We start from the raw sequence: 72,089 nt of genomic DNA, 5'->3' as shown, positions 1-72,089 counted from the left end.
CTGTCCACGCTCGGTGTGTTGACACCGTCAGGCGGTTTCTGAAACTACCTGATCACACATTTCGCTCGAGGCTGCTCGAGCTACTGGGAAGCCCTCAAATGGAGTTCACAGTGCACCGAGTAGGAGCGCTCGGTCACACACACACACACACACACACACACACACACACACACACACACACACACACACACACACACACACACACACACACACACTCTTCAACTTTCAGCCATACTTACACGCAGAAACACAGGAACACACAAGAAAAAACACAGATACGCATCCCTTTTAGCACTTTTTCAGCACTGATGCTGTTGAGTAATATAATAAATTATAGCAAACACTTATTTTAAAACTTAAAATTATTGGAAATGTTTTGTGTTTTTAATCAAAATAAATCCTTAAAATCAATATCTTTACACTAATAGATAATAATTAAAAACTGAATTAATATTGAAATATTGAGGGGGAGAATCAAGCATTTATGAGATACAAAATCCCCTGGATGCAAAGAAGCATAATTGATAGCATGTACTTGCTTCTTGGAAAAAAAAAAAAGTCGCAATTCACGGGATAGACAATTAAAAAACATATTTGCATGATGGTAAACCTGAGTGTCTAGATTTCCAAGAGGAATATTGGAGGTTGTCTGTTTAAAATGCTGTGCATAGATCCTATACCTTCTCTCTGCAAATCAAATATTCATGCGCTACCTTGTTGTCTCTAGTCCTGAGGGTAGAGATGGAATTACATATGCCTCACACGCATCTTCATGAATCATATATCACTGTATACCTACATACACTCATAGTGGCCATTATGGAGTCTGTCCACACACACACATGCCCGCGCACGGACACACACACACACACACACACACACACACACACACACACACACACACACACACACACACACACACACACAACAAGATGAAAATATGTATGAATGCATATCTACATGTGAAAACAACTGTCCGACCCTTAAGGTTTATTTAGAGCACATGGACAAGGATTAGGATTTTCCTCTTAACAGGCCCGCTGGATGAAACCTCAAAGCCGCCGGAGCACTTGAGTATGAATGAGAGGAGGGAGTGGAAAGAGAGGAAGAGGAGTAACTTGAGGGTGGGGGTGAACGAGCATGGAGGAGTGTTTTCACGTTCTTGGGGCAATGGCCTTTCCCTGTGCCAGGACAGGCACTAAGGCACCACTCTGCAGCCCCCTTCAATTAAGCAGGAAAATTGATGTGTATCATTAATTATGTCAGTAATATCATAAATCATCACTGGGTGCAGTAATTAATTATTTTCTACTCGTGTGAAGAACATGACAGAGTAGAGATAAATAAGGGGAGCAAAAGCTAGAGTGGAATTGGAGGGGGGGGTAGAGCCAGAGAATGGGAGGATGGAGGAGGGAAGGGGAGGGATGGGAGGCCATTCGTCCATCAGTAACTGGGGGGTACTCTCACACGCTCTATTTACCGGACCATTGGGATGTGACGGGAACGTGACAGCCCCCCTCCTGCTCTCACTTACCAGCCTTCTCATAGAAGGACGACAATTAGGCCTGAACGAGACGGGCACTTCCTGGAACAGATGCTGGCGTTCCCTGTGAAAAGCGACCCTGTCCTGCCTCTGAGGTTAAGGTGTGTGTAGCAGAGTTACCATTGCCTCTAAACGAACTAACAGCCTTGTGATGGACCATTTATAATCAAAGGGCAGCCTTAGAGAGGAGTACGCCTGTAAGGCCAGTGAAGCTTGTCTGAGGAGCTGAATGCATTTTATTGTTCAAGTCCTGCCCACCATTATGGGGAATGCTTTTGTGGCTTGTACGTGATAGATCTGAGGCGCTCTGCTCACAGGCTCATGTAAGGGTTGTCGTGGAGTTTATATGCGGTTAGCCAGCAGGTGTGAATGGCAAGTAAATTAAGACAGAATACTGCTTTAACAATTAGAAATGTTCAAACTTTCCCCCATTTACCAATGTGTATGTCCAAACAGAAGCAGAAAAGAACTACACCAGTAAAATCACTGACTCAAACTGTTTGATGTACATATGTTAGTTCATCACCTTAAGCGTTCTACAATAATATAAATCCAAAATGCCAATATCTTTGACATTATTGTTCATTTTTTTCTAAAACTTGAGTTATTCTGATTGGATATAAAGCAGAGGGATAGATTTTGATGAAATGGCCACTTCAATGAAAAGTATTTCTGATGATTAACGAATGTAAGAGCAAATGAAGAGCTCTCGCTGAAAGGTTATCCAAGCACAAATTACTGCTCTTTTTTCATTGTTTAATTGTGTACTATATACATTACCCCTAAGTGAGAGAGAGAGAGAGAGAGAGAGAGAGAGCGAGAGAGAGAGAGAGAGAGAGAGAGAGAGAGAAAGAGAAGAGAGGAAAGTAAGTAAAATGTAGAATTAATATTATTATTATTATTACAATGATCTACGAAGTATGGGGCAGCAGGAAACCTCAGAGGATCAGGGAAATGCTTTTTCCCCAGCATGTTGGGTTTTTTTGTTTTTGTTTTCAATTAAAACACATTTCCATAATGACGTTATTAAAAGATACTTTAAACCAACTTTATTGTAAATGTAAAGATTGAAAAAAGTCTTAGGTGCAATACATGTATGTATGACTAGTGACAGTTGTGGACTATATATAAAGATTTACTCGATATGTCAAGTTAAAAAAAATCTAACTGACTTCTTAATTGTCATTGGATCACAGTCATTCGCATTGATACTGATATGAGTGGTAGTGAGTGGAGACCCAACGTGGTTCACCCTGTGTGTATGTGTGTGTGGGGGGTGCTTAAAAAGCCCTCATCTGTGCTTATTGTAGGATAACTTTTTAATTGATAGAAAAAATACTGCGCGTGCACACACGCACACGCACACACACACACACACACACACACACACACACACACACACACACACACACACACACACACACACAAACACACAAACAAGAGGTGACATATTGTCTGTGCAGTTCTATATTTTCATATAGTTTCTAATGTAGTGAGTTTCAACAGTGTTAACAGGAACCTGCTTCCCACCTACACTATATGTACTCTACTACATCTCATGCTACACAGCGTCTGAAAAGTGGGAGACAAGGTGATAGAACAGCGGCTGCAGCCTGGGAGCTTTCAAACTCTATCGCCTTTAGCTCAGGAAATGTTGACTGACTCACATGCTCGCATGCCTTCGCCCAGACCTTTGTGGACGCAGAGTATCGATCTGGAAGATGGGGAGGAGATGAAGGGAGGAGAACCTGTACTGAGAAAAAGTAAACACCTCTCCAGATGACAAAACACTGATCGCCCTGGAGACCCCGACCTTCCCCACTCTTTCTCTCTCTCCCACTCTTGCTCTTCTTTTTTTGTGACTTCTGGCATACTGACCTGAAGTCATGATCCCACTTTCAGTTTTTACTCAGTGCGTGTATGTCGTCTTTTGTGTGTTTATAGAGATTGTTATAACCGGATGAGAGCAACACAACCCATAATGGTGACACGCATATCGAGGCGTTTCTTTTTTGTTTTGTTATTTAATGCATGTCCATTTGACGAAAGGCAGTGGTGGCAGTGTTCAAGAGGGGTTTAGGGAACAGAGGCATCTAAGCCAGTGTTTAATATCAAGTGTGCGCAGCAGAGTTTAATCAATACCAGGCCTCTTTTGTTCCCAGCCTGCTGAGGAGAGCAGCGGCCATTCACTCCAGAAAGGTTAATGCTGGGGGTCAAGTGATTTCACACCCACACCAGGATCCTCCGTGTCACCACAGCTACCACGCCTCCAGCCGCCATGACACCAGCATCCTGATTTATAGGTTGTGATAGTGTGATGTGATTGGAGGGGGTGGGGGGGGGGGGGGGTAGGGGGGGCAGTGTTATCTTATGATAATGTTGTCCTTCTGTACTCCCGCAAATGAGAGTGAGAGACAGGAAGCAAAGGACAGAACGGAGCAGTCTCAATGTATTGCTGCTTTTCTCTGTCTTTGCCCGAGACGTGGACCCTTTGTCTCAGCCGGTCCACTCTACATGCCAACAGAATGGCAATCGTTATCGTCATAATTGCTCTTAATTTGCGTGTCCACTCGTGAAAGGGCAGTGACGGTTGTTGCAACAGCAGCATCAGATCGGAATATTAATACCACAATGAGTAATTTGTGAGAACGGTTTATATCGTACATCAACATTTCAAGTTTTTTTTGTCATTTACCTTTAAATAAAGGGAGTGAAAGCAGAAGCCAAAGTAAATATCCTTTTCTAAGCCTAACTGTCGGGATAAATCTATGTAATGGGGGTGGTATGGTTAAGAAGGTGCCAGGGAAGGAAGAGGCACAAGAGGAATTAGCATGAGGACTTATCTCACACGGACCATTATTTAAACCCTTACTATTCTAAACACACCACCCCACCAATGAGAAGGACAATAAATAATCCCTCCAAATAAAATCTATTTCCTGCAAATTCTCCAGGATACAGCCCATCATTATCAGTAGGAGGGGACAGACAGCAATTAATAACACAGCCACCCGTCTTTTAGAAATCATCCATCTTGTTTTCATTAGGTCTATTCCTATGTGCATATGTGTGCAGCTTTTTTTTTTCTAAGTATGTGTATGTTTGAGTATGGAGGATAGACTGTGTAACAGGATACATATTTATGTGTTGTTGAAGGGTTCCCATTGAGCCACGTTCTTATATAATCCGGCCTTTACTCTGTGGGTTTCTTTGAGCCAAATTTTTTGTGATCTTGTCTTTAATTTTTCTAAAGCCTTATTAGTGCTCTACCACAACTACCTTTGATTCACTCCTCTGGATCTCCTGCATTTTTTTTTATTTATTTTTTTTATCTCATGTTTGGAGGCACTATTCTCTCTCCAAAAGGGCAATTGCGCTAGTATTAGCATCCTCTGGGTCTCTGGGGGTGACAATAGCAATTAGCTTCAATGACGGAGCGATATGAGAAGCTGCTGATTGACAGTTGCCCCCAGAGAAGGGGCTGGCTGAGGTGACAGCTGGGCCCTCCACTCTCCCTGGCTGCCCCAGGCTCTGGCCCCGTGTCATCCCGCGCGCCAGCCAAACTCTTCCCCGGCACACAGTCGCATGTCTAGTTGCATCCTGTATGGTGGCCAATCATTTCCCCATCACTCAAGCTTATGCCGTGTTATATCCCATGTGTCAGTTCAACACTTTTTACCTTAGTCCATGCCTTTTTGTTGTTATTCTAATGCGGCACTGTGTGTCACACAACACTGACCCCCACCACCGCCCAGCCCCCACTTCCAGTCTTATGACATTGCATGTGTATGTGCACAACCAAAGTGTGTATGGGAATGTCTCGGCTTCCATCTTTTCTCATACAGTACAGCCTGATGGTTTATATCTCCTCTATGTCAAAGCAACATCTGCAGCAGCCCTGACACATCAGTGAGTGTTTCTTCAGTAGAAGCCCGAGGAAATGAAGCGCTCCCTGTCTATTGATCCCCCTACACTCCACTGTGCATCAGGGAGACTTTGTTTTCACTGCCTAACAGAAACACAGCTCCATCAATACTGTACAGTACTCCTCGGCACCAGCTCCTCTCCTCACACAGTAGCGTCCCAGGAGGCCTGTGATAGACTCCACTAACTGTACACAAACTGTACAGAGAGAGAATACAATATGTTTGTGTGTGTTGTGATGCATTTGTCAAAGCGCAGAGGGGGCCCTGGGATGGCAACGGCAATTTAAGGAGTACAAAAGACATATTGGCAACAATGGCTTGTGAATGATGTATTATGTAATCTGCCCCAGGAGTATATCTCTTCTACTTCATCTCCTTCACTTTTTCTTCCATTCTGTCTTTGTAGCTCTGTTTTTCCCATCTTTATTTTCAACATCCCTCTCCTCTTTTCCTCTGTCCCTCTCTCTCTCTCTCTCTCTCTCTCTTGCTCTCGCTCTCTTTCTCGCTGTCTGGTATGGCTTTTAAGGCTCACTTCCACATGCATCAAAATAAGTGCCAATAAACAAATCACTGCACTAAACGGCATCAAGGTCACATCAATCTCAGAACAACAATGCTGACTGGTTTCACCAGGGTCTATTAGTTGAAGGGGGAAACAAGCAGGCACAGGGCCAGGCTCTGTGTGTGTGTGTGTGTGTGTGTGTGTGTGTGTGTGTGTGTGTGTGTGTGTGTGTGTGTGTGTGTGTGTGTGTGTGTGTGTGTGTGTGTGTGTGTGTGTGTGTGTGTGTGTGTGTGTGTGTGTGTGTGTGTGTGTGTGTGTGAGAGAGAGAGAGGAAAGAGACCTCTGTCAGCACTGATAGAGCCCCACCATTCTTATTTATAGCATACTGTACTCCATGTTCAGCATTCAGCCTTCAGCCTGTAAATAGGACAATGGTACAGAGGTCTAATCGTGTATGTGTAAGTGTGTGTATGTGTGGGCATCTAATAAAATGCACACCATGCGCTTGTCTGGATCCAACCCCTTTACCCTTTGGGGTTGCCTCAAAGAATCAACCCACTTTTCAGGTAAAGACCAGAAAAAAAAGCCCTGTTGATCTCGTGATTTGTTCACAATTTTATTTTTACAAATGCCCCTAAATATAGAGCATATATATATATATATATATATATATATATATATTTTATTTTATTTTTTTTTTCTTACTGGAAAAGACAACGACAGTGTGGTCATGTCTCTGAAAGTGTTTTTCCCAGGGGTGGGAAATCCTGGTCCTCCAGGGTCGCAGCCCTGCACGTTTTCAATGTTTCCCTGTTCAACACACCTGAGTTATCATGATAAGGGTCTGCAGAAAGCTTGATAATGAGCCAGTAATTGCTGTCAGCTGTGTTGATGTGAGGACACATTGAAAACATGCAGGGCTGCGGCCCTCGAGGACTTGGATTGCCCACCCCTGGTCTAACCTATACCCCTCATAAGGGTCAACAAGAAAGCAGATTACAGCTGAAAGTATAGATTAAAGGTGGAAACGGTAAACCAAATGGATTACACCATTACTGACACTTTTCTCCATAATAGTCACTCAGGTAATGACTTGTAAACATCACATAGCTGTTTGGTCGAGGTTGCAAACCACTTCATATTCCACAGAAATTTATTGCACCTTGAAGTGAAGTCCAAATGAAGGCTGAAAGTGGCTCTAAATTGGTTTCATATGAACCCACGAGATAAAAAAAACAACAAAAAAACATGCAGAAACTCACACACACACACACACACACACACACACACACACACACACACACACACACACACACACACACCGGGGGACACTTCTGCCAAATCTATTAACCAATAACAGTTATTGATTGGGTGAAATAATGAGAAAGTGCCACATTTCTACCTTTCCTGCCCAACCCAGAGGAGCTCTTCAATTCGAATGCCTGAAACATGCCCACAGCTCTCATTTAAGCAGACATACAATAAATGGCATTAATAACACACTACTTATGGATCAATTCCCTGTGTTTATGCAAAAGTGTACAGAGGAATGAAAGGAGTGGAAGACAGAAAGATGCAGACCGACAGAAGGAAGTAATAAGAGAAGGAACGAGGTAGAGTCAGTTGGGGAGAGATATTTCTGTGTGTGGGAGAGGTGTTAGAGGGGAAAAAGCACCTTATTAAATGACAAGCTTTTCCTGGTTTGCACTAATTAATTGCGCAGTGCCACTGACTGCTAATTTGCTGGGAAAAATGCATCCCAAAAGCAAAGGGGGCTCCTGCTTGAACTTTGCCTCAGAACCACCTAATTCACCGGTGACTGCAGCTGTGTCCCTCTCCTGGACTGCTACACTATTAAATTAGAGCGCCTGGGCCATCAATTTAATAAGCGCTGGAGCAGATCATTTGAATAAGGACAGTATTAGTATTCTGGCTGAGCACAACTAAGAGCAGCTGACCTTTTTCACCGCAAAGAAGATCCTTGAACACATCCAGCTGAATCAGAGAACGCAGTAATAAGCCCGTCAATGCTTAACATAGTCAAAAGAAAGGATGTTTTTGCTCTCACTTCCTCAGCCAATCACCCCTATCCCCATGGCAGTGCCAGTTGCTGTGGTCTATCAAGGCAGCTCGGATCTCCGTCTAAAACAGAGGGATAAACGGAGGGGAAAAGGTAATAAGGGAAGACGAGGTGATAAAAACAAGCTTGCATTATGCTGAAAGAGATTTATGATTAATTACACTATAGTCTGCATGACTCCACTTGTGTACGTGCCCCCCCCCCCGTCTACGATGTGCACACGTGCACACCTTCGCTCCAGATGCACAATTGATTTATGTGCATGTTGGGGTGTGGAATTGATCAGTTCACATCAGAATTCCCCATGAACTCCCACATAACAAATCAGATTGTGACCTTTCGCCCCAACATCTTTAGCTGCTGATGCACACCTGGGGGACGGCCTATTAAGTACTGTTTTGACACACACCGTGGCTGTTTTGTACAGGACCGGGGTGAATTGGCAGCATAGTGAAACATTAGTGGTAGTAATGCATTGGGCTGTGAAATAGATCATGTGCAGTGACAGTTATGGTGACTGTCAGACCGTAGAGAGAAGATTTAACTAGCCTTTTGTCTGCATGAAATAAACATTGCACGGGGGGTTAAATGCTCCAACATATGACTGCTTGGCGACGAATCAAGCACTTCCAGAGTACCCACCGCCGTAATGAGCATTTGGCAAATAATTTTGAAAACAGTGTTACAAGGCAGCTGGATATTGGACTTTAAATGCATGGATGCTTAATTTCAAGCTAATTATATATTTAAATAATATAAATAAATAAAGTGACAATGATGTATCACATTTTAAGTGCTATGTTCTTTACAATCAAACTCTAAGCAGCCTTGCATTTACAGAAATGCTTCAAGGTAATTTTGCTATGACAGGCAGCACAGTAATCATTTTAGAGCCTTTAGTGCCACACACAAGGCTTCAAGGGTAACAGGGAAACAAGGTCTGTGGCTGGTCATACGACCGCCACAACTTGGGCTCCATCCAGGGATATAATAAATAAACAAGATGGCGTCTCATTCACTCACAATGCAGCACTTAAATGCTGAGGACAAGAAAGATCCATAAATAATGGGGGAGTTAGATGGTAGATATATGTTCGGCCTGGGAAATGGCCGGCTCTGTGTTTTATGGGGCTAGTTGCAATGTTGATGAATATTTGCCGGTTCGGAATCATAGCTTAATGTCAGCCCACAATTTGTTGCAATTAGTCGGATGATTTATAGGAATGGAGAGGCCGAGTGCATGGTAACAATTAACACAGCTTTCTCGAGGCTTTTTATTAATGGGGTGTTGCAACCAGAGGAAGGTTTCAACCAAAGCTAGCACATCTGCAGGCCTCTCAGTGTGTGGCGCGGTCCAGCAGCAAAGATGGAGGACAGACTAAACATGTTAAAGCCAAGTGGATGCCAAATGCCAGTCTGTCCCTTTCAATTCTGTTTGCCTGCGTGTCGTCGAATACTTAAGACAAAAAAAAGTTTCTGACATGTTTTACAAGACATTCAAATTAAAAAAATGTATATCATTCAAACATTTGGGATTTAAGTTTCCAATGGCAAAAAGACACAGAAAATGAAAGTGGAATATTTGCTGGTTGGCGCTTTTGCTGTTGCCTTTATACACATTTGGCATTTCAGCATGCACTTTCACAAAACTCTACAATGAGACAAAAGGTACCAAACAGCTGTTCTGTCTGGCAATAACAGGGTTCAAGTGGAGCGATGTGCCCCTAAACGGCTAATAAACGGCACAAAATGAGCCTGCAATTAAATTTATACACTTGATTGCACTGCTGTCATGTCCACTACAGGCTTATCGAACACCTGGGATCTATTTCCTAATAGAACCTTGGGGAGAATGGCAAAGAGAGAAAGAGGGGGGAAAAGAAATGAACAAAGCAATCTTTTTTTTTTCTCCTGCTCGTGTTTTTTTTTTTTTTTTCTTTTTTCCCTCAGACATTTGTGAGCGGCTCGTCTTCATAGACAGCGAGGACTTGAGGTTTTAAAATAGAAAGACAGAAAAGAAGGTGTTTTTATAATGAGCACTGTTGCGGAGCTGTAGCAAATTTTTACACATTCAAATTGCTGTATTGATTTGTAGTCATTAGTAAGCAGTTTTATGAGCCGGCTTAATGAAAGACTTGCCGTTATACTTTCAATTGAGGTGAATAGCCATAATAAAAGTCTGCAAAAATCTACAACATCTAATGTAACCTGAAATGTGATGTTGTTCTATTCAATAGTATTTTGGACAATTGTGCAGGGGGAGAAAAAAAAACAGAAAACACTGAAGTAGCACAACTGTCTGTGTTGTTTGTGACTTGTCTCTCCAACGAGCATGCATTAATACATGATAATAAATAATGTTGTTACAAATCTAATGAAATGACAGATTCTCTTCTTACAGAGTCCATAAGCGCTGACAACACACTGCAATACCTCTCAGCACAGCCTCAACACTCCATTTCATCATGGAAGAAAAAAAAAGTGTCGGCACAGCAAATTATAATCGTTAATAAACCTTTATTTGATGGTGTCTGACAAAACTGTGACGTTACTGTGAAAACACTCATCTTTTCCTCATGTCTATAGTTACAAGTACTCTTCTCACTTTCATCTCTGCCTCTCTCACTCTGAATATCTAAGAGCAAGCATTTTATGTCCTTGTCAAGAATCTGTACTGACCTGCAGATTTACTATCTGAAAGTGCCATCAGTAATGAATTTAATGAAAAAGCCTAGTTTTGTAAGTACATATCATCACCCTTCTCGACCAATGGCCTATTTGTTTCTTCTTTTTTTTTTTTTTTTTTTTTTTTTACAAAAAAAACTCAAATGGAATATTCCATCTATTTTTTAAGGAGAACATTTCCTCATGATTTAGGCAAAATAAGGCGGAGGCTGATATATGACACTAGGGGAGGACAAACAACATGATCTTTTTAACGAAGGACGATTGTCAAGAGCTGGAATGTACGAATAAAAGGAAGAAAGAAAAAGGCTACAAGTTTATTAGGTTTAAATTTACATCTACATTTTACATTTTGTCTCAAAATTCAGTCAAATCCATAATCCCCTTCAATAGTAAAATAAATAAGCCAAGTGAAACATTCGCTGAGATGAGTTGACGATAACATTCCAAGATCTGTGAGACTTCCTTCTGTCTAAATTCTCTTCAGTTCGCTAATCACACTGGTAATTTCGTTGAGCTTGGGAAGAGGACTTTCAGATACTCTGGGCCCACAATCTGTCTCTGACCACTGCTAAGTCACAAAGTATGTGGCAGTAGGCCAACAATAATTCCACTAACCCTTTTTTAATTGTAGGAGGGTCATTCACAATGCCCGGTAGAAAGCATTAGGCACTGAACTGCGACTGACAGGGGCAGGTTTCCCACCAGCTAGAAGCACCTTGCAGGCAGGCCAAAAAGTCACAAAATGAGAGGGAGAGAGAGAGAGAGAGAGAGAGAGAGAGAGAGAGAGAGAGAGAGAGAGAGAGAGAGAGAGAGAAGAAAACAAAGAAACACGCACGATAAATTAAACGGCAGGTTTTAGTACAGCTTCGTGAAGATTGTGTAACACTTAAACAGTAATCGTCTTTTGCAATTTGTCTTGTACTGAATGTCAAATTTAAACTTTTACATTTAATGGGGACCCAAATGAGACACTTCAGTGCAGGGAACCAAAGCCATAAATAAGTCAGTCAGCTCTTTATTTGATTATGTTTTCTAATTTTGTGACCTTGTCAAGCAATTATTTTGCAATTTCTGCCTCTTTCTCTACTTACCTGGTTCACTGGTTCACTGAGTGGCTAATTGTATTTTAAGTTGTCACAATTTTTTAGAGCTTCTCTCAAGTCGCCGCATCACAATTAGTTCAATATGTTACACGGTTAGAAATTTAACAAAGTACATTTTTCAAACAGGATTCATCACCAAGAGCGTCTAAATGAAGAAATATACATTCTCTTTGCCGTCTTACTCTCGCCTTAAATTACCCTTTTTTGACAGCTGACTAACAATCATCATTATGGCTTAAACAGTTACCTGTGAGAATGGCCATAAATCTTGTTAAAATAACCAAAACCGTCTCTTGTGCTTTTTTTTTTTCTTTCCTTTTTTTCTCTTTCCACACAAGAAGCAACCTGTCTGTAAGCACACACCATCTGTACGTAGTTAGAGCCGTACGCACACAGATGGCAGCCAAACACACCCAAACTTGCTCCGTCCGCATGTCTAACCTTACAAAGCAAACTAATTAACAGTAAAACGCAGAGAAAGAGGGAAGGAGCAGTTTGAAAGAGTTGCAACCACTCTAATGAGGAGAGAGTGAGAGAGAGAGAAGAGTCATCTGTATAGCAATGCCGCGGGGATGGAGGGGGGGGCTTTTACTGAGGCTTTAGCTTTACTGCCCTCTTTAAGATCCATATTAAATGAGGGCTACTTATCGGCAAGCCTCTGTCCCGGCACACCAGCCTTTAACAGCGTGGCTGTTGGGGCACGCAGGGCAGCCATGTGAGAGGAGGGAGATGAGTGGCGAAGGAGCCGAGGAGGCAGGGACGGGACCTTGATTTGCCAAATAGGATATCGCTTGAAGCGCTTCCTGCACCGTAGTTGTTTTTTGTTTTTTTAAAGGAGCCAGTGAAAAACATGTTATCCTTGGGCTCACTGGTCAGCAGTGTCACATTGTTATGATACAGGGTCGAAAAAAATTATTTCACACATTTTCAATATTTTATTCCAAGGTTGGTCTTTCCCATGGCACATGTGAATCCACCTGTTGTGGCAAAATATCCCGAGAGCTGTGTCCCAGCTGCGTGCCACTAATTTAAAGAATATATTTAATCTATCGTTCTTTGACAATGACAAGCAACCAGTGAAGGACTTGCGTATTACAGTGGCTGCTGTCTTTTCACAACACGGCGCGGACGCACATTGCCATACTGATGAAATTTATTTAGTGGAAAAGGAGGACAACTCCTTGGAAAGTTAATTAGTAGGAAACAAGCGGAGGAAAAAGCAGGAAACGAGAAATGACCCAGCTGCCAAAAGTAATAACGTTTTCATTATTTATTTCATTATTCATTTATGGATGTGTTCAGACAGAATTAATAATAGAAATCCCTGAGAGAAAATGTTTGCGCTGGAACCCTATTACGAGCAGGCCAAGTCCAGTGGCACAGTTAGTTAACATGCACAAATGTACTGCCCCTGACAAATAACACATCAAGTGGAGCCCCGGATTATTTTGTGCTCCCAAACCTCTCGCTTTCAATTCTCTGCTTTTCATTTAATTGTTTCAGTCAAGGTTAAGGTTGTGTTTGAGCCGTTACTCTCCGCTACCTTCATGGAAAAAAAAAAAATAATATAATTTAAGAAAAACTAAAACAATAAAGCAATCATCCGCTGCCAAACCTGTGTGCGAACCGTATCGCAATAATCATTGTGGCATCCATTTAAAATGTCTGTTGCTCTGTTTTCATACTAAAGTGAGATGTCCATTTATCCCTGAGAAAACCAGTAATGAAGCACAGAATCAATTAGAAGTCCCTTTGGAGAGTGGAGTTTGTGCTGTTCCACTACACATTTCGGTTTTTTAGTCCAAACATTACACCGCATGATATTCCCTGATCTGGCCTGTGTTTGCTTTCCTCACTGTTTACTGCAACACTTCCAGGCCAACTTACATTTGATTCCCCCCACTGAGATTCCCAACACACTCCCAATGCACACTCTGGAGAAAATGAGTCCGGAAAGGAGTAGTGGCAAATCATTCAAGGCTGTCCAAAGATCTCTATTACAAAAGCAGATTTTATTTTCATTCCAACACAGACATCTCTGTTAAAAAGCATGTCAAAGGCAACGGGGATGGCTGGTTTTTCTCTTGGCATATTATTTTTCACTTATCAAATGTGTTTCCCTCACCAGAGTCCCAACCACAACCCACCCACCCAATTCCTGGCCGTACTATATTAAGTAAAATTGAGACCGGATGGCAGGGGACACAGTGCCTCGTTGGATCTGTGTAACTATCTATAGAAGATGAGGTAGTGCTGTGTTGGGGTGGTTGCGTGGGTAAGTGTGTGTGTGATTTGGAGGGGAAAAGGGCAAGTGAAATTAAAAAAACAAAAAAAACAAAAAAAAAAAGCTTTGGCCATGTGTGTGAGTCAAGCATTTTTACATTACCCATACATGATGCAGTTCTTTCTTGCTATCCTACTCTGCACTCAATGCACCAGGGCCACAGCCATGTGTGAGTAATCACATGGAGCGCCTCAGAGGTGCCCTCTCCCGCCTTACAATAGGCTGGGTGCAAGGGCGGATGGGGGAAGCATAGGTTGAAGGAGTCGGGAGATGGGGGGGGGGGGTCTGTAAACGTTAACACGTTGAGAATTTGGATATCCTCACAAGCTTGTCTCATTAGCTGCTAATTGGCGAGGCCCCTCCCTCCCTGATCTTTTGTTCTGCATAGCGTTTGTCTTTTCTCTTTTTTTATTTAAGGAGATGCCGAGAGAGAAATATGTTGGCTGCAGGGTGGTCAACTATATATTTCAAGTGCTCCACGCTCGGCTGAGAAAGAGAGAGTTAAGCCCATACTACAGCAATATAAACACCCAGGTTCTATGATTAACCTCAAAAAGCAACGAGGTGCAAAACTAAATGCTTAACCTGCTCAACCAAATTAGCACAGGGATCAAGGGGAAGCACTAGATTGGAAAGAAGAGGGAGAGACCAGTAAGTGAGACAGAGGATGAGATGCAAGGACAGGGTTATTTTCCCTTTTCCTCCTATTTTCTTTTGCTTATTCACCTTCCCCCAACTGGGAAATTATAGGAAAACATCAACACAGCTAAATGGCAAATTATTATCAAAGCTCCCCTCAGTGCTTGGTCCCAAGCAGACATATTGGAGTTGTCATGTCGGGGATGGCCAATACTTTCCAAGAATTATTCAGAGTATTGCACTCTTTGACAAACATTAAACAAGACAATAAAAATACATAGGTAAAGGTGTATTTGCCTACAGGCACAGGGGGCCCGGAAGAACGACAGGGCAGAGGAAGAGAAAATGAGAAAATAGGTCTCCATATTTACAACGCACTTTCCTGACAGTCCAAGTGAATTATATATTTCTCAGAGAACCAACTCCTTGAGGCAGAAAAGCAGGGTCATGTGTGCACCTTGAGGATTTTTTTTTTTTCATCCTGCTGCGACTGTATGTCTCTTTCTGCCAGTATCTACCTCAGACTTTTTTTGCATCCTTCTGAATGTAGTGATAAATGTGCCCTGAATGCCAATAAGGATCTGCTGGACGTCAGGTCAACTGCCCATTCCTCTTACTATAGATTTTTTTTTTTTTTCCCAAAAATGTATTGGATTTTAGAAGCAAATAATTGAGAGCAAACTCTGTCTGTTCTACTCAATTTTAATAACTGTCATAACTGAATAGACGGAGCTATGTGTCGATCCGTGTTTGCAGCGATTTGCAGGATTTTTATGACGGCTCAAAAGAATAGAGGCTGTATCGATACTTGCTTTTACTGACAAGCTATATATAACACACTCTAAAAAGTCCAGACTGCGTTTGTTATTGCCAACAAGTGCAGGATGTCACAGCGTCACTGAAACAATTCTGAGCTTGTTTCACGTTAAGAGGGACGAGGGCAGTGTCGTAAGAACGCATTCAAATGGGTGCAGCCCTTATCAACAGCATGCACTGGAAAAACAGTGCAAAAGTAAAACGATGGTTACAATTATGTTGAGAGAGCAGGCTCTGTTTTATGTTAAGAAAGATGCCAGAGAGGAAGAGAGGGTTAGGAAGCTGGGTCACAGCCTTCAGATGCTGTTTAACACCTGACACCGAGGCCTGACCAAGCTTCATAACTCATATGGAAAAAGAAGCGAAGAAAAAACAAGGCGGGGGCAAAAAGGAAAAATGAATAAGGCAATTCCACCCACCAGTCCACTACTCAGTCCTACGTTTTTGTAAATTTGTCGGGATTACATCCTGTCTCTATGCCAAACATCTCCGGATTCAACTGCACACGATTGGGAAAAAAAACGACAGATCCCTCAACTATTGTTTCACTCTTGCTTGCGACATTCGAACAGCCGACGAGCAGCTTCCACCAGTCCGTATGCGTCATAAGAGCAAGGCCTCCAGCACAAACTCATAGGTCACAAACGGCCGGCACATGAGTCCTTGGCTTCATCCACCACGCCGCAGATCAAGGGCCTCGAACTAAAGCAGTACTGACAGTGACCTCGCCGAGACCCAGCAACTGAAACAACCCTAACAAGGTATTAGCAGGCACCTCTGTATACCCTCCAACTCTCAGGCCGGGTCTAAAGAAACACAGCTGCACACAGTGTTTTCCAGGGCGGAGGGCAAACCTGTGAGCAATGTGGTGCCCCTGGCTTAGCTCAAGGGTGCAGCAAGAGGGTCAAGAATTCAAAGCAAAGTTTGCCAAGATTTTTTTTTTTTTTTTTTTTTGGAATCTCTGTGCGCACTGAAATTATTCCACATTTTTCAAAACCATTCAATCTGTAAATAGTTATGTATAGAAAAATGCTTTTGAAAAAAAATAACAATAATTCAATTCATAATGTAAACGTTATGGCTAAGCAAATCATCATGTGAATAAATACTGTATTTCTGTACACTACAAAAATAATGAATATAGTCAGAAATTGTTTTCTAAATCGCTTCCATTCACCCCATGTTGAAATTAAGATAAAAAAAATGTAAAACAAAAATGAAAAAAATCCTACCAAGTCTGCCTTTATTTCATATGATGCATGCAAATCCATAATATTTAACACAGGTACAGTGTACAGTTAAAAGTCATGTAATAATGTTAAAAGGGAAAAGCTGTTGTCAAGTGTGGTTTGCATAAATCTGCTGATTGCACAAAGTTAATATGTCAATAATTTGCACTTATTATTGGTTGTTGTAAGTTTGATATGAAATAAATTGGTGACTATATATACATTTATGACATTGTTTCTTTTTACCTGACAAATTAGTAATTAAAGATGTTTTACGTTACAACATGTTTTATTACTAATTTGTCAGTTGAATAAAAACATTATTATAAAGTTAAAATATAAAAATGTATATAAATCAGCTATATGTGGATTTATATGCAAGATATAATTCACCAATCAAAAAAAATAAGATTTCTTATGTGTATATTATTGGTAATTTGGTGTGTTAACTACTGTTGTAGCCAAACATAATCCACTGGGAAACTTTCTCTGGTAACTTGATAGACATTTTGTAACCACATATTATTGTTTTTTTAAATAACCAAACAGGAAAACAAGTTAAAATGGCACATTTAAATAAGATAATTGAAATGTATCATAGGGGAGAAAAGGGAATTATTTCTCAATAGACTTCTGTACTGTAAGTTACAGTAGTTAACTGTTACTCATACTGATTTAGGTCTTTTAAAGCTTAAAAACATTATGCCACCTGTAACAACTATTTCTACAAATGCCACCTTGCACAAAAAGTATTTTTTTTTTCGACTAAAGACAAATGAACAAATACACTGTTATCTAATAAGTGCTGTGAAACATGTGGATACTCCAGGTAAAGAAAATATGTAACTATAGCTCAGATGGGGACAAAACTGTTTCAGTGCCAAAGCAGACAAAGAGGATCGTAACTGTGGAGTTATACTGCTCCTTTGCTTTCGTCATGTTTCAGTTTGCCGTCTTTCAGGCCACAGTCCGTTCCCAATGTAAACCCAACTCATCTTCTGTATCCAGACAAATTACTGCTGTGCATTATTCATATGATGCTTTAATATATAAGTATCACATATATCATGTAGTTGGGGTATTAATGTTCACATATGGTCAACATAGTTTATCAGAGAGGCCATAATATAACTATCCTTAAATATGATATGATTATGAGCAAGTGTCAAATGTGTTGAACCTCAAGCATTGAATACATTTTTGGACTTGTGTGGTAATTGACGGACAGGAATGCGTCTAATGTGCCAGATATCAAATGTGCCATGAACGGCACCAATTTTCTCACCTTTCCAACATGAAAACCACGTTTTACCGACATTAAGGATGTTCAAGCTGTCACAGCACATGACAAAAGTCAGCTGGCTTGACAGAAAAATCTGTATACTGAAAGCGAGCAGGAAGACTTGTATTCATAACAAACACTAACATCAAAGCATGACAAATTAAGACGAGAGTCACATAGGATAAAGTGCTATTAAGTTCACAAAACAAACAAAAAAAATCTACTTAATTCCTGAATACTTGTATAAATGGTACACAAAGTCATTGCTGGCTGATTTAGGCCTTTCTATTGTTGCTAATGGACTCTCGGTTTCAGCCCATATGACTCAGGCAAGAGGAGATTGAGCTTGTCAATGATTTGCGATGATCTTCAGCAAAGTGGCAGGAAGCAGAGGCAGTGTCCACCGTTACATACACCCGACAGGCCACATGCTTTAGTTGCACACAGGGAAGTTAATCAACAAAAGCTCCAGCCAGTCAGTGTTCAAAGCCAACACTGTGGCAGTGGCCCGTCACTGTGACAAAGAGTGGCATTATGAAATGATGTGTTGATGCAAAAAAATTTAATAAAATAAAATAAGAAAACAACAATAATAATAGTAATAAATAATTAGCTATAAATGACACTGCTACAACAATGGCATACAATACTGGTTTATAGATCATTTCCACATAAAAGTTTACTTTCAAGTTATATAAAAATGTCTTATTATTAACATGATTATTGAATTGATCAAAATCCTGTTTGTGTTCATTTAATGCCATACACACACACACACACACACACACACACACACACACACACACACACACACACACACACACACACACACATATATATATATGCACAATAAATGTACTCTATTCTTCCTGCGATGGGCTTCAGTTTAGTTTGCCCTCTAAGAATGTAGTATAGCTGTGCATTTTCCGGTGTGTGTGTGTGTGTGTGTGGCTGTGCAGGCACGTATGGTGGTTGTCTCTGTGTGACTGTGGGCGTCTGGAGGAGAGAGAAGCCTCATCTGTTACCAACCCAGCCCGGCCGGCCCGCCGCGTGAAGTAGAACGACAGGGTGTCACCGGCGACGACAGTGATGGATGCCCTAAATTCTGTAGGCAACTTGGGCAATTGGACGCATTAACAACAGGCACCTGCTTTCCCCCGTACAAATCTATTAAAAGATAACAGCAATGGCGGCTCCCACACTATTAGTAAATTATAGCTCTGTCTGAGTGTGAGGTAAGAGTGTGAGCCTCCCTTTTCCCACCGACTCGCCACTGCCACCGCAACATCATCAGCAGTCTCACAGTGCCACCCAGTGGCCGAGTTTGATAATGCATTTCTATGATGCGGAGCAATATTTGAACATGGAGCAGAAAGTCAACAGAGGAGACTAAATTGACAAACTAGCAATCATTCTGACCTTGTCTGAGGTTGACATGCGTGTACTGTGAATGATAATTTACACCATATAATTTGCAACTGAGTCAACATGGAAATATTTTCAACATAAACCACATTTTTTTAACGTGTCAAAAATGAAAAGTGAACACAAACAATAGGCTTACAGCAAAACTGAGATTCACACGCACTCCACAAGCTCAGAACTACATCTGGTTTACAGTTAATCACCAGGATGACAACCTCCTATCAGTTCATAAATCACCTTGGTGCAACAAATAAGGCGTACGAGCGTGCTCGCATGGGTAGGATATAGACATGAAGTCGCTCTTAATTCATCTGCACACCTCATGGATTTCTATTCCACACTCATTTTCCATAAACGAGCCCTTTTGAAGCCAAGAGGTCCAAACAGCCAGTGACTGGAGACGTTGCGGCCGATATAAAACCATTACGACCTACTCAACTCATCCTCTATTAAAACATTAAGAGAAGTCCGGTGCTCTCAACATGACACCGTTATGTTGTGTCTGGGGCTATAGCTCAGGTACGCCGCATAAACGTGTGTCACATAAATTTCCTGTGGATAAATATTTCTGTGTCTCTGAGAGGGGCATGTGTTTGTGAGTTGGCCAAGAATAAAGGGAGGACAAGACCAATAAATACTTTTACAGCAGGCAATTTGTCAGGATGTGTAAATGTCTCCTATTCCCAACAGCACTGGGGTAAAATTTACAGTCGCTCGGGAAGTGACAATGCACAAAAAAGGGCCACTTTTTACTCTCTCTCATCTCCCTCAGACCACTAAAACCTTCCCATAAATCTCCTCCGGTCCCTCCAGATGTCTGCTGTTGTCAGATATCATGCCTTGACAATGCCTTCCACCATCATTGTCTTGACAGAAATATGATATGTGAAACTGCAATGTCACATCACTTAACATGATTTAGCCTAAGCTAGCCTGAACCATTTTAATCAATCAAAAATGTCAACTTTTTCCCCTGTAATGATGGTAGAGGTATAGGAGCCCTGTGTTGGGGTGATCTATAAGACTTATCTGGGCTACTGATTTATGACCGCTGCAAGCTAATGTACTGAAAGAGCCGCCTTGCTTCCTGTCGTCAGGGTTTCTATCAAATTGGCAAATAAGTAGGTCAGTATTACCTCATGGGCAGGAAAGGGAAGACACCTCACGCCGTCTGTAAACCTCTGCAAATGTGGACATTTGAACTCACTGCACAACATCTTTTTCCTGTGCCAGTACATAATGCTCTTTTCAGCATATTCACTACCACACACTCGAAGCAGTTTGGGAAAACAGGTCCTTCAAAACCCAGACGCTATTTACGATCGCGCCTAATGAATTCACTGGGCTCAGTTGCTTACTCATCCTCTGAACAAATCTCTCTTGGAGCTAATTGTTCTGCAAATAGTCTAAAGCCTCGGCGGATAACAGTGGCTTCCAGAAGCAGAACATCAGACAGGATACTGTAGCTTACACAATAGCTTTCAAATACACTTCCATAGAACTTGCCAAAATGCAAAACCAGCAGGCTAAAGACTCTAGCACAGTAAACCTGTGTAAGCAACTATATATATATATATATATATATTTATTTATTTATTTAAAAAATTGCTTTTATTAGAGTGTGGTCGACCTGTATTTCAACAAACAATGTTTGCTACAGCTCATTTCAGCATATTAGTGAATAATATTTGTATTTATAGTTCGGTGAATGTTAAATTAGAATTTCAAATAAAGGTATAATAATCCAAGATTGTTTTTAATTTAATCAGAAACCAGTCTCATGCCTCATGTCATATCCAGCTCTTTGTCTGATGAATAGAAAAAGTGATGAATAATTATGCAAAGGAATGTATATCCTTAACACACAAGACAATAAAGCATGTCAATTAAAATATTAATCATAATTTACATATATACTTTAAGACTTTCCTGTCAGTATAAAGAAACATTTTTACATGACAACTATACCATCAAATCTGTTGCACCGTGCTGTAAAACGGACTGAATTTATACATATTTCACAAAGATTGCCTATACCTATCTATATCACACATATCTGAGCACAACTGCTCCACAATACAAAGTGTAAGTTGCAAAAATGCAAACTATATCTGGTTTACTAGACTTACTTCAATAAGTTCTAAAAATAGAAACCCTCACTTTCTGTGCTTTTCTTTGTGCAGCTGTTCAAAAAATTTCCACACGTTTTTGAGATGTGTAAGATAAATGCATCAAAGTGGGAGAAGGTGATGCTTGGCTGAAGCAAAGGGGCAAAGCAATGTGGCATTTACGCTATTATAAAAATATCTCTTTCAGTTAAACATACTTAGTAAGTTTGTATTCCAAAATGATCCACAGGTGCTGCACTGCGCCCTCTGATAAATGGTTTTGTTAGTTGAGCCATTAGCAAAAACTCACTAAAATAGATTTTTAAAATCAATTTCAACATCAAATAACAATCACAATTTTGATGTACCCCCCCTCCCCCATGATAACCAGATTTGCACATGGACTGGTGAGCGTCTACCTGTCACCACAATAGAGTGGCTGGATCCACACGCCATCAGCTTTACACTGCCCAGCCTCGCCAGGTGGGCTTCCGCCGGACCGACATCACTCTGGCTGCCATGTCCAACTTGGCCGAGCTCACCACTGCCCCAACAAAGCAGGTCCATGTCAAACTAGCCCTGGTAACAAAAGCCAATGACAAGTCAAATACATTTTACATGGAGTTATCGGCCAATGATACAAATGCAACAAAAGTGTGTGTATCTATATGGCATCGGTTTCATAAAAACTGAGAAATCAGGGTTGAAACTGCAGTTATATCAGTTCTTTGATTCACCTATACATAAGATTTGTATTCTGTATATACAAACCAAGCATATGTAAAATAGAATAATGAGCACATATACAAAGAAAAACAGAAAATGGGGTTATTTCACATACATGCTCTTCTTATCAGCGCTGCAAAAACAATCAGAAGTCCTCGGCCTCATTGGTAATGAACTGTGGATCAGCAATCTGCTCCTCAACATGTTTATTTACAGTCTGCCCTCTGTGCTAATTAGAATGTGACCCCGCATGCACATGCAAACACACATCGAAAGTGCTCGGCGGATGTGCATGCATACACATGCACACACTCCCCCCACAGCAATATTACCAGCACAATTCCATCCGATTGATATTGGAATTTTCCGAAAGAGCAAACCAATAGATAACCTATTACAAAACTATAAGAGATCAATAGCTAATTTCTTTGCATTGATTACCACTTGGACATTTAACATGCGCCCTGTGGCCACAATGTGTGTTCCACAAGCTTAGATCCCCATTGGCCCTCATGAGTATTAAAATTATCGATTTAGACAGAGGACTAAAAATGTCAAGCTGTTCATTAATCTTAATAAAGACTGGACTTGACCACGGCACCCTTTCTCCCAATGCAGGGATACAACCTATCCAGCTAGGAGCACATACACACACATAGATTAATGAGCTTCTACTGGGGGATGTGATTTAAGTCTTTACCATTAATAGATCAATTACAAAAGAACAAGTCTTTTTTATATATATATATATATATATATATATATATATATATATATATATATATATATATATATATATATATATATATATATATATATATATATATATATATATATATATATATATATATATATATATATATATATATATATATATATAATAGTGCTTACTTTTACAAAGAGTGTGCCTCAATGTAAGATTTTAAATGTGTAATAAGTGCCCAGCAGAATTTCTGGCCTCAAAAGAAAAAAGAAAAAAAAAAGGAAAAACGTCGTCAAACAAGCAGCTACGAGGTCGTCTTGTGATTCTCGTGATCTGAAGCTGCATCTGCTGGTAGGCTACAGATGGTCCACCGCCGTCCAGAGCAGACAAATGTTATCAGGCGCCGCCGAACAACCAGTCTCATCTCTCTTTTATGTAGATGAGTTTCAAACTATGAAGGGCTGTCTTTAGCTTAATGAGGGCCCTAAGCAGGATTTGATTTGCTCACTTTTCTCTATTTTAATTACTTTCTTATTTCTGCCACACTTGCTCAGACAGTCTTGCTGCTCACAACCGATGTAGTTTAGTTGTTGCCTTGATTTACAACATCCGTATCTACTAATCAGCAAGAGGGCGAATACATTTTGACATAAATACAAATATAAATGTTTGTTTTTTTTCTTCCTAATTCTGATTATTCTTTCAGTATATATGGAAGGTTAACACTGGCACATAACCCTGACTAGCAAGAGAAACTGACTAAACCAACTAAAGATTGTTACTATAGGCTTATATATTTATCATGCATTTTATTCTGAGCCCTTCTTTAATGACTTTAGGAGGTAAAAAAAGAAAAAAAAATTATTAATCAATGAAAACAGGTTTTTTAAAACAGACCCAGACTCTCTAACTCAGTGATATCAGACATAAGGTCTGTGTGCAAAAATCACTCAGAAGAGGCTCCAATCCAGCCAAGCAACCAGCCAAATATTTCAAAGAAAACATTGTTTTTGTTTGTTTTTCAAACAAATGTCTTAGAGTCGTGGACACAACACATCGTATTATGTTGAGACTGTCGTTATTTTCAATTAAATAGTAATTATTTGGTCTTGTGGAAAAATAGACATTTTCATCACATATACTCCACACTACAACAGAAAGTTGTTAGTTTAAATTTAAAAGTTATTATGGTACTACATTACCAGTCCGGCCCACTCAAGATGAAATAAGAATGTATGTGGCCAGTGAACTGAAATGTGTTTGACACCCCTGCTGGATCTGAACCGAGACTCTTTTAAATAAGACCCAGACTTTTAATGCCTAACAAAACAACCCCTCACCTCTGCAGGAAAGGCTCAAACTTTGTTTGGAAACGGGTTCATTGAAGAGTAATTCTTCAAAAAAGAAATAAAATTGCAAAGCCGGCCTGGGGACTGTATAAGACAACTGGATTCTACAAACTAAACTACTTAAGTTGTTTTGTTTTGTTTTTTTGGGGGGGGGCACAACTAAACTTTTAAAAATAAATATACCCTGAAAAAAAATCATACACACACAGAACAAACATGAATTCTTTACACTGAGAGCCACACTGTTTGAACGTTTTAAATGATCAGATACACTTTATAAAACAACTCAAGTTCTTTTTTTCACGTTTTCCTTTAAAGAAATGGATTTCTTAAGGATTTTAGTAAAAACACCAACAAACAATAGCTTGATCCTCCAGTAGAGCAGCATATTAAAGGTTATAAGTCAAGTGGGCTTGCTTAACATTTCACGTCTCATGTTTATAGTATTCTGTTATGCACATCTTCAGGACTTTGTAAACATGATAAATCTAAAGCTATTGGAAAATTGTCTCATTTACTAAACACCACAAATAAGGTCATGTCACTCGGAGATGGCATTTCCTGCTAAATCAATGCTCATACTGATTTCGCAAAACAAATTAGCCCATATTTTTCACATGTCTGTGACTCACAATGGTCATTTGGCTTCCAGAGAAATTCACTGAGATTAAGTCTTCATGTGTCAAAGACATCCACCGTGTAGTCACTCCTAACTTTTTAGGTAACAGTAAAGTGTGTGTGTGTGTGTGTGTGTGTGTGTGTGTGTGTGTGTGTGTGTGTGTGTGTGTGTGTGTGTGTGTGTGTGTGTGTGTGTGTGTGTGTGTGTGTCAAACAACCGTTAAGATTTGCATCAACCGGCTACCAGGTACTAACCTGAAACAATTTTGAAGGATATCTATTTGTTCCGTCTTCTACTGATGCACTTATTTTCCAAATGTAGATGGTTTTAAACAGTCCTTTGGTTTCCTCGCATTGTTGTGAATGTTTTGTTGCCCTGGCTTCATTTACCCCTCCTCTTGCCACTGCCCTCACAACACTGGCAGGGTAACAGTCTCCATGGTACTGCATGTTGACCACATACCAGCTGATCGCAACTGGGATTTTTTTTTTTTTTTTAAACAACCTCACTGCAGGCCAACAAGAAACTGTTCAGCTCATTTCTATTGCAGACACTTTGAAATGTAATTTTTAACACATGTACCTTCTGCTAAACTGTGACAGTGAATGGCTAAGCTTATATTTCACTCAGTGTACAGTGGATGATAATTTAAGTTTGAATATCCAAATCAGTAGTCAATACAACAAAAACAAGCTTGAGACACGGCGTGTGTGTGTGTGTGTGTGTGTGTGTGTGTGTGTGTGTGTGTGTGTGTGTGTGTGTGTGTGTGTGTGTGTGTGTGTGTAGAGAAGAGGTGGGAAATCCTGGTCCTCGAGGGCACAGCCCTGCATGTTTGAGATGTTTCCCTGCTCAAACACACCTGAGTTATCGTGATGACGTTCTGCAGAAAGCTTGATAATGAGCCAGTAATTGCTGTCAGCTGTGTTGATGTGAGGACACATTTGAAACCGTGCAGGGCTGCGGCCCTCAGGGACAAGGATTGCCCACCCCTGGCGTAGGGGATAACTCATGAGTTTTATATTAAATTTAAACAAAATCTTGTTATTTGCATTTGAAGAATTATTTATTTAATCAATTATATTCATTGCATTGACAGCTCATGTGTTCTGTATTGCAGCCATCTTTAATGTGCCTTTCATGCCACCGCAAAATTTTGCTTCACCGAAAAAGACGACTTCTTCTAAAACGTATATTATATTCGATTAAGTGTAATTATTAAAAACCTACGAAAAACACACACAAAAAACACCCTGCAAAGGCAATTCAACCGCAGTCACAAAGTTTAAGGTTTCGCACCTTTGGCGAGCGAGTCTCCTTGTCCGGTGAAGTCGTATGTCACTCATTGACAGCCCCACGTGCTCAGGTAACGTGGAGGTCATAGAAACGTCACTGGCGTTGTCTTGGGGGGGTAGAGTTACCTGGGAAACCAATTAATTCGCAACACCATACAAGATTATAACCCAGGTGTGTCAAAACTCATTCTAGTTCAGGGCCCGTGCGGCATAATGCAGCCTTGTTTCATGTAGAGTGGGCTGGACCGGTATAGTAGAGGAATGATAACTTTAATGGAAACGGGGTTTTTTTTCTTTGTTTTAACGCCGAATATGTTTTTGTATTTTCAGAATCCGAACTGGATTTGTAGTCACGCAATGTCACACTTCTGCTGATCTCCACCGTTATGGAATGGGGAGGGGAAATCAATATAAGCTAACCAGAACATGCTGCTAAGTTTATCCTCTTTTTTTTATTTTTATCAGTACATAATCAGATCAGATATTTACCCTATTGATAAATATCTGACCTGATTCTTTAGCGATTCTCCCCAGAAGAGCCATGCACTACAGTTGTGAATGTGAAAGTATTTTATCACAACTATTGCGGTCAAGAAGTATGAAAGAAGCTACTGAAAGTTTGTTTTCTAGTACAGCGTACTGTTCTGTTCCCTGAGTTGTAAAAAAATAACAAGAAAAGCCACTTTTATTCAAGTGAAAGTAATGGTATTACTTGAGCCCACAGGACATTTCTCAATGTGTTAATGTGATTTTAAAAGCATTGTCTTAAGAAAGAATTTGATTACTTTCACAGAAGGGTATAAAGTAGCAATGCAAAGCTCATTTGTCAAAGTCTATCTGTACTACATTTTTTTTGTGAACTGATTGCAAATGGCCTACTTTGTCATTTGTTTGCAAAAACACAGCAGCTTCTTGACCACATTTGCACCTCACCTTCTGCTTCCTCTGCAGTACAGTTACTCCGATCATCTCCATATCAACCTCCAAGAATAGTCCCTCAAGTCTTCCTCACCAGCTCCACTTCTAAACATCCTTTGTCCAATATATCCACAATCTCATCCTGGCTTCTCTAAACCGCCCAGTCTCAGCAGTCCCTCTGATGTGTCCATGAACTATCAACAGCAAACATTACAGTTGAAGGTTGGAAGAATAATTACAATCGTGATTTGATTTTAGAAGCACTGTAAGGGCAATTTGAAAATGTTTGATGCTATACACCATTTGGATCACAAGGTGGTAGTGTTGTACCTCAGATAATCATAGTTACAGTAGGAACCAAACAGAAGTTTGATTACACAGTTTACGCCAGACTTGAGCGTCATCAGGCCCGGGGACCATATATGTGGCCCTTTAGCTCTGCTTGACCGGCCCTCAGTGTATCACTGGGAAATCCTAATACCAAATTATATTTACTGTTATTACTGGTTTTATTACATCTAAACTTGTTAGATTTGTCTGGTTATTGGCTATAATTACATTAATGGCTGTGTCTAATTCTTTCAGCGGTGTAAATATAGCTCTAATTTGATTATTTAATTAACTTGAAATTTAGAATTTCCAGACAAGGGCTGGGAAAGACAAAGTGATGCAGAGCAAATGTAGATTATAAAAAGTGTGTCATAGAACTGCTTAAATTCTTATTGAGCACAACGTATGTCTCGCTAATTTCCATGTAGCTCTTTAGGAAAATGAGTTTTCCATCTGTGAATTAAACCCTGTATATACACAGACAGACGGTCACAAATTCACATATGAAGGTTAATTTCCTCCCACAGTCCAGAAACATGCATGAGGTTAATGATTGATGCTAATATTGGCCCAAGGTGTGAATGTGAGTGCGTGTAGTTGCCTATCTCCGAGTACAGACTGGCGATCTGTCTATCCAGGATGTTTCCCAGGCGTATCCACAGGATAAGCGATTTGGAGGATGGATGGATTCAAATACATTTCAAATTGATTTATATAGCACCAAACACAACTCATTTTCTATGTGCTTTTTTGCAGAGAAAACCTCCACAAACCCATACGAGCAAGCATGGGTGGATAATAAAATGTGGTTTGAGAGAACCCAGGGTTTGAATGTTTCATTCTCAAACAGTTTCCCTCAGGGCCGCATGGAGGGTTTAATGGAGTTGTCTCGAGTCTGCATGTCTGTTCCAGTGTTTTTTTTCCCCCTTAATCCTTTGATCACGAGGGGGCTCTGTTCTGTAACTTCCCATTTAGCGATTTGGGCTCAGGCTCAGGGTGTGTTGATTCTTAAAGAAGCCATCCACTCTCACTTTCCCACTGTGGATGGCAGCAGAGGGCTTCCCAGGACGGCAAGGGCGTGTCCAACGAGCCACTGGCTGGTCCTCCACGGCAGGTTTACTTGCTGGGAAACACTGTTATAAGACCTTCGTGACGGAGCCGGGGCGAAGCAATCGTCACATTTCCAACCTTTCTTTTGTGCCCGTTTGTCGTGCAGCTGAACACACGGACATGCCCTCGGTGAAGAGCCTGACGCTGACGTACGACGCGCTGAACGAGGCCGCGTCGTTCTCGGAAGGGGACACGATCACCGGGAGAGTGACGCTGGCCTTGCTGAAGGAGACCACCGTGGACGCGCTGTTTGTCAAAGCCAAGGGGGACGCCAATGTCCGCTGGACACAAAAGAACGGCGATCGCACGAATACGTACTCGTCGCACAGGAGATACTTCAAACTGAAGCAGTTTTTAATCTCGGAGGAAAGTAAAGGTGGGTGGGCAGTGCGCTTTTTTTTTTTGAGGGGGGGGGGTTACCCACGCTTAAAACGTCGCCTCCCACCCCCCCCCCCCCCCCCCTTTTTTTTCTCTCTCTCTATTATTTTGGTGAATTGACATATTAAGAAAGACACGTGCCTACATTATGCATCGAGTTATATGTTCAGAAAGGTAATGTCCAGTTGGTGGGGCCACTGCTGTGCCGCTATGAGAATTTAACGATTTGCTTCAAAGACTTCAAATTCATTTAAGGATTATGAGGCAACTTAATAATAATAATTTAAAAAAAATCTGTGTAGTTTAAAGAATCTGAAATGATTCCAATGTAGTCTCGGTGAAGCCAAGTTCAAACTAATGTCTTGTTCTGTTTAAACAAAATTCCTTGTGTATGAAGCCAGGGGTGCCAAACATAATGTCAGGTCGCCAAATCTCAGGATATTCTTTGTTTCCACTTTGTTTTTCACCATAATGTATCTTTGAATTTTGCTTTATGTTAACATTCTAATCATTCTCTCCACAGATGTTTTTTTTTTTTTTTTTAAGAATTAAAGAGCCAAGCTGTTGAATTTCACTCCAGGGTATAATCTGCTCACAAAACACAGTTGCTAAAGTTCGATCTTTAGTTACAAAGTCTAGATTTATGTTTATTATTACAGCAGACTGAGATATAAAATAACGGGACACCAGAGATGCAACATAATTTTTTTGTCTTGTTACAGTATGTTAATCTTGCCCTCTACAGTTTGGCGTTTATCCAATATTGCTGTATCTTTGCTCACTTACTGCTGAATGATCAAGTAGTTTTAATCTCTCATAGTGCCTTTGGCCTTTCTGTAGATTGGCTCCAAATATGCACTAAAATCACAACTGCACAATAAAAAGACAAACTAGACATTCATACAGAAATTATTCTAACGATTTGATATTGTTCCCAACATGGTTTTGTAGATAGAAGTGGAACCTATTTTAACACACTTGACTCAGTCCACTTCACATATTGTATTTGTGAGTGCATTTGCATGGTAGAACAGTGTGGCACGAGAGTAAAAATAGCCTTGATGTTTTCCACCACCTGCACGGTGTCGTAAACTGGATGAAGTGGGTAATATTACTACGCTGCTCTCCTTTAGAAATAACATCAAAATTGTTCTTTTTTCAGACGTCGTTTTGGCTCGAGGGAACCATGTCTATAATTTCAGCTTCAAGATACCGAGAGAGTAAGTACCGGCCTGTAAAGTGATTTCAATTGCCAAATTGCTATTGTGCCTCTTGTGTACTTTCTGGGCAGTGGCTAAAACATTGTGTTAGCACAACTGAGTCCGCCTCTTGATTGCAGCTGGTAATTTGTCTCACTTCTGGTATCCTGTTGCAGAAGCATGCCTTCATCCTTCAGGGGGACTTATGGAAAGATTGTTTACTGCCTGGAAGCAAAGCTTTGCAGGAGTTGGAAAATGGACACGACGGCCCACAAGGAGATCGCTTTTGCCTCCAAAATGATTCCAAATCTTCATGGCCTCATGGTATGTGCAGTACACACACACACACACACACACGTAGGTAAAGATAAAATGTGTTTGTTCAAAAGAAAAATGAAGAAATAAGCAGGATTATGCCCTTTTGAAAGGTTTTGTTGTGGACATTTACTGTATGTTAAAATGTCCATAGTTTCACTTTTTCAATGTCTGTTTTGGGTATCATCACAGTTTGATGGGAATGTGGATACTGACATCACGACATGCGCCATTGTGTTTTCTCATCTTTGCTACTCCAACAGCTCCAAACAGCAGACAGAGAGTTATACAGTTCTATGAATCATAACATTTTTTAAACAGTAATATAAACAGTGACATACCTGCAGTTCGTGTATTATACAGTATATACACATTCCTAAAGTTTTAATGTGAGCACACTCGTTCACACTGCACATGCACACCAGTAATCACATTCAAGACATCCATTGTGATGTATACAACTTCCACAGCAGTAACGTGTGCTGCACTAAATCCAATACAATCCATGTGTGAGTAATATGGTGGTATTTTTACCAGCCAAAAAAAAAAAAAAAAAACACCCACAGCTTGAAAAATGTATGAGGGCGATGGACTTCGGAAGCACTGTATCTATGAAGTAGATCATAAATGATAAGCACAGTGAAAGGATTCTATCCCTTCCTTTGTTTCGTACAATTTAGGCTCATGAAGTGTTCCATTCACAAATGTACCTGGCAGAAGTCCATTTAGAAGCAAACTAACACCCGGTTGTGTTCATTGAGAGAAAGCAGAATCCCTCCAGTGGCACTGATGGTTGCCAGCAGATTTGTGTTTTAGCTCTTAATAAGACTCCACTATATGATAAATGCAGAAGTTAATAAGTCAAACTGTGGGAATTAAACTTCACATGGTTCAGCTGAGAGACGTACAGGCTGCCTGCTTTTCCTAGGTTAATTGATTATATATATATATGTGACATATTTGTTTGTGTTAGTTGTCATTCCAGTGAAGAAGTTTAAAAGAAATAGAAACTTAAACTCAGACAGTATAGATTAAAAAAAAAAGAATCAAACTAAAAAAAGGGAGCGGGCAACATAAAGTTGGTGTTTTGTAATTTTGTAATTTCTCATTTTCATCCTTATAAAGTTGCGTACATAACATCAGCATTTAGTATGCTAACTATGTCAAAACTGTTTTTCATCAGTTCATTTTTAAAGCACTCAAAAATCATAATCTTCCAACTGGAAGTAATTACAGTACACAGTGGAAGAAAGAAAATAATGAGGCTAATTTAATGTTAGGAGCTTTTAAATGCTTATATTTTGAGTCCTCGCCTATAATTTTGTATTTCAATCACATTGTTATTTGATTTCAGCTTTAACCTCTACAAATGGACTGAAACTCATTGTTTTCCCTATTTATTGCATTGTAGTCTCCACAAATTGGCTCAAAGCAGAAAGAGATCGGACTTTTCTCGAAAGGAAACGTCAACATGGACGTCTCCCTTGACAAAGGGGCCTTTGCTGCAGGTAGTAAAATTCTTTAAATGAGGCGTCTTGATAAATGTGAAGCATCTGTTTTGTGATGTGTCATAGCCAACATTATGAAAATAACTACTAATAAAATAAGTTATGCTTTAGAATGAGTAAAATATGTGAGAATTCATCATTTGTTTTCAGACATTAGATGTTCTCAAATCTGTAAGATCATTGAAACGGACCATATTTGAACACTTTAATTACTCATTTACTGAGCACTTACTTAAACAGCACAGCCATTTCCTGGAACAGATGGGTAGAGTCTATTATTTCATGCCACATGAATAAGTTGTTGATAATAATGGCGCATTCATTTGCATGATTACATTTCTAGATCATGACATTTCAATGGAAACATTTTGTTTTTCTTACAGGTGAAACAATGGTGGTTGTCGCAAAGATCAACAATTCTTCCTCCAGCGAAATGACTCCAAAATTTTCTTTGCAACAGCAAATTGTGTACCGTGCCAACGGTCACACTAAACAGGAGTCCCACACTGTCCAGAAAGTGGTTGACCACTGTATTACAGCACATATTCAAAAAGAGGTCAAGTGTATGATGAAGATCCCAAAAGAGCTGACAATGACGATCCACAACTGTGACATCATGTCAGTATCATATCATTTAAAGGTATGTACCCATCTTTTTTAAAAAAAAGAAAGTTTTAACTTGTTGATTGTTTCCTTCAAATTTCTATTAAGTGGGATGTACTGTATTTTCGCAGGTATCCCTGGACATCAGCTTCTCTTTCGATCCAAAAGTTGTGTTCTCAGTGGTCATTATACCTCCCGACCTTGCTTCTGGCCATCAGGAGGATATGGCTGTGGGTGGTTACCCAGCTGGTGCTGTTGGGGGCCCAAGTAACAGCGACTTCCCTGGCTCCACAGCGTACATGCCTCCCTATCCTGCAACCCCACAAGCAGCCAGTTATGGATACGCAGGAGTCCAACGTTATTCAACACCACCACCTGCATATCCAGGTAATCCGCCTGTGTACCCCGGTCCACCTGGTGGACCGGGGTACCCGTCTCCGTCTGCTCCCACAGCTGGGGCCTACGGTAGCGCACCGGTGCCATACCTCTACGGACACCCATATACAGCAGCGTCTTCGACACTTCACCCTCCGCCCAATGCCCCAGAATTTGTCCCACAACCGCCTGTCCCCACAGCCCCGCCCATCCAGCCACCGCCTCCTGCCCTATCTCCATCAGCTCCCTCATACAACTTTGTGCCTTCTGCACCAGCGTCGAATTTTGATTTCCTGTCTCAAGCAGACGAAGCTCCTCCATCATACTCGCTGCTATTCCCGTCATCTGCAACTGATGCAAATTCTTCATCCAATGCAAAATAGTTGAAATTATGTTTATGGACAAGATCAGATATTGTAATGAAGTGTGTACTGAAATGTGAAATTAGAATGAAATATTGAAATATTTTTTTTTACTAGTGTGAATTTAGAGTAGAAAATGAATGTGTTTAATATGATTGCAAGCATTTAGATAGTTATATAAAATAGACTTTTGCACTGTGTGATGTTTTCTGGTCAATTCAGGTCGCCTTTTGGCTTCATTTAGCTGCAAATGTAATGACTGACACCCTAAATGCCTTGTTTAACATCCAAAGTGTTCTTTATCTCAGCATTATTTTGTATTTACTTGCTCTACCTCACTTTCCTGTGTAGAGAACCAGTAAAAGGAAATGGATGCACATTGTATCCAAAATGTATTGTTTCACTAAAAGAATTAACAAAGGAGCCAAATATTTCCTACTCAATACTTTTGAGTCTCTGCCACTAAAAACTGGACTATACTTTTCAATTTCATGTGAACTTCACTAATAGACGTTATTAAAGATCTGTTGAATATCTCTGAATTGTTGCATGTATGTGGAGCCACTTTTCCAAAAAAGGAGCCCTGTTTCTTCTTTATTTCCTCCGTGGTCAGTGTTTGTTTCCGGGCGACAGCACCCCCAAACCAGCAGCTGTTGCAACTGTGAAACCTTTTCCAGGCTGTTTGGTCCGGTCCCAGAAGTGAATGTGAACACCATCCGAACCAAACGGAAGTGTGAAAATGTCCGGCTCCCCTTCCTTCCAAAGTGAACCGAGTCCCTAATGTTTTCCACTCTTTGCCTTGGGTTACACGACACTGCACTACACCAGTGGTTAGTCTAACATTGACAACAAAGATTTATCCTGACGTGCCTTCACCATCACGCCATTTAAAGTCACTCATGATTGCTGTCAGCTGAAGGACGATGCCAGAAAACAGCCAAAGAACGAGAAGAATGTAGAAACTTCACACAAAGATGCTTTGGGTAAGATTTGAACAACAGGTGTTTTCGCTGCACATTGACAGTGTTAAACGTGTCTATTCCTTTGATAGTGCTGTATGCAATAGGAAGTTGCATAATTACCAAGATACGATTTTCTCAGCTTTCACAAGACAATGACAAGCAACAGAGCCACTTGTTGCTATATATTGCTGCTTTTAAACTCCGGAAAAGAAGCAAGTTCGTCATATACAAACAAAAAGGTTTTTTTTTAATTAAAAAAATATATTTTTGGGGGGGTGTAGGGTGGGCTGATGGCTGGGGGACAACATACAATACTCCTGTTAGTGCTACATATATTATTTATAGTTATCACACTGATCCAAATATTTTCCAACTGCTGTGAGATTAAACCAGCCTGAGCAGCTCCATCTAGGCAGTAACATGATTTTCAAGCAGGAATATAAATTAAAAAGGCAGCAACAATAAAATAGCATGATTTTGATAATTGAAGGAATATTGGCAGAACACAAGAAACATCAGCAGCAAATTTCATTGATGAGGAGTGGAAGCGTGTGTGTGTGTGTGTGTGGGGGGGGGGGGGGGGGGGTGTCTACTAGGTGTGGTTGGAACTGTTGTGTAATTTATTTTTACACTACAATCATGCACGTTTGTAGAACATCCATTGTTGAGGTCTGGTAGTAGTTGAAACTTTCAAGTGGCACATCTGCATAACTTAAGGATTGTTTGATGTATGTTGATGATTACATGCAAAAATAAGAAGAATTTACCATATCTGTGCAGGAAGCAGTAGATTTGTCATCTTTAACTAGAACTGCAGCCATGTTGAAAAAAACCTGGCCTCTCCAAAAAAGTTTTTTTAATGTATATATTATTTAAACTGTTGTGATATATATACAATAGCACAAAAGCATAAAGCATAAATCGTGCAACGAACATCTCACTGCAGACGAAAAACCAGACAAAGCTTGGAAGATTAAGGAAATAAAAGTTTCATCCTTGCAAGCAAGGTTTCTAGTTTGATTTTATTGACGTGTACCTTTCTCACCTCCCAGTTGCTCATAGATGCACAATGGGATATTATGTTCATTTTCATGTCAGTGGTTTTTATCAAATTAAATTAATATTAAATTGGCTGTTTTTCATTTTGCTCATTAGTGAGATCAGCTGCATTATGCGTGTTGTTTGTTTAAAATCTTCAAACATTCCACTATTACAGCTGGTGGTTTTGCACAGCAGATTCTTGTAATAAACATCACTATTAGTTAGAATTGAGTAGTTATGGCAGTTCCTTTATGATGTCCGATGTGCAGGTGGGGTCTGTGTCGTTTGCAGGACCAATTCCCACAGTCGACAGGTCACCAGCGTGGGTACCCGAGGGGATTAATAATGTAAGATTCGTATCTTTTACTCTTAAAAGCATTAAAAGCATCAAAGTGAAGTACATTTCAGTGAAAGCAATGGACAGGAGGAGCAGATGTGCAGAACAGCGAGCACCAAAACTACTTCAATGTCAAACAGCACTCAGTCGCAAAAAAGAACCAGGTAAAAGGATTTCTTACTTTAAAGCTTTAAAAAAGTTTAAATCCTAACTAAAATTGTGAAACTTGTTGTGTGTTTGTCTTGGACTCCAACAAAACTATTCCAACACGGTTAATGTGGATCGATACCAAAATGTTGATGCGATTTAGATCAGTAGTTAGAATGTTATCAATAGTTAATATTAGTCCATACAATAAGATACAGCCTTAAAACCTACCAGTTAAAAAAGTGAAATAAAAACATGACACTGAATAAGAAATATTATCAAAGCAAAAATTTTAATAAAAATGCCTTCAACGAATTAAGACATTGGGCTTTTCTACAAAGTATCTGCGTGAATGTGGTATTGGCAATGCCAGAAATGGTCTCTTTTTCTATCCGATCAGAAAGGAGATCATTGTTATTAGAGTGAGGTCTGGGAAAGACAATGAGGACAAGAAACAGCTGGAAGTAATGATGACATACAATCAAATTGCAACATTGCCTCTCAGAGTCAAGACAGGAATAAGGCATTCCAGGAACGCATGGCAACGCTGAACTAAAAACAAACAAACAAAAAAAAGATTTTTTGTATATGTGATAGTTTAACATTGGAAAATCCTACTTACCACAACTGCCAATCCAAATAGATTAAATGACATAAAGAATGATTGAAGTTTATTCAGAGAGGAAAAAATAAAACCAGAAAGTTACAAAATTATAGTCATTATCTATATGAATGTCCATAAATGTACAAACAAATGAATTATTGATGAAAATGGCAAGTTTTTCCTGTTTTCATTGTATGTCAGATTAGTACTCAGCGGGCAATTAAAATGATTGGTGTTTTGCCTATAATCTTATTGCTTTGTTTTGTGCGATTGATGTAATGTGATTCCCCAGAGGCTGCATTGTGGGCAGCTCTATTATGCTCACAAACAAAGGGAGCAGACGTTGAAGCACTAGTGCATCTATTCTGCCCACAAACTATCAAATAAGGAAGTGCTGCATTTTTGAGGATGTGAGGAAAGTACTCTTCAGTTACCGCAAAGTGCATTGTGCTCAAAACTGGCAAAACTGTATGAAAAATCCACTTCATGAGACATCGAAATTTGAAAATAAAACCCTTTTTGATTTGAAGTAATTTATTCAATATATTTTTGTACTATTAACTATATAGAAGTTAATATATATTCACACAGAGATGGCTGTCTTTACATCAGTCACATTTTTCAGGGCAAAATGTGATAAATCCTGCTAAAAGTCAACTGGCAAACCTAATCTTTATTATTATTAAAATGTATTTCTCAAAAAGGATCCATTACAACTCAATGCATCCCTCACATAACTTGGAAGACAGGATAAATGGACAATGAAGACAATGTTCAACAGTTGTTTTCATTCATTTAGGTTTTCTTTGCAATGAATATTCTTTCCTCTGATGGAGAATAAAACTGGGCAAACAAAAGGATCGGTAGTCTCATCTTATTTTGAAACAAAGACAGCATGAAAAGAATTGTTTATAAACCTTATGACAGCATCCTGACTTCTTTACAAATCAAATTATTATATTCTTTTTTTCAGATCCATATTGTAGTCTAATTAATATATTTTTTATTAAGTTTAAATATACAACTAGCACATTGTGTGTATGCCATTCCAAAGCTGTCAGTAGTTCATGAAGTAGGCTACTTACTGAATCAGAAAATAATGAAAACCTAGATTGCAGCTGTTGCGACTCCTACAAAAATAGGTCATATGAAGTTAATTTTGCTAACTGAGAACACCATCATAATACCTTGATGACATTTCATCAGAGATGTTTCATTTAAAACATACAGTGCATCTGAGAAAATGGTGTCCGTGAGAGGAGGTCGTCGGTTTTGATATTCTAATCTTATCCACAATAGCGATAGGAAATATAGACCTTCTCCTATTGCAAAGTGGTAAAGATGGCCTCATGTGTTGCACCCTCTGACTTCTTCACACATAACATACTGGATTTAAAACAACATTTCTAACTAGAGCCCCCTTCAGGAAATTCTGTGGCTGCAGCAGAAGTGACAACACTGAACAATGTATGGCGTGTACAAGAGTCAATTAAAAATACAACAACATACTTTTTATGAGCTCACAGTGAACGTTTTGTGATTCCTGATGTCGGGATTTATAGCCCCACATGATCACAATGAACAGGTTATCATATGGTTATCACATGAGCTAACTTTCAACCCAGATTAGCAATGCACTACGACCAAATAATCCATCAGACACAGTCAGTATCATTTCTGTCCGGGGTTAATTGTTTTGCAGCCAGAGAAAAGCAGGCTTCCCTCATCGCTGTCCTCTTTAAAAGACAAAAAGAAAGGACCTTTTTGTGAAAATACAACTGAATAAATATCGAATGAACAATATTGTCTCTTTCTCCAATGTTCTATTTCTAGTACTTTGAAACATACATCTTCAAACATAAATATGTATGTTATTGTCATTGTCCATGGCTGTATGGTTTCGTGTTTACAAAGTAACTCATAGCTAAATCAAGAGATTTTTTGCAAGAGAAGTTCAACTCCAGGAGAGGAGACTCAGTTGGATTCATTTCATCAACATAGCCGAGTTATTGTTGTCAGGTTGTGATCTTTGTGTACACACCGAGGAAGCTTTTTATGAATATACAGTTTCAATGAGGACAAGTGAGGATTGTTTTTGTTGTTGTTGTTGTTGTTAGTAATGCGTTTTGAGATGTTTATTAGGCCTGACTGTCAAGAAAACACATTCCTGTTCACCTTTGGATTAAGCCATTCTCGTGCAGGTGAAAATCACAAAAACAACTCATCCATGTTTGACTTATATGACATAATACACAAAGAAAATATAAGCTTTATTTCACATGTATGTTGCCTCTTACTCAAACATTTTATTTCATTCTCAAAACAGTTTTTGATTCAATGACTGCTCATCAAAACATTCTCATTCTCATTTGATAGCAGTTCCTACCGTCACTGCATCTGTCGAAACACAGCTGTCTGCGTTTTGTGGCCTGAGCTCCCGATGGCAACAAACCAAACGGAATGCATGATCATTTTCACAACAGTTTTCCGGGAAGCAGGAACCGCCCATATGATGAAGACACTTTACAATAGACTGCTCACATTTACACCACACCTCTTTCCGCTTTCCTGCCTCAAATGCTTACGACGTTGTACCACGTGCAGTGAGTGCTGTCAGTGGCTGTGTGTCGCTGAGGGAGGGTTATGATCTGTGTTTCCTGGAGGCTTGTGGTTTAGAGTTTCAGTTAGAGGCTACTTGACTTGAAGCTCCTTCAGTCGGATAAACAAAGGCACAGATTTAACGACAACATGTCTCCCTTCAAGGACTTAAATTTGATTTTGGAAACGTTGAACCAAGAGGGCACGTTTTCCGAAGGAGATACTATTATAGGCACAATTACTTTCAATCTGAAAGAAGACACCAAGGTGAAGAGCATTTCAGTGAAGACTAAAGGGGATGCAAACGTGCACTGGACAGAAGGGTCTGGAGATAATAAGGATTCCTACAGTGCGCACGTGCGATATTTCAAAATCAAAGAGTACTTGGTTGCCAAAACCGCTCAAGGTAGGTCCTAAAGTTGTGGGCGTTAACTGTGTGATCCAGCACGTACATTGTAGACATTTTGGACATTGCTGTTGTTTTAGGTTGTCACAATAGGGAATGCACACTTTTTTTGCAGATATACTGGAATAAAGTATCACAATACCTTGACTGCACTATTTTTTTATGTGGCTTCACAGTAATTTTGCCACATTCTTCTCACAGCTTCAACAGTTCAGCATCGACACAATCAGCCTTGATTTAAATACCATTTACTCATGACGTCACCGTAATTTAACCAAGAATATGAATCATTTTAACCACATTCACGCTTACAGGAACATTTTGAGTCATAAAGGAACCTTATACATATGGGTTTTTTTTTAATTGACTGGTGATGTCAGAAACCTGTAGAAAACAAGCAAACATATAGGGAGAACATATATCTTCCTCACAGAAAGGCCCAGAAAAAGAAGATTACAACCCGATACAACACAAAATTTTTATTTTAGAAGGTTAAGAATATTGCATACCACTTAAGAGACTCAGGGGTTTCTAAGAATGTATGAAAGATCAAATAAACCTCACTTTATTTGCAGGTACTGTGCTTCCCCAAGGGATCCATAATTTCAAGTTTGAAGTCAAACTCCCTCAGGGGTGAGCACGAAGCTTTTATCTTTATTGCTGCTTGTTTCCTCATTTGGTCTGATGCTCGCTGTATTGCAAAGCCACAAAGTCCAGCTTTAATCAAGAGTGAACACAGACCTAGTTATCAGCTATCAACAGTTTTTTCCACCACCTGCAGGATCTCCACCCATGCGCCTGAGGAGACATAAAGAGGTGATGCTCTTGTGACACCTGCTGGTGTACTTGTCACAGCAATTACTCTGAATGATAAGACAAACAATGAAGATATTGTTAATTTATTAGGGTACAGATGTGAATACATAATGGAAAGATGTTTCGGTTTCTGCTAGAGATTTTTAACCATATTGTCTGACAATGAAGAAAGTATTTCAAATACTCTGATCCAGTGAACAATGAACATTTTCAAGTCTGCGCTCAGATTTCAGTTCACAGCTACTTTTACGCTGCTTAACAATGATACAACTGCAGTAGTGGTTTTTGGAGCTTAAGAAGAGCGATGAACAGTTTGTGCTTTTCTCCAGGTTCTGGTGTTAAAAAAAACAAAACAGTGTCATATCAAAACAATCACAAAGACAGCTTATTATAAAGAGCATAGTGAGGGTTAAAGGACTGATGTCTCAGTAGGATTTAGAGAAGTTAATCCACCCATTTATTTTCAGTCGACTATAACTCTGACTTCACTGGTCTTCCGCTGATTGAAAACGCTGCCGCTCAAGTCCTGCTGAACACCAGAAAGCGAACCACATCAGTCCAGTTGTCAGGTTTTTGCACTGCCTTCGGTGGAAAAACCTGAAAGAATGGATTTCATGAATGGAAATTCAGTCTTTTCCATGGATTTCACAAAGAATGGATTCCATAATAATAGATAATAATACTGCTGGTCTACAAAACACTGCATGGTTTAGGCCCAAAATACAGCTCAGATCCTCTGTTACCACACCTGCAGAAGCTTTTATGTACAATACTGTTGTACATTTATACTCTTATATTTAATGCTCTATTTTAATTAATTTTATATTTTATATTTCATTATGCTTTTTTCCTTTTTAACTTTTCTTTTTGTTTTTATGCACCTTTTTCTTGTTTTTATTCACACTTTTCATGAGCAACTTTGTTGTTGTTGAACACTTTATTTGTCATTATACGTATAATATAATGAAATTGCAGGTGCTGCTGTCTGTTTGATGAATAAAGTGCACAAAATGACCCATAAAATTGATAGTACGTGTAATATAAAAGCACTTAATATCAATGCAGCAGTAGAAAGTATTAGAACGGGAAATAATTAAAAACGTAGACACGTTATAAAAGCATCATGAGCAAGATTACTGTGAGATTAAAAACACTAATGCCTGGTTCAACTGTTATTTAAGGATCTGATGGCCCAAGGATAAAGAATGTTTAGAAGTCTGGATGTGTGGGTCTTCATTGGCCTATAGCGTTTGCCAGGAGGCATCAGTTCAAACATGGGATGAGCTCTTTCAGGACAGCAGTATTCTTTCTCTGTCATCTGGAACTGTCCGTGTTTGTTCATGTACAACATATTGAATTGCATTGTTGCTATGCAAATAAAGCTGCTTCGCCTTATCATACTTGGAAGGTTTTAGTCTTAAAACATACCACTAACCCTGTAATCTATCTTTATAATTCACTACTATGTTCTGGTTCTGTGTTACAGAGAAATGCCATCATCCTTCAAAGGCACAAGTGGAAGAATTGTGTACCTGGTTGAAGCAAAGATTTCCAGACGCTGGCGGTGGCCTTCATCGGTGGCAACAGAGCTCCAGTTTGTTTCGAAGTCTTTTCCACAATTTCAGCAAGTGATGGTGAATATGGCAAAATGAAAACCACTTAATACATTTGTGTATCAAAGTTATTAATTCATGGGAGAAATTCCAGCATCACAGCAGTAAAATGTATCGGACAAGGTCAAATTTTAAAGTTCACTTCGTGTGGTCTTCGCAAAGATTGCCTAACTCAACACTCGACTGGAAAAAAGACACAATTTTGTTCTGGAATTTGAATTGTGATGAGTGGAGGCCAAGGCCTGGCCCCTGGCCAAGTGGGGGCCCTAAGCAGGATTTTATTTTGGGGGCCCCCTTCCAATAACATAATAATAATTATTGTTATTATTATTACTATTACTATTATTATCGTATTGACGTTTGGAAGCCATCTCTCTCTCTCTACTCTCTACCTGTAAACAACTGCCTGCCGGCCCATCTGACCGCTGATTGGTCAGATGGTGATGCTTCGCGCTTTCGTCTCTTTTTTTTTCTCTCTCTCCTGCCTCGGGCTGATTTGGTGGCGGTGCTCTACGCACGCCTCTCGGCAAAATGCACGTGCATCCTTTGCGCATTTGCAGAGTATGATGATACTTTATTGATCCTGAGAGAAATTCAATTCACTTGCGCAAAATGGGGCCCCCATGGATCGCGGGGCCCTACGCAAAGCGCGTGTTCTGCGTGTAGGGAGGGGCGGGCCTGGTGGAGGCTGTCAGTTGACTGTGGAATATGTCTGTTTTTAATATGTTTGCAGTGTCCCCAGTCTGGTTCAGTGGATAAAACTGTGGGGACTTTCTCGAAAGGACAGCTCCAAATGTCTGCTTCTGTTAACAGAGGGGTTTGCTTTCCAGGTAAAGTGCCTGTGACTTACTACCTGTTTCTTTGGTGAGTTAGTTGATATTCAAGGGTTACCCACAACAGTGCATACAGATACTGAATTTCATAATTATACAAAATAGTTAGTGATTCATTTGTATATCTGGATACCATGTTTTGTCTCTACAAGGTGACACATTATCTGCTTTTGCCACGATCTGCAACTCCTCATCAAAAGACGTGAAGCCCAAATTCAGTTTACAGCAGAAAATCGTGTACCGTGCCGAAGGTCACACCGACATCAGCGATAAAACGATATTCAAAATGGTTGGAGACACAATCACACCGAGGGCAGGGGTGACCGTCCCCTGTGAAGTGAAGATTCCTGAGGATGTTCTCTACACTCTCCATAACTGTGAAATCATCTCAGTTGAGCATTACCTGAAGGTATGTAATGAGACATACTGTATAATCAACATGATCCGGTTTTGAAACATTGGTATTTGTGTATCCCGTCTTTAGCCCAATGGCAACTATGATTGGCTCCAGCCCTTAAATTGGATTGAGGGGTATAGAAAATGAGTAGATAGACGTTGCAATAAAGTGGCATTTCATTTAGAGTAATGGCAGTTGGTAATCATTTGTATTTTTCAATGAAATGATTGGGACCATTTTGTTTTCTCAATGTATCTCCGTTACTCAGGTGTATTTGGACATCAGTTTTGCTTTCGATCCAGAGGTGGTGTTTCCGCTCTTCGTTGTTCCTTCTGACCTCATCAATGCTCAGCACAGCGAGGATCTGGGACCCACCTGGGCCTGCTGCTACTCCAACTAACAGCAACTTCAATCCCTCTGGCTTCAATGTGGGACTCAATCCGCTGGCTTGATAACTTACCTGTACCCAGCACTGGATCCCACTCAGTAAACAACCATGACATGTAGTTTTTCTAACCAATGGTGCTTTTGACTTTGCAACTTCCATCCAGTTCCTACTGTTCCACATTCGTTTCAACAGAGAGACGATCCTCCACCATATTTGTCAATTTCCCTCCCCTCTCATGGCCTTCGGAGGAGTGGATCAGGAGACTGTATTCCTATCAATGCTGTCTTTTTGTGCTGTTTTTAAGTGAACAACTGTATACCCCCCCCCCCCCAAGTGTTTTTCACCTCTTATTTTCTTTATATACAGACTGAAATATAACAGATATAGACTTACTTGCATGTATAATGCTACTTTAAGAGTTTCTTCTGTTCGTCACATTCTTGGGGTACATCATGACAGAGAAAAACACCATGTGACCCTGCAGGCCCCAAAAGCTGTCCCATTCCTCACCGTAACGATTGAGACTGTCCTATTCAACTGGCAGCACTATTTTCTCCTTATAACAGATTTATGCTCTTTCAAAGTAATTAGTAGTCCGTGGAGTTGTAGCGCGGTGGCTGTAAACACTTTTCTGCATGCCATAGTGGTAAACAAAGACTGTGTGAGAGCTGTGTACAGTAGTTGGCAGAATTTTCTGGAGAGAGATGGATAAGATGGTAGCATGCAGTAATGTATGCAAAATTGTGAAGATGATTCAAGCAGAGATTTGCTTTATTTATTTGTGTGCGAAGAATAACGGCTTCTCGGGAGAGGTTCAATAAAAGAGGGAAAATTGTCTTACTTTTAGTTCTTTATTTAATAAAAAAACAAAACAATTGAAGCATTAGGAATAAGTTCAAAATTCTGTAATAAAAAAACATCACTGCCACCGCAGAGTCCTGATCTTGACACACTCAATTCTGCCTGGGTTTACGTCAAAAGATAGAAAGATCTGAATCAGACTGCAGCCACAGAAGATCTGTGCATAGTTATGTATTTTTTATTTTTTTTGAAGTAAGGTCAATGCAAGTTCTTTCATTACCAGTGCAAGTGTGCTGAGAAGAGCTGATGCTGCTCTGAAATCAAATTTACTGTTATAGTAGGTGTGGATATGAGTGTGTTTGCTCTGCATGGACAGGTGACTCCAGGGTGTAACCTAATGTCTTTAGTCAGGTGATAAACTTTGACCCAGAGAAGCTGTTATAAATCAGAAAAGCAATGTCTCATTGTCCAAGGTATGGTTAAAAGTACAAAAAAAAGTAGATTTTTGTTTTTAGAAGAAGAATTTCTCGTGTCGCTGTTGATTGATGGCAAAACAAAGTGCATGAAGTATTTTGGTGCCTCCTCCATGCAGTTGTCTCCAAACAACACTGTTTCCGTGCCCTGGGGCGGTATTTTATTTTGTGTGGCCTTCCTACACCTTTGATTGGCTGAAAGGGTGATAGACGGAGATAACAACCAATGAGATTCGCCCTAACTCGTGACGTAACGGAGCTCCGTCCCGTCCTATAAAAGTTCCCAAGGAGAGCTCAAAGTATGCGAGCCTGGCATCGAGATGGAGAGAGGACTCACGTGTTTCTGTCTGCTCGTCCTCATCACCGGAGGTAAAGGTTGTTGTTGTTTACAAGTCATCCGCAGGTTGTATATTATCTATGTGGTTTAAACTCTGATCGTGAAACGATATGAACCTGCGCTAAAGGCTTCAGGGTACATCTAAAGTTGATCTGTCCGGTGCGTAAGTGGTTTATATGAGAGCCACCTTGTGAACAAACATTACTCAAAACTCCTGAATAATGCCTCTGATTCTTGTTTAGCTGAATAAAAAAACAACTATTATCTGTTGGGCTCATCCGTTGCTTCAGGTGTGTACTATGTAATGTGTAAAAGTAACGAAATACAAATATTCTTAGTGATGTAATAATGAAATATTTAGGAATACTTTTACACCAGCAATATACTTGTCTGCCCCCCCTCCCCACTAAAATCCGCATTAGAAAACGAATTTTTGACATACAAACGTAAATACGAACCTATACAAAAGAGCCAATGCAACTTGGGACATGTTTTCTTGTTATACTAGTCAAGTTTATACATTTCTCATTGTTCATTATCCAGTTGGATGTGTTCCTTTACCCTACTTTCTCATGATTCTTTTCTTACTTGCATATTTTTACCAGATGTTCATCATTCTGTGGGACACTTCCTTTTGGGGATTTTACAAAAACAAACAGCTCTTGGGTAGTTCATATCCAAAGATTTGTCATAATTCTTTACTTGGACTTCCCCACCAGAGAATGATATTTTCTGCCATTTCTCCTCCAAAAATCAGAATAATCCCTCTGCTTTTAATTTAAGACAGTTTCAATGTCGTGTATAAACATTTTAATCTGCCTTTTTGCAGCTAAAGCAATGTTTTAGGAGAGATTTTTGACATATTGCTTTATATGTATAATTGTTTATGAAGCAGATTTACCACTGTGTATTCTATGTCTTGGATATTTTGTACAGGTGAGTTGAATTTATTGCCAACTGATAACAATGTATTGAATTCAGTTCCAAGTAATACTTTGAGTAGTTTTGAGACTACAAGTACTTTTAATTGATTTGTTTTTAACTACAGCACTATCACTTGTTATTAAAAACTATTGAGGCAATGTGATTGTCAATACTCTCCCACCTCTGATCAATATAAACACTCAGAAATTATCTTTTCAATTTCACCAGCAAATCAAAGAGGTTCACATCAACAAACATGAAGAGCTATAAACACTAAAACATAGCTAGAATGAGAATATAGAACACAAAATATTGAAACAAATAAGAGAATTAAGAAAATTAAAAGCAAATTCAATAAAGGGGCTCATGGCAAAGTGTGACTTCTCATGAGTTATGTCTCTCCTGGCAGGCTGCAGCGAACAGAAAGGTCTCCAGCCCCATTTCAAAAGAATTGGAGACGTCCTGCAGGTTTCTTGGTGCTTGTTCCAAATATTTGGTGCATAAAAACTAAAAGCAGCTTCTGCATGATTGGTTCCAACTCCGGGAAGAGAAAACAAGTTTTCTCCAGATGACCCCTGTGCTCAAGACTGTTTAGACAAGATTAGAAATGTGTACTGGGTCAAGACATTCACAGGTTTATAGAACTGCAGTAGCTGTACAATGAATTATCTGGGTGACAGGAAGCCGGAGCAAAGACTTGAGAAAACAGTTGCAATGCTTTTCAGCTGAGACTCATGTTTTGTCTTGCTCTTCCAGCTCGGTGGATTTATCATGTTTGTTAGAGCGTAGCAACCACATGCAGTGAAAGGTGTTCAGGATCAAACATTCACAGACACTGCACCAATACAAGACTAGTGGTGAGGAACTCCGTGTGAAACCAGTATTACGCTTCAGTGATTTCCCACCATTAATCACATTTTTTTTAGTTGCAGGGTATTTCTGTGGGGAGCTGTCAGAATATATTTTATAGATCGCAGAAAAACATTCCTCGTACCTCCTGTGTCTATATTAAGAACCATTTAGCTTCCTGTTGTCTTGTTCTATACGTTGCAACCAATCACACTCTCCACAGTTACATGTGTGATGTCTCTCTTCTGTCTCCTGCATCTTTGATCCATCCATCTTCAGTCCCAGCTACCTATGGACATCACCAAACCTGCCAGAGAGGCAGACAACCAAGCACACTTGGGTTCACATCTAGGATTTGGATTGGAGTACTTGCACACAAACGGGCAGAACATTCAAAGGAAGCATCCTATACAACATCAGACAAAACATGCAGAGAAATACATGGATTCAACTGATGCAACGCTGTATTGGTATTCAGAAGAGTTGAGTTTTCTCGTGGGCTAGCCCTCATTTGCTTTGTAGGGTTTTTATTCTGGATGTTTTAACAGTTGTGTTCTGCAGAGCAGCATTTATCAGCCAAGGTCCTTCATGTTGTGTCTCCGGCCTCCAGCCCGCCCGGTTCATTGTGTCAACAGCAGACTGTCTGTGAATCAGTTGGTTTGTGTTGCAGCAGGAGTTTGATCATCATATACATGCCAATCTTGTACAGATCACTAGAGATTGCATATCATTTAAGCCTTGCATACAAATTCGATTCAATGTTATTTATACTACCAAATACAACACATGGCACTTTTACCGAGGGGGTAAAAAAAAAAAAAAATCAATAATTCCATTTGAGCAAGTATGGACAACTGAGGAGTGATAAATGCTGAAATGTGGAAAAATCTTTGTTCATTTAAATTTTTGCCAGCAATGCAAACAAGTCAGCTATTCAAACAAGTCAGGACAGGAGTTTGTTCACTTCTGTGTTGCATCAGTTTTTCTTTCATCATCACTCTCTAATTGTTTCTTTAAAAAAAAAGAAAAAAAAACACCCCCCTATGTCCTATTCTGGTACGACTTCAACAGCTCACCATGTCTTCACAAGTTGTCAGTGGTTGAACCGTGCTGATTATGCTGAAATAACCCAGATTCTCAGTTAAGGGTGAGAACTTGTGTCCGTCTGACCCATAACATCATTAATGCTACATTTTAAACACTGCATTGGATTGAAGTGACAGTTGCATAGCTAAGAGGAGTTCCTTCCTTCAAGGACAAGGTTTCTCAAAACAAAAAAAAAGCTATAAATGTGGTCAGAAGTTGATATACTATCTTTTTGAATTATCTCTTTGCAGGTGTACGTGGATTTAAAATCCGAAACAAGCTCCTGAATAAATGTCTTCAGGCCAGTGAAGGAGCTTATGGAGGTCGAGTGTCACTGGGAGAATGCAGCCCCGACTCGGACCTGCAGGAGTGGACGTGGCTCGAGGACGGCCAGGCCCTGAGCAGTCGACACACTGGAGAGTGTCTGACTGCACCGAAGGCAAAATACGAAGGCGTTTACCTGCAGGCCTGCGTCTTTACATCAAGGCGGAACCATGCCAGCGGTGAGGAGGCCACGCAGGACGTTGGCAGAGAGGCAAGCAGCCAGGCGTGGACCTGCTCCAAGAAGGGACACCTCACTCTGGTATCCAGAGGTCTGCATCTTAACGCTGCACAACAGTCCACGCTGGTCTTCCTTTCCAGGGAACATAAGCAGGTAACTGTGATTTAAGAAGGAAATGCCGCCTTAGTCGCACACGTATACATTCACAGAAGCACTTCAACACACAAAAAACAAATTTTTTTTTTTTTTTTAAACCATCTGTGCTTGTTTTGATCATTTTATATATGCTGTCTTTTATTTATTTCATTACATCTGTTTGTGTTGGTCTAAACTGGGGGATTACATCTGTCTCACAACTGAGGAAATTGGATTGTTTTCCCACCGATAGACATTTTGAGACGCTTTTGGCGAGTTCCTCTGCTGGTAAACTACCACAACAATCCAACATGCATGATGTTGCGTTTCGTCCAGCACGCGTTCTGGAAAACTCTTGGAATACTGTGCAACAGCTTTACGTTTCAATTTCACCTCAGCTGCACTGCAGCGAGCGCAAAATGAGCTACACTCGAGCTCAAACTTATTCTATTTTCTTTTTTACTTGAGTTTTTACCAAGATGTGTAAATATTACTGTGATAGTTAAAAACGAGACATAAAGATTATTGAATTGTTGCTGAATTAAAAGTGCGTTTTGTCAACCTGACAGGGCAGCAGATGGCAGACCCTGGATGATAATCCATTGTGCAATGGGGAAAACAACAAACACTACCGTAAACACCGTCACCGTCACACAACGGAGATGCCGAACCCCCAGACCTCCTCAAGTTATATCGCTGGCGTGCACAGAGAGGCTGGATCAGGTAAGGAGCAAAAAGTCTTTGACTTAAAGCGGTTTACAATTTGTCATACTCCACAAGGTGTTTTTTTTTTTTAATAGATTCAATCTCTCTTCATCACAGATTTCCTGGACAACGGTGTAAATATTGGATTCAGGTTTTTAATCATATGTCATCTTATCAGGAAACTATTTACTATTTTGACCCGAGGCTCCCCATTGACGAATGTAATGAGTATTTTTGAACCTCACCTTGTCAGTGTTGAACTGAACATTTCTGTGGTGGCATACAGTACATTTAGACCATGTTTGAACACATTAATCATTTAATTGTTGCATTAATTAATGCAACAATTACATTCACAACAAAATGTAATAGAATGAATCATAGAAATGATGAAAGTCTCAGGTTTATTCCCAGTTGGGTGTGAACCTTTCTGGAGTTTGACATTTCATCCCGTGAATATTCTCTGAATACTTCAGCTTCCCCATACGGCCCAGAATCTTCATTTCGGTGCAGTTGATGAGTATAAAAATCCCCGGTAGCTGTGATTGTTAGTGTTTGCAGTTATATAACGCTCCATTTTCTCTCTGATGGACTGGTGAGCTGTCCATGGTCGACCCTGCCTTTTTCACATGTATTCAGCTGACATCAGCTGAATACAACGTCAGCCCCGAAATGGTTAAAGTGCTCTCGAAGACATGAAAGTAAAATCATCCAAATGGATAGAAAAGGCAGCTGGTCCTCAATATTGAAGTGTCTGGTCACTGAGGTGAATTATTGTATTGATTATTTTTGATTTGTCATATAAAATCTCTTTCAGGCAATAAATATAATAATAAAAAATTGAAATAAAAGGTGCAGTTCCTGCAGAAGATCCTAAATGGCCAGTATGATTTATACTGCTGTGGCCGGTTTATTAAATTACAACATGCCCTTTTTCAGCCGGAGCCTCAAATTCAGTTAAGTGCACTTTGGTCCATTTCCTGATTCTGGAGGGAAGCCAGCCTCTCCATCGATGTATCTGTGTAATTTGTCATGTTGCAGGGCTGAGTCATGTTGCGTCTCTCTACATTGGCTATATTCTGGAGCTCAATTCGTATTTGCTACTGATGGGCACCCAGCCCATGTATAGATTTGCATGAGGTCAAACCAAGCCTTTAAGTTCCAACAATGTTTTTTTTGTTGTTGTTTTTTTTAAATGTTTGATTAAGTTTTTTCTCTGGGTTTTTTTTTTTATGCTTCCAGCTGAGGTCACGATGAGCCCCAACGTTACAGACTTGTATACTGCGTCCTTGACTACAAAGTCTGTTACAGATCCATCTGCGATGTTTTACAGTATGGTGTACGGTAAGTTCAGCAAACTCTTTCAAAATGGTTACTCTCACGACACCAGCGGCATCATCAATTTACCTTCAGGTGTGAAAGATGTTGCCTTTTCACCACAAGGTGGAGCTGGGTGCTCGGCAGATATTGGAGAAAAACTTGAATCAGTTGTGGTGTTCAGGAGTTTGTGTTGACTAAAACTAAGTAAACATTTGGCAAAGAGTTATTCCTTTGAAAAGGGTAAATACAAGGCGAAGCTGGAATGCGTAACATGAAGGATGGTTGTGTATGAATGTGTACAGGAATGGGCTGGAAGATCACCATGCTGGTTCTGAGCTCTTTGGCTCTCATAGTGGGGATCGCGATTCTTATTGTCAGCATTTTCTTTAACCGGTGAGTATTCAAACAAGCACATTCTGTTTGTCTTGATGTATTCTGAAAATAACTGCTTTTAAATGTGTTTTCCTCGAGACCTGGGTTTGAATGACGTGCCGTGTGACCCCCTGTAAAAGAAGGCCAGACTGTTGTTTTCTAATCATATTTGACAGTAAAGAGTCCAATCAATGTACAAATTCCTTTCAGTTGATCTTTAAAAGGAGAAAATGAAATAAAACCTGTTCTCATTTCAAAAAAGGTTTGAAAAGTTTATTTATACCACAACATTCTACTTCACAAGAGCTCGAAATCACAAGAGAATACAACCAAAAACCAGTTTCTGAACATTAAAAAGCTAAAAGCAAGTCATTAACTTGTAAACAATAGGAATGTAAATACAGAAATAACACTTCAAACGCAAACGAGGCAAAAAAAAAATACTGAAGCTCCATGATACTAATTAGAAGTTATACATGCAATTGTGGTTTTTAAAACCCTGTTTAAAATGCTGCTTCACCATGCTCGGGTTCCAACCTCATTCCAAATTATCTGCAGTTCATAATGTACAAGTTATTTAGAGATGTATGGACTCCGAAGACCAGTTTTTTTTTCAGCTCCATTTTTCAAGTTACACATCGTAAACCAGTGCAGTACCCCTGAAAAATCATGTTGCAATAATCCATCCTGCTGATAATAAAAGTTTCACTGCATCTTTTAAAGGCTGAAATGTTCTTAAATCTTGCTGTGTTTTCAAAACGGCAGTCCCATGTTGTACCATAAATGATCATATTTATGCATTTCTGTCTTGAACCAGAAGGAAGAAGGTGGTTTGTGTTTTAAGGTCGTACACTCCGAGACCTGAGGCGCGTGCACATGGATCGCCCGGCCGCAGCGACACAGCCCCGCTAACTGAATGTGCCATGCGCCTGCCATATTCCTCAGGTGCCGCACAACAAGGAGAAATCCTCATTGAGTGGAAAGACGGCTCCGTTACTCCTTTATATGAGGCCTGAAAGCTTTTCTACTCCATTGTCTTGACGTGACGCATCGCTTTGAGTAAAAGTTAAATAAAAATGTAGAAAATGTCTTCGTGCAGATTTGTAGAGTTTCTGTGAAAGAGAATGCAGGTAGTTCACTGAATGTTGTTAAGTTAGTTTTTGTTTTCTTCATGGTAACCTGATGTTCACTGGAGCGTTTCACTAATGGGAAAGTCGGATCACTGGTAGCCAATTTGAACTTCGCTTATATGTTTGCACTTTTGTTTCCATTTGTGTAACGTAGTTGTTTTTGCAATTCATTTGGTTTTCATACTGACATCAGAGACTGTTGGATTAATTTAATTGTTTGGTTTTTTTTGTTGTTTTTACTAATTTGTAAACAATAGCTGATAAACTTGTACGAAAAGATGAAATCTGTTTGTTTGTTGTGACCGTCGCTCTCTGCCTTTCCAGACTTTTAAGTAACAGTAATATTTCATGGTATAGTTTAAAAATGCAGTGTGAAATTCAAGGTTTATTTTTCTATTACTTCTGTATGTATATTTGAAATCTTGATGCAGCAACTATTCTTTTGTACTTTAATAAATCGAATGCAATTACAAAAGAAGTTAATAAAATAAAATGTATATCTAATGCATGCTTTTTTTTATTAATTTTTTTATTTATCTCTCTGACAGAGAGATGAGACATCAAGAGAGTCTTTATTTCTTCATTAGCCAGATTTATCCAGAAACGCATAGATTGCCTCTATTTTACCTGCACTACTTTTAAAATAGGTAACCTGAAGGAAAAAAAAAAAGTCATACAAAAATGTATGTGTGCATACAAAGTTATATCAGGCTCATGGGGGACTGGAGCTGCTGTCCAGCCGACTGTAAAGGTATCGTCCACAGGTCGATAACAGGTCACCAGTCAATCACAAGGTCAGGACGGAGATGAGATAGAGTCTTCATCACAAGTGTATGAGTTCACATGCACGCACAAGGAGAACATACAAACTCCACTCAGGAAGGCCAACCCGGACTGAAACCTGGAACATTCTGCCTACGATTACCACTACACCACTGTTCTGCCCACTAATTCCAAGGCTAACGTAGTATAGACCAGCAAAACTTTAAAAGAAAAAGGGGTGAAAAAATAAGTTTAAAAAAATAAAATTAATCAATCAATCAAAATGCATAAATAACACAACCACAGAAAATGAATTTCTTTGAGGTAGCTATTCTTATAGTTCCTAACCTCAGCAAAATGCTCAAAAATGATAACTCATTTATGTTGATTAAAATCACTTCTTTGAAAAGGAATGATGCAGTCTCCCATTGAGGTGTCCAATTCTGCTTATTCTTAATACAGTAAAGGTTTTAAGTAAAACCTGGGCAGTGTTGTGTAAAATGGCCATCCAGGTATGAAAGTGCATGCCTCTTTTAAGAATAAATAATAAAAAATAAAAAAAATCATTTTTTTATTTTCTAAATCTTATAGGGAGCATTTATATGATGTCTTGTACCCAGTTTCTAAAACAAGTGAAAGCAGGAATAGTTACAGTGTTAATGAAGCAGTATCAAAGAGAAAGTTCAAATTAATTCCAATGGTCTTTAAAGCAAAGGTCAGAAATCAAACAAAACCCTCACGTGGCCCTTTGAAATGAAAGACATTATGCAATAACTGTATTTCCAGCAATACTTTTCAGTCCACCCATCTTTTATTCTGGCTTTATCCAGGTTAATATCTTGAGGGCCTGCAGCCAATCCCAGCCAGCACCAGGCTCAGGGCGTGGCACAGCCAGGAAAGGTAGTCAAACCATGGCAGGCCTCCAGGACTTGCTTTTCTCATGACTTGTTTCTACTGTTAATGAACAGGAAATTAAAATATCGCTGACAAAACTGTAATTTATCATAACCACATCTAATGATTTGTTTTAATTACGAGAGTTGAGTTGTATTTACAGTGAGTAGATGATGGTCGTTGGTGTTCCACAGAAAACATGGTTTTTCCTCGTGGCACGGAAACTTGTCTGCAGGAGGAGTCGGTTTTCATGAGAAAACCAAAGCCCCCCCCCCCCCTTTTTTTTTTTTACTGTTATTTGGCGGGAGAGGCCTGGGTGTTTGTGGGCAGGGTCATTTAACTCTCACCCTCCTTTTAACAGTAATGAGCAGATCCCTGTTGGTCAGATCGCCGCTGGAAGGAAACAAAAACGTAACAGCACGAGACTTTTCCTTTGTCAAAAGTGCACTTGGAACCAGTTTGTCTTTTTTTATATGTCCTCTTTCTGAACAAACTTCTTCTTCTTCTTCTTCTTCTTCTTCTTCTTCTTGATGAAAGTATCACCATTTCCCCAGCATCTCTCCTGCTGGTTGTGTTTAGACTAATGAGAGGGCTCACAGTTTATGAAGCTGCATAAAGCAACCTGAAAATGACATGGCATCCCACACCCTTCCAAACCACCTCCACATGTCAGATGAGGGAAAAAAAAAAAAAAAAACACACACATACACGTTGTTTTGGAACAGAAACGTTGACAATCGAGACGCTACAATAATTGTTTGTTTTCCAAATAAAACAACACCGGAGTTGGGGAATTGTCGACTTCCAGCTTCATAATAATTTCAGGGTGTTTGAAGGAATTGTGTCGACGTTATTGTCATTGTTCTCCTGCATTGCTCCGTGTGCACGGCGGGGGGGGGGGCAAAAGTCAGCATCTCAATCGCGTTGATGCTGTGTCGTCTCAAGTCTGGAGCGACGGGCAGAAATAATAGAACATGTGCCACTATTCAAACATGAGGTTTGACTGAATGTGCTCCAACGTGTCTTTTTGCTGGTAAGCCAGGACAAGGTGGGAGTGACACCTGTGTGAATAAGGGGCGTGTGAGAGAAAAACTGACTCAGCAGCACTCCACAAATGACAAATCACGTATCCCGTCCCCCACCCCGTCCTTCAATAGATTTCCTCAGTCAATCTGCAAACTCTTTCAAGTTTTTTTTTTTTTTTTTCATAAATGTCCCGACTTGTTTTACCTTTTGTGTTTTTTTTTTCTTTTTTTCTTTTGATGAACATCAGTAAAGGAGTGATCTTTGCTTTCAGCCCACGCTACAGATCACACTGCAACCTTCTCACTGTCATCTCAGAATCTCATAATAGTCTTTTTGGGGGTTTTTTTCTTTCTCTCTCCCCAAATATTACATCTGCCTCATTTGTTCTGGGGATTTGCCACACCGCAGAAGAAGTGCACAATCGTCGCCGTATTGTTTACTACTGACACAGTACTTTGTTCAGACTGTAAAGAATAGTCATATCCTTCTTTAATTGCCTCACATGACCGACATACCTTGCGAGACAGCGACCAGATGGAGGAGAATCCATGTGTCTTCGCTTGACCTTTACATTACCTTTCAGAGACGTGGCCTATACAGAGAGCGACCAGCCAAACAATAAAAGGTCTCATTGCTTCACGGAGTACTCTGGACAACATTTTTAGTATTTGAAGCGTGCATGAAAAGGAGGAGAAGAAAATAGAGGAAGGAACAGAAGCAACAATAAACAGATGTGTTCTGAGGAGTCAGGGATTGAGGAGCATCCTTTATTTTCTGTCTTCGTACAACTTACTGACCAGACGTTTCTATCATTTTCATAACCATCGTGTGGTTTCATAGTCGAGGACCCTGGCTGCACTGATCAACTGGCTTTTCGCCGTAATTATGCAACTAAAAGTTTCCTTCAGACGTGTTTGTACTTGACACCATGTTTGGATTCATTAACAACAAACACAACTTCAGTAGTTTTGTGTGGTCGGGTTCAGCCAGGTTCAGTTTTCTGTGGAATTGTGTCTCATGGGAAAACATCTGCATATTATCAATAATCTGGCACGGTAAATGTGGTTTTTACGTGTCTTTGGCTTAAGCCTGGAGAAGAAAAAAAAAGAGGCGGTGTACTAAAAGTAAAACATGTTTCGAGACCCATTTCCATCTAAACATGCACATGAAAAAGCGATGTTTATAGTTGATTGTCTTATCTCATTTGGGCTGCAAACATTGGAAGAGCTCCAAAATAAATATTGGGTTGATTTATAGCTGGCTACAGTGTTTTTGGGAGGGAGATTAGAATCGATCCCATTTGAATCATACCGCAACATAAACAACAAAGTCATCTGAAAGCGCATTTAACAGATGCAGTAAATGGACAAAACAAACAGAAATACCACATGAGCAAGCACAGGATCTGGATTCATCAATCAAAAGAGTAAAGTACATGAGACCACCAATCAGTGGTCATCATGGTCTTTTGTTATTTGGTCAAAGCTGTATGGAATAGTGCAAGGACAAAAAATGATCAGAACAGAAAATGCAATAAAACGCAACAAGGATGTGAATAGAGTTAAATATAAATCAGATTAAAGCCAAGTTAACCGTGTTCTACTGATTTTTTTTTAACAACATGTTACATCCTGAACTTGGAGGTGATATGATCAATTATGCTGAATGTAGCAGTAACACCTAACAACAAAGCAATTCTTTAGAAATTGTCACAAGATGGAGCAATACTAACACTATTTCTGAACCTGAAATATAAACATGAAGGTTGTTTACTCTGTGTGTGCTTGTTTGTGTCTTGTTTAGAGTCACTGGAGCTTCTAAAAAAGAAATACGGCCTCATCACACCTGGCCTGCACATGTTGCCCACACTTCCCTCAAGTGTTTTATTTTATACATAGCAAAACATGACATTAGCGCCCAAGTCTGTCTCTATAGCTGCATGGCAGACTTTTTATTGTTCTTTAAAACACAGGGTGAAAGCAGTTTGAATTTACAAGGACACTTGACCTATATTTTCTCTCTTGCTGGGCTGTGTTTTTTTTGTTGCTCTTTCTCTCTCTGTTTACCACCAGACACAATAATCTTAGTTTAAAGCATACGGTCGTTTCCTCATATGCCCGTTTGCTTGTTTTGTTTTCCTATTAAAGTGTGTTATACAGTGGGGAAAGCTGTCCAGGTGCAGATGCTTAGATGAGCAATGTGGCCCAGGGGATATAATGGAGCTTTTACTGGTATATGCAACACCAGCTCCTTTACAAAGGAATATAGTTGGTATGTGAGATGCTATATTGAAGGTATTATATTGTTTCAGCATGAAAGCATTCTGTTTCAGGACGAAGGGGGGTCCTTTTCCTTTTATTTGCCCACCGAGTCTTTATGGGGTATAGACATGCCCCCTGCCACAAAATGCAATGTTAGAAGCATTTGTGCCCCGCCTCTGTGATCATCATCAACTTTCACTATGTTTTTCTTCTAACTCTTATGGCCTACATTTTCTTTCGTGTCATTTCATGGCCAGTGACTATGCAGAGATCTGTGCACAATGATATATCTGTATGTGCGTGGGAGAATGTTTTATATCAACCACATCACCATTTCAAACAGTTAAAATGTAAAAGCACTGGCGCAATGTTAAATCAGATGCCGTGCCTCAGGCAGCCGAGTCGACCGAGCACGACTGCTGATAGAAAACATGTGCTGTCTACTGTAATGCTGCTGAGCGCTGTTTAAGTCGGTTCTTCAAAGGACACTGGTGTTATTGCCTGCTTTAGACCGTAAACAGCAGATTGTGTGTATTTTACACCACTTCTGTCTTCATGCATGCATTAACTCGAGTTGTTTTGGAGGAGTTTTCATCATATTCAGTAGTCAACAATTGATTTTAACAGAGTGTGGGCTCAGCGCGAAATGCAGGAGTAAAGCTTGACTGAGTTACACCACGCTTTGTCTACAGTTTAACCTTGGTCTCCAGCTGGTTGCTTCATTTAGGGGTTTGTGACAATTCAATGTGTATAAGAAGTAAAAAAATATATTTTCCTACTATCAACACTACAAGTCTTTTGGGGGAAAGTCTCTACCAACTTTGCACATCTAAGGAAGGACTTTTTTTTTTTTTAACCCATTCTTCTTTGCAAAATACCTGAGGCTCAGTCAGATTGGATGGAGAGCGTCTGAACAGCAATTTTCAAGTTATGCCAGAAAGTTTGATTGGATCAAGGTCTGGATGTTGACTTGGCCACTCTAACGCACAAATATACTTTGATCTAAACCTTCACATTGTCGCTCTGGCTGCCTGTTTCAGGTCATTGTCCTGCTGGAAGGTGAATCTCTGTCCAGGACTCTTGTCTTCTGCAGACTCATTTTTCCCTCTATTCCCTACATTTGGCTGCCCCCATCTTCCCATCAGCCTCCTGAACAAGAGCATCCTCTATTCCACTCAGCATTAATGTTACAACTCAACAACTGGCCTCTCACAGCCTCTCAATTGACAAACAAACAAAAAAAAGTCTTCTCAGGCAGTTGTATGTCCTTTTATCCCCCGTGCTCCTAATTGGCTGGCAAATCAGGCAGATCTCTGATCAGCCCACAGGTGATCTCAATCTCCTTTCAATCGAGCCAAAGAAAACTCAACTGTTAAACAGCTCAAGCAATCAAAACATTCCACCAGCATCCTTTCTTTTCACCCAAAATAAGCCCGCTTGCATATTCTGCACATGTGTCTAAAGAAAAGACAGTTTGTGTCGATACCTGAATTTGTCATCAACACAATAGTCTAAAGATAAAAGCAATCCCAGGCATGTTGTCAAAGGAGTTTTGGTTGTTATCTGCTCCAAACCAGCTGAAATGAACTGCAGAGGCCTGTAAGAAATCCAAAACAGATTCCTACCACATAAACTTAGATTCCATTTGTGTAGTTTCTCTGCAATTCTCTGCTTAACAATGTAACGTGATTGAGATTATGAGAATGGACAAAGGCCAAAAGTGTTTACATTGTCTTTCCATTTTCCAGATAAAATGCACACAAAAATGAAGTTGTATTAAAAATGAATAGTTTCTCTGGACAACTGAGGATAATTTCACATGATGTAGGCTGCTCCGGCAGCAGTCCAGTTCTGGCCTGTGGATACTGAGGAATTCTAGGGAAGAAAGTTCAGACTTGAAATAGCAATCTAAAAATACTGGCGTTCGCTTCATAATGATGGAGGAGATCTTCTTTTGGGAACACAATATTGCTATTACAAGGCACAGCTGGGGGACTGGAGCAATTTCTGTAAATAGTTGTGTTTCTTTTTGTACTTTTCACATTTTATAAAGCTTATACAACTGAAATGGTCAAGAGTCCCAGAAACACACTGGAACAAAAACAACGATGGTACATTAATGGAGCTTTAAATGCTCAAAGTTACCAAATGGAAAGATCCACTTTCTAACTCTTTAACATTCACGCAACAACAGAAAGCAGCTAAAAATTCTGCCCCACACAGTTCTGCATGGAAATAACAACAATATCATCAGGACTCATGTAAACCAACACATGGATTAGATTATACTAAAGTCGGTACCGAAACATTTTTTCCACACATATAAAAATACTGTTGCTATTTATCAACAGCAAACCTCAACAATTAAAAAACAATAAACAAATCTTGCTGTTTTCACTCACACTTCATTTAGGTTCATTATTATTTTAGAAAATGCTTCTTTTTATGTACTGTAGATACACTAATGCTTCCCATGTGAGACATCCATTTATTTGTGATGTATTTTTCAAGAAACTACCATTAGATGATGTGACTTTAAGGCTGATTTTACAAGTCCTGCATAATGTAATTTCCTCTGTAGTGATAATGTGTTGTGCATTGTTGTGATGATTGAAAGTTTTTATTTTGGGGTTTTTTTCTACTGAGGGCCACACAATTATGAGCTTGATAACATGTTACTTTGCCAGTTTTGTGTTAGCATTTTTCTTACATTTCACTGAGAAGCGACCTTATTCAAGATAGTTAAAACACAGGAGAGAGTAAGTTTCATATGTGAAACATGTTCCATGCTAATTTTGGAAAATTTGCTGCAAAAATGCACCGCAGGCCACAGTAGGCCCACGGGCTATAGTTTAGATGTAGTCTACCACATTTGACCCGCTGCTGACCTGCTGCGAGCAGGGAAGAAGCTTTTCCGTCAACAAGTTTTGTTTTCAGACGAGCGTAACTCGCTCGTATGCGTTTTCTTTCTGGTGTAATCAGATTACAGTTAACCCAGTAAGAGTGAGAACCATTTGTGAGAAGCCAGAAAAGTAAAAGAACTTTTACAAAGGTGTAAAATGATCTGCATTCATGTAAGAATAAAAAAACGGAACTTTATTGTATCAGTACAAAAGCATTCCCCTCAACCCACTTACCAAGTACAGACACTCAAAAGTCCACTTTCATACCCGAACATGGAGTCATATACAAGATATAAACACGTCAACAAACAGGAATTATAGTAAACACACATTATACATAGAAGAAGGTAACTGTGGTTTGTTAACACTAGTTTCAAACATGAAATTCCAAGAATATTTAGGAGTAATCTGATTAACTTTAATTCATCACAATGATAAACGATCATCTTGTTTTTCTGCGTTGAATCATTTTTGGGCTGCAGAGAGTTTAGTAAAATATAATATCTCCACTTTAATAGAGCAATGGTTGTTGGAGGGATGTGGCCTCACTGCCTCCTGTCACCTTGAAACAACACAGTCGTCTGACAGATGTTGAAATGTTTGGTTATTCCTTAAAATACAAATTCACACAAATCCTGACAGTTTTCATGAATTGCATTATTAACACTGAAAGGATCTGGACTTCCAGAATGCAAAGAACCTGGCTGTGAATGCAATGCATTTAGTTGTCTAAATATATCAGGAATAAAGTATGCAAAACTATAAAAACAAGTTATAAAAAGTTAAAATGGTACAAAACATACAATACTGTTAAAAATGGACTACTATAGATACTATGATCCAAATATTAATCTTTTCATACAAGAATTAATGTAATTCTGTGCTTCTAATCATACACAATCATTCCTCTACAATCTCATACAGTCACATGATTATGTATAGAAAGTGGACTAATTTCACAAACACAACAATATCAGCTGTAAAGATGTTTCCCAAAGAACAAAATAGTTGTGGCAGGAATGAAAATAGCCAAGTTTGTCGGGATTCACTTGTGCCTCTGAAAAATGTTCAGTGCATTTCTTTGTTGGTCTCTTTGGGGTTGTCGTTTGAGGTGACGTTGGTGAGCCGGACGTTCTCCTGCTCTGTGCCGTCTTTGCGGTCACGTGCTTCTCCCTCCACGTGGAAACCGACCATCAGCTGGTAGATCATCACACCGATGATGGTGCCGAGGAAGGGGGCAAAAATGGGCACCAGGAACCAACCGTTTCTCGCCCTGAGAGGTGACAGGGAGGACGTTGTTAGGGAATGATCGACTGCACATTGAAAGAACACATTTTGAATTAAATATGATGCACTTACGTGAAAACGTCAGTCCCCCACCCAGCGATAGCGGTGAAGATACGCGGCCCGAGGTCCCTGGCGGGATTCACAGCGTATCCAGAATTGAAGCCCATCGACAGTCCGATGACCAGAACCACAAATCCGACGGTGAAAGCCTCTAACCCTTGTGGGATGGGGTTGTTGTACGGATCCACAATAGCCAGGATACACACGATCAGTGCTGCTGTGCCAATGATCTGTGTCACAGAGAGATTGATGTTATGAGAATTGATTCCCCACGGCTCCTATATTTGTCAAATTATGTTTTCTGAAGAATTGTCGTTTCCACATATTAAAAAAAAAAAACACACCTGGTCAAAGAAGGCGTTGACAAGGGTGAGATGTTTTCCAGGGTACGTAGCAAAGATGCCAGCTGTTGCTTTGGGGCCAGTCACATTAAAAGCACCCTCGTGGTCCCACAGGGCATCTGAAGGGGAAGAAAATCAAACAGCAGCGTAAACTATATATCTATATATATACATATATTACAGTATGCTTAAAGTGATCAGTTTATGGTTGTGCTGTAATAACTTTGGCACAGCCATGTGTGTGGTCCCTTACCGTAATACATGCCAAAAATGATAGCAGCACCGAAAAAGGCACCAATTGTCTGGAAGAGAAAGTAGGTGGGGAACTTCCTCCAGCGCTCTCTTCCAAGCAGACACAGGGCAAAGGTCACCGCAGGGTTCAAATGTCCACCTGAAAATGTATTTAAAAAAACAGTATGCGTTATAGATCACGACAACAACGTTAAAAACTTTATCTAATTATAAGCAAAAATGCTCTAAATACAGCATTAAGCACCACAGTGTCCATCTATGCTTTATCCATGACGACAACCCCTAAAAAGAACTACTGAGGTATTATATGCATACCTGATATCTGGCCGCAGACCAGAATTCCTAAGGTGGCAGCGAAGCCAAAAGCAAAGTTGACCGTGAGGAACATGCCATGGGAGCCGCCGCTCAACACCAGCTGGGCCACTGCACCACAGCCAAACATCTGGAGGGAGCGATGAAAAGACAAGTTTACAGTGTGTTGGAATAACATCTCTTTGCACATGACAACTTTTTAATTGGGTCGGATGCAGAGGAAATAAATAACATTTTATATTAAAAAAAAAATTCCAGTTCGTAGCTTTACAATGTTTTGTAACACTGAAAAGACATGTAAACAATGCAGAGTTGGAGCGTTGTTGGCCAATCAAGGTCAAGGGAAGGGTGAAATCATGCACTGTGATTATTATCAGTGAGACTAGAAAAAAAAAAAATCTCTCTGATTGAGCGCTACTCTGAATTGAATAAGCTCTTTTGTCTTCGTAATAGCACACAGGCAGGTTGTATGTGCAGAAAGGTCTCTGTGCTGACCTTGGATGTACGAGGAGCAGTCACTGTTACCACCCAGATTATTTATCAGAGAAGATGGGGGGAAAAAAACATGACTTTTGGTTTCCTCTTGAGGAAAAAGGGAATAAATGTGTTCTTGGGCAAACTGACGGAATCAGTTCAGTCTTTAGTGCAAAGTGAGTTTTAAACTGTGTGCTCTGCGATTTGGTGTTTGCCCATATGTTCTTTGTATGTGCTCGGTAAAAGAAGTCTGTGTGGTCCACATTCAGGTCGCCGCTCTCTAAGACCCCTGATGAGGACGCTTTTCAGTCTGACCACACGACTCAGATGTTGAGGTCAGGCTGGGGGAACCGCACTCTTTGACGCTGGCGCCTGACGAGTATTCATCATCGCTGGACTCAGTCTAAACTCTTTTCCACCCATGATGAGACCAACCATTACTGGAAAAAAATACAGTGGCACATAAATCAACCCGGCGGTGGGACTTTTGTATTTGGAGAGTGGGTGAATGTCTGCTTAATGTTGTGCCATCGGACAAATGTGGAAAGAAGAAGTCAGGACATTGTGGAGTTGTTCTTAATGTCAGAGGCGTTGGGTTACACGTGGGCCATCACCTTGTGGGGGTGCCAACTTCCTTACTCGGATCAAATTCCCCCGGAAGGGTCTCGTTTGAATCTAAATCTGGTAAATGCTCATATTTACCAGCGGCTGTATCCATTCTTGAAGAAACATGTCCACTTTCTATTTCGCTGCTCTGATGCTGCCGTTGGTTTGCAGCGCCTCATTTGCCTGAGTCAGCTGGTCATGCATCCATACAGCTACTCTCAACTTCTAGCACAGTTGGGAAGCCCATAAAAAAAAAAAAAAACCTCAAGCCGCCAGCCTACTGAAACACACATTTGGCAATTGTCTGGAGGCTGCAGGCAAAACAATCTGCTGGCCTGGAACAGCCTCTAAATCACTACCTGTGTGATCCTTTCACATTAAGGATGGGGAGCCCATGTTGAGTCAGCCTCGCTCCCCTGCTGCGACTGTGCAGATCAGAATATGTGGCTTGGAGTTGAAAATACAATCCACATTCTAAGGAGTTAACTGACAATAAAATAAATAAATAAATAAACTGTTTGGAGTAAATGTTGAAACTTAATTTAAAATAAAACCAAAATAATTTATTGGATAACAAAGTTTGGATATTTTGTCCAACTGTTCCAGTACAAAAGCCAAGAATGCAAGTCAAGACATACAAAGACACACCCACACACACCCGAAACAATATTATCTCTCCCTGTTAGTTGAAACACAAGACGATTACTAATTAACTGTTTTCTTTTGTTTGTGTTCTCAATGCCACAAAAATGTATTGGCAGGTTGTTTCCTGGAGGGAGAAAGTGGTAAAGAAAGATAATGACGGGGTCAGAGTGGGACACCTGCAATGTTCTGATGGACGAAGGGAAATTATGTCAAACATGTCCATGATGTGATGCCTATTGTTCTGCCTCAGACCTTCCCAGCGCTGCCATGGACATGTGTCACCTGTTACATGACTGCACCACACCTTCTTCTGCCATCTGCACTCAAGTCTGAATAATAATTACCAAAGAGTTATCCCTTCCCAATTCTGTTACACGCTGGAAGAAACTCCGCTTTGGAGTTATCAGTGATCTTCATTCTATTTTTTTAAACTGGCTTTGACGATGGAAGATGATGCTCATTTAGATTTTATTTTTTTTTTCATTTAAAGGGAGAGTGGTTTCCTAGTCCATAAAAAGGTTTTGTGAGTCATAAATCTCAGGGTGAATTATTCTGGGAGCCCACAAAGCTGACTCTTGTACTGGCACTTAAAGTATTAACTGGAAAAGGCATTTTATCTGACGCACAAAACAAAATACAAAAAAAAGCTCAGAAATGGACTAAAGAAGCACAAAGTCATCAAATACTCCACTCAGTCAATAAAAGAGGTTGATATTCCTCCTGACAAGTGATGCTCTGGTTAACTCATGAAACAAAACCTACTTTGTCTGAGAACAAGAAGAAGCCTCTCTCTGTAAAGGATCGATAGATAAAAACAACTTCCCTTTGTTTCGAAGAGGAAATATACAGCTCACTGTCTGAAACAGAGGTATTAGGTCATATAACAGACAAAAGCTAGAGGAGGAAAGAAACTACTCCAAAGTTTTAGCTATACAAAGCATATGTTACGTGTTTTTAATCAAAAGTCAAATTATGAATGCACTTCGTCTCAACCAATTTATAAAAGTCAGAAAGTAGAGTAGTTGTGCATGAGTGAAATTACCTAAGAGCTCAGAGTTAAACCTAATTTCAGAGATACTAGACACAATAGGCCATGACCTTCACCTGTGATAAGACGTGTCTCTTTATGCACAAACACAAGCAACACTTTGTCCTGCGTTGAAGGATGTGTTGTGGTTTTGTCTCCGGCATCCTGGATCCTCATCTCTGAGTAAATATTGTTGTGATGTCCTCGAGCAGAGCACACGCAGTCCCGACCAAACTATTGCTGACCTTTCATCTCGAGTTTACTGACTTTGGTTACCAACACTCGAAGGGGAATACAAAGATCATGACTTTGAAGTCAGCTTTATGAGTAACGTGCAGTTTATTCTCGGGGTCGTTTATCGCTCCTCAAACATGCAAAACTAAAGAACTTACAAACGCTGTCAGGTGGAGAGTAATGGAGCACACAGCAATGATTGAACAGTGCAAGACTTGGAGGAGAGAAAACATTGACAGAGGTCATCTCTTATCAGCACTCATCACAGTATAAATTATGAATATTGTCACTTTCACAAGATGATGCATGACTCTGACTCGTACGCACACTTGCTCACACGCTCTGAACTCACCACAAGGATGAGAGTGCCAAGACACTCTGCCAGGGCCTGGCGAAGCAGCAGGTTTCGGATCTGGAAGAACCTCGACAGCTTATCCAAGTACGTCTTTTGTCTGCCCATGATGCTTGCTTTGGAGGCTGGAGAGGCTGTGAGAGGTCGTCGGCAGTGAGTGGATAGTTTCCTGAGTGACTGTGGAGCTGGTTGGACCAGACTGCTACTTATAGGGCCCAGATGGGCATGGCCTGGGCTGGTGCCAAGCCGAAGCTGGAAGCTTGGACCCACCCTCTGCATCATGCCCCTCCCTGATCGTCACAGTGTGATTCACAGTCCGGTTTTCTCACCTCAGGTCTCTCTCACTCTCTCTCTCTCTCTCTCTACTCTCTCTACTCTTTACACACATACTTACAAACACGTTCTTCAATTTCTTGTATGTCAGCACCTTTCATCCCGTTTCACAAGAGTTGTACAAACTTGATCTTATTTTTCCTCAAAAGACACCCCATTAATAGATGTGTTCTACCCTTAAGCTTCTCTATGACCTGAACATTTTGTGTATGTGGAAGTTTGACTTTTAAAAAAAATAGGCCTGGCTGGTTCTGAGTTCTCATTTGTGTAATTTGAGAACAAACTTTGAGATCCGGCTGCTGCAGGAAGAGAAAAAGGACACAGTACTTGTGTTATTTGTGTGTCTGGGATGATATGCTCTCAAGCAACTGCCTGGTTAAATGAAGCTTAACTGACTCTTCCATGGAATAATCACATCACTGCGCTGTTTAAATATGAATATATAAACGACATCTGAAGGGATGTTTAATTCTTTGGTTTTTGTCAGACGTTCTCTCTGGAAATGTATGGTTGACCAACCAAACCAAATCCAGCGTCTCAATTTCAACATTTACCACCATGAAGTCACGGATTAAAACCATCTGAATGTTGCATTTTCCATTATTATGTTTTGGGGTTTTTTTTATTTAAGAGTTCAAGAAATACACTTTTTTTTGTTTTGTTTTGCTTCAGTGGATACAGAGTCATGTTTTTACAGGTAAAGGTAAAGTAATGTACGGGCAAGGAGATGATTTGAAATATAAAAGTATAGAGTCGCCATTTGGGAAACATTTGATTTCTTGAGTTCTCTTCAGTCTGAAAGGTAAAGCAGGTAATTGTACTGCTGCTCTGAATCTGCTCTTGGATTGTTTGTGACACGTCTCTTTTGTTTCAGACAAGTTACAGATGCTTATTCCCTCTGGTCCAGTCTCTTCCTTATTCCAGATATTAGTTTTACACTGTTGTCCATGTCATTCATGCTTGAATAAGATGATTTAGAGTAGGACTTTGTTTTTCTTTATAGTATTATTGTCCCCTCCATTGGGGTGAAATCTGTCAGGACGAGATCACAACAAACCCATGAATGAACAAAATAAGTCAGAAACAGACACAAGCAAAATCAGGCAAACATTTTAATTTCACAGTTTTTGGTGTTTTACACAACAGCTCACACATAACTGTAATACATACCCCTTTGCTGACATTACTGGAGCATTTCCAGCTATTCACCGTCTTTCTCGTTTCCCTCGCCTCATTTTCTCTGACCTGTTCTTTTGTCCCTCTTGTGAAACTTCATCACCACATATTACACCTTCTTTTTGTGCCGTTTCTATTGAGGTGTGGGAACATTTCCACATTTAAAAGCCCTCACTCGTGTCCGTATCAGTGGGGATCAGTGCACCCATGCTTTATTTATTTTTTTCCCCCTGTCTGAGCTCCTTTCAGCTTTTAAGGCTGAAAGTCTATTCTGTAGTGCTTATCAGAGTACTGAGAACATTAGACTGCATGTTTGCACACATCTGTACAGATTATTTTCTGGGCTCACATAAACTCTTCTTGCTGAACGAAGCTCAAGTCTGACTCAAAACACAAATGTGGCTTGTCGTGAAAATATTCCAGGCACAGGTATGTACCATACATTTCCAAAAGTATGTCTCAGCAAATTAGACACTGTTTTACGTGACACGTTTCATCACTGCAGTGACTGGAGGCCATGTGAGTCATACACCTGCGTCATAAATGTTGCGCAAGTTTTCGTTGTAAACTGTTGCAGCTCAACCTCCGTGAACGAGAAGCAGACAGACATCGATGACAGGCTGGCAGAAAATGAACGTTGTCTCCCATGCAAGTGTCAGGATGCTTTGGGTCAAGTTGGTTGAATGCAGTGAATATGAATTCATTTACAACAGGAAACGAAAAAAATGTTGGTTCCCGCACCTTAGTCGAGAATCACAGCAAAGCTTAATGAGTACAATTTCTGAGCTCCCTGTATGTTTGTAATGATTAAATATAAAGGTTGACATTGATCCGTGTTGCCCATGAATGAGTTAATTTCAGGTCATCTCCTTTGCTTGTCCATTTTCTTCAAATAATATCTCTAAAGCAGTTTCTGATTGCAGATGTGGTGATATAGACTCATATGTCTGGCACTTTGTAAAAACGTGACTTTCTGATATAGTTTTACTGGATACTTCATTTTTTTTAGGCCAGTTGCTCTTCAGTTGAGTTGCTCAACCCAAATTTTTCCTTTTTTTCAATTTAATTTGGTTTCTATATTTCTCCCCACATCATTGAACCTTTTGTCTGTTTCAATTTATCTTCATTGTTTTCCGCACAAGTTCAGAAGGATTCAAATCTAAAGTGCCAGAGGTGCTGCATTTTTGAGCCACATGCTTTCGAGCAGAGCTTCCTGGAATGGCTCGGCTCAAGAGAAAGACAGTAAAAGAGAGGTGGCATCCACACTAATTCATGTCCAATTGCTGGAACAGTCAGTCTCCATAAGCCTCGACACGTCATTTTGTCGATGGTGTTTTCCAGGGGATCTTATTGTTTTTGAGAAAGCATGCCAATCATTGTTTTCGTGGCCTGCGAATAATGATGCTCGTGTGCACAATGTGTGGAGCAGATGTGTTTATCTGCAGGAGTGCCAGTTGTTTTCCATTAGGTGCTGGGAGAGAGGACAGGTGCAGACAGGTCAAGAAGGACTGATTTAACCCACACAAACAGCAAGGTTTGGCACTTCGCTACTGGCGAGGCGAACATACAAAGTTCATGTTTATAATCTCACACTGAGAGGGGGAAGAAAAGGACAGCTGACACATCAGAGCTATTCATTGTCTTTTTTTTTGTCTTGGGATCAGTTGGGGACATGTTGCTGTGAATAAGAAGAGCAGTTATTTAAGTAACTTCTGTGAGTGCATTGCTGCATTATTGCTGTGTCACGTCGGCTGAGCTCTCATTCAGCCTGATTCACTCAAAGATCTGTTGAAATTACATCAGCAAGTCAAAGCTCAAAACAAAACGGCTGAAATAAACTAGCAACATGCAGCTCTCAGTGAGGTGACTTTTATTTTACGCCACAAATACATCGCAGCTGCTGTGGATGCACGTCCTGTTAAGAGCAATTCAGCGGCAAATCTTTGTTATTGTTAAGGAGCTAAGTTATTTTAAAAAAAAAAAGAAATTAAACAGGGATTTAATGTAATAGTAACAGTAAATATAAAGGTTTTAGTTTACAGTTGACACAGTGAGCAGAAAGAGACTACCGCTCCACAGAAGTAATGAGCAACAACCTGTTGGAAACTTCAGAAATTGTAACAGTGTCATTAACTTTATGAGGAGTAATCAGTCATTTCTGCATTACTGGCAAAGGAGGGTTATGGGAGCATGTTTTATTATGACAACCTTGTGTTTGACCATTTATTTTCACTGAAATAAAAGTAAACTAAAAAAAACCAGAGGTTTGTTTTGGATGGATATATTAATACTTAACCACTTTTTTCAGATCAAATAGCATTAAATGGTGTTTACACTTAATGAAAATGAGCATAATTGTGAGGGAGAATCACGTACTTCACGATTCTTCACTGTGAATTTCTCTTGGAGATCATTAAAGTCTATCTATCTATCTATCTATCTATCTATCTATCTATCTATCTATCTATCTATCTATCTATCTATCTATCTATCTATCTATCTATCTATCTATCTATCTCTCTATCATGAACATTTGTATTATCCTTTGATAAATATGAAATAAAAATGGATGTAATCCATGCTGTCAGTTTCTATCACACTACTGAGTACCTATATAATGTGGATTTGCAGAAAAAAAAAGTGCATAAAGCATAACTTCATAACATGTCACATATTGTGTCACTCTTTTTCATAGTAGAAAATTATTTTGACTATTTTCGATACATCGGTCAGACACACTAACTTTGTTTTACCCTTAAGGAAATCAAAGGGCCAAAACACAAGAGTATTATGTAATTATCAAAAGTTTAAGGCTTAAGTATCATGCATCATAATTGTTTTTAATCCCAGCAACAACCATTCATTCATTCACACTGACTGTTTTTTAACTACCCTGCGTAGTCGTTTGCACAATGTAGGATTAAACGTTCCAAAGGAAGCAGTGTTTCTAGTTTTTGGATTACTTTGAGCGTTTAAAAGTCCAATGTGAACTTGCGCGAGGCTTCACATGACAAGCATGCGTGACCAGACAAAACACCGCAACCGTAACAGTGACTGAGAGATTTCTGCAGACCTGTCAAATCAAGTTACTTACTCACTCATGCGCCACTAACCCAAGAGTTACTTAGTTCCTGGTCTATTTACTTTTCCCATAACCCTCTTTGGTCACTGTCTGGTGAATCACTAAAGAATAATACAGGTACACATGTTTTGTTTTGCCCCGGGGTAACTTGGGGGAAATGTTTCATAACTTGTGGTACCAGTGACTTACTTATCATCTCTGTGTCAATAAGTTTAATTAAGTTTATTGTGTCAATCAAATCCCTCCCAGACATGCGAGCGACAGGCAAAGACTTTCTCTCTTCCAACATTTCCCCATTCTCCTCTTTCTCTATAATTACGTGATGTTGTAATCAGGGGAAGATGTTTTGTGAGCCAACAGCTGCAGACTCACAAACAGATGCACGTCCTATGACATAGACGAATGTGTCAGCAGGGAATTAGGAACTTTTACGTGTTGTCTTGTGCAGTTAATCAACAACCAAGCACACTTCATTATTCCGCACGTATCTTCACACGGATTATGTGACAGACGCACCGTGAACCTCAGCTATATTGTCGCCTATCAAATGGATCATGTAATGATGGACGTTCAATTCCAGTGCCACTGCGATACCTCGGAGACCTCCGTGTTGGGAACACAACATTGCAGTGACACGCACTCAATCACTCTTCAGCTATTTTATGCCTGCTTTAATAACAACCCTGGGCTGCATCTCAGATTTTATTCCCCTTTCAGTCAACAGTGGAAGCTGCTCAACTGAAATCTTAGACGAACCTGACGGCGTGAGACGGAGAGTTTGTCACGCAACAAGCGAAGTCAGCCGCAATAAACTGTTTTGTTTTGTTTTTTAACACAGGAAGTCTGCTGCATCATTTTTGTGTAAAAAGTATATTCTCAAAGACTGAAACTAACGATGTTACCTGCATCAAGTATTATTTTCTCTATTAATACAAATATGCATTTACATTGCAGGACTGTTATATCACAAACTATGTTTATGCCACATATGTATGGGATTGAGAGAGTTTACAGCCTTTTTTGTTATATATCAGGTATATAGATGATAAAAAGACAAGAACAGACATAAACCACTGCTTTACTTTCATACTTCAATGGAAAACATACTCCACAGAAAAGACCAAGTCATAGTTCATAATAGACATAGACCAGAGGTTACGGTCAATACTTCTCTGGAATAAGAAATCTCATACTGAATACAACACAAATGAAAAGAAATAATTGCAAATAGTCACAGTAACCTCATTTGTAAGATTTCAATAGTTTTGAGAGCCTATCTATCAGTATTGAGATGAGTAGATTCCCAGCTCAAACAGTGTTTACTCATAAGTATGACATTGCAAGACTGTGAGATCATTCATTCCAAAACTGAGTTTATTCTCTCCTTCTTAAAAAAATATTTATATGATCAACACAGTTAGGTTGGGAGTTCAAAGCCAGCGCAGCATGAATGATGAATTTCCCAAGGAAATCAACAAGAGGAGGAACATTCGTTATCCTTTCTCCCATCCTGAAGGACGTGGAAACATCTTGGATGATCCGCTGGGTATTAATGAGTTTACAAAATGCTCCAGAAGGCATACCAGCAAGTACAGCAACGGGTCCTGCTTGTGTTCTAGTTGATTTTCAGGTCAATCCTGGCAGTGACCACAGGGCAGTGACAGAGGTTTTAAAACAACGGACATCTAAGAACACACATGAATGTTGCTGCACAGATCACAACTGCAACCGGACAAAGACACTCGCGACCTGACTGGAGAGATTCCATCTCTAATTCACGGTGATCGGACAGGACTCGCCAAAGGCCGACATTCCATCAATAACGTTGTGAGACGTCTAAATCCGATCAGTATGCCACAGCATTGCATCTCAAA

General features: G+C 39.9%; 3 protein-coding genes across 3 annotated transcripts; 2 read left to right on the top strand and 1 right to left on the bottom strand.

The window, feature by feature from the left end:
• The first annotated feature begins 28,725 nt into the window (after nucleotides 1-28,725).
• LOC308132852 (uncharacterized protein) lies at nucleotides 28,726-44,394 on the top strand. The gene is made up of 12 exons (XM_080500036.1): nucleotides 28,726-29,048; nucleotides 30,213-30,270; nucleotides 30,426-30,573; nucleotides 31,976-32,072; nucleotides 32,456-32,712; nucleotides 32,807-33,424; nucleotides 39,267-39,507; nucleotides 40,083-40,140; nucleotides 41,810-41,957; nucleotides 42,670-42,766; nucleotides 42,922-43,178; nucleotides 43,435-44,394. The coding sequence occupies exons 1-12, from the start codon at nucleotides 28,793-28,795 to the stop codon at nucleotides 43,564-43,566; spliced, it is 2,367 nt and encodes a 788-aa protein (XP_080356162.1). The 5' UTR covers nucleotides 28,726-28,792; the 3' UTR covers nucleotides 43,567-44,394.
• A 751-nt stretch (nucleotides 44,395-45,145) lies between these two features.
• Nucleotides 45,146-52,598, top strand: LOC308132012 (uncharacterized protein). Its single transcript, XM_080498947.1, has 6 exons — nucleotides 45,146-45,197; nucleotides 48,276-48,679; nucleotides 49,231-49,384; nucleotides 50,609-50,710; nucleotides 50,989-51,079; nucleotides 51,876-52,598. Exons 1-6 carry the CDS (start codon nucleotides 45,149-45,151, stop codon nucleotides 52,072-52,074), a joined length of 999 nt encoding a protein of 332 aa, XP_080355073.1. The 5' UTR covers nucleotides 45,146-45,148; the 3' UTR covers nucleotides 52,075-52,598.
• A 7,608-nt stretch (nucleotides 52,599-60,206) lies between these two features.
• LOC308132880 (aquaporin-3-like) lies at nucleotides 60,207-65,790 on the bottom strand. Its single transcript, XM_080500066.1, has 6 exons — nucleotides 65,625-65,790; nucleotides 62,290-62,416; nucleotides 61,976-62,113; nucleotides 61,726-61,841; nucleotides 61,394-61,611; nucleotides 60,207-61,307 (listed from the first exon to the last, which is right to left on the bottom strand). The coding sequence occupies exons 1-6, from the start codon at nucleotides 65,730-65,732 to the stop codon at nucleotides 61,103-61,105; spliced, it is 912 nt and encodes a 303-aa protein (XP_080356192.1). The 5' UTR covers nucleotides 65,733-65,790; the 3' UTR covers nucleotides 60,207-61,102.
• Nucleotides 65,791-72,089: the final 6,299 nt, after the last annotated feature.

Source organism: Blennius ocellaris, assembly GCF_963422515.1.
Source record: "Blennius ocellaris genome assembly, chromosome: 7".
Taxonomy (NCBI): Eukaryota; Metazoa; Chordata; class Actinopteri; order Blenniiformes; family Blenniidae; genus Blennius; species Blennius ocellaris.
Note: the sequence above shows the minus strand (reverse complement) of the source record. Positions and strands in the feature narration are given on the sequence as shown.

Coding starts and splice junctions, on each gene's coding strand:
- LOC308132852 (XM_080500036.1), top strand. CDS start 28,793: ATGCCCTCGGTGAAGAGCCTGACGCTGACGTACGACGCGCTGAACGAG. Junction 32,713..32,806: donor CAGTATCATATCATTTAAAG/GTATGTACCCAT, acceptor GTATTTTCGCAG/GTATCCCTGGACATCAGCTT. Junction 43,179..43,434: donor CAGTTGAGCATTACCTGAAG/GTATGTAATGAG, acceptor TCCGTTACTCAG/GTGTATTTGGACATCAGTTT.
- LOC308132880 (XM_080500066.1), bottom strand. CDS start 65,732: ATGGGCAGACAAAAGACGTACTTGGATAAGCTGTCGAGGTTCTTCCAG. Junction 62,114..62,289: donor GGTCTGCGGCCAGATATCAG/GTATGCATATAA, acceptor ATACATTTTCAG/GTGGACATTTGAACCCTGCG. Junction 61,612..61,725: donor TCAACGCCTTCTTTGACCAG/GTGTGTTTTTTT, acceptor TCTGTGACACAG/ATCATTGGCACAGCAGCACT.
- LOC308132012 (XM_080498947.1), top strand. CDS start 45,149: ATGGAGAGAGGACTCACGTGTTTCTGTCTGCTCGTCCTCATCACCGGA. Junction 49,385..50,608: donor GCACAGAGAGGCTGGATCAG/GTAAGGAGCAAA, acceptor TTATGCTTCCAG/CTGAGGTCACGATGAGCCCC. Junction 51,080..51,875: donor GTCAGCATTTTCTTTAACCG/GTGAGTATTCAA, acceptor GTCTTGAACCAG/AAGGAAGAAGGTGGTTTGTG.